Source organism: Zingiber officinale, chromosome 1A (genome assembly GCF_018446385.1).
Source record: "Zingiber officinale cultivar Zhangliang chromosome 1A, Zo_v1.1, whole genome shotgun sequence".
NCBI classification, from domain to species: Eukaryota; Viridiplantae; Streptophyta; class Magnoliopsida; order Zingiberales; family Zingiberaceae; genus Zingiber; species Zingiber officinale.
Window position 1 is genome coordinate 130629089 of NC_055987.1, and position 70148 is coordinate 130699236.

The 70148-nt window shown below is 36.6% G+C and overlaps 7 protein-coding genes and 1 long non-coding RNA gene across 10 annotated transcripts; 6 read left to right on the forward strand and 2 right to left on the reverse strand.

Annotated features, from left to right (window-relative positions):
* Positions 1 to 2053: 2053 nt before the first annotated feature.
* On the forward strand, positions 2054 to 3005 carry LOC122009905. The gene is made up of 2 exons (XR_006119701.1): positions 2054 to 2431; positions 2538 to 3005. It is a non-coding gene; the product is annotated as an uncharacterized LOC122009905 (long non-coding RNA).
* A 5817-nt stretch (positions 3006 to 8822) lies between these two features.
* LOC122033421 (mediator of RNA polymerase II transcription subunit 14-like) lies at positions 8823 to 20530 on the forward strand. Of its 2 annotated transcripts, XM_042592447.1 has the most exons (9): positions 8823 to 9287; positions 10601 to 11677; positions 12622 to 12716; positions 14674 to 14848; positions 15205 to 15882; positions 15973 to 16177; positions 16284 to 17299; positions 17809 to 18860; positions 19283 to 20530. In XM_042592447.1, exons 1-9 carry the CDS (start codon positions 9069 to 9071, stop codon positions 20076 to 20078), a joined length of 5313 nt encoding a protein of 1770 aa, XP_042448381.1. In that variant the 5' UTR covers positions 8823 to 9068; the 3' UTR covers positions 20079 to 20530. The 2 variants fall into 2 exon arrangements, with proteins under 2 accessions (XP_042448381.1, XP_042448372.1); XM_042592438.1 differs by having other exon boundaries at positions 15205 to 16177.
* A 726-nt stretch (positions 20531 to 21256) lies between these two features.
* Positions 21257 to 25291, forward strand: LOC122033435 (beta-1,3-galactosyltransferase 7-like). 2 transcript variants are annotated; one of them, XM_042592463.1, is made up of 11 exons: positions 21260 to 21437; positions 21523 to 21619; positions 21698 to 21756; positions 21859 to 21980; positions 22837 to 22900; positions 23935 to 24007; positions 24090 to 24210; positions 24286 to 24373; positions 24472 to 24597; positions 24674 to 24783; positions 24860 to 25291. In XM_042592463.1, the coding sequence occupies exons 1-11, from the start codon at positions 21331 to 21333 to the stop codon at positions 25006 to 25008; spliced, it is 1116 nt and encodes a 371-aa protein (XP_042448397.1). In that variant the 5' UTR covers positions 21260 to 21330; the 3' UTR covers positions 25009 to 25291. The 2 variants fall into 2 exon arrangements, with proteins under 2 accessions (XP_042448389.1, XP_042448397.1); XM_042592455.1 differs by having other exon boundaries at positions 21257 to 21437; positions 24090 to 24373.
* Positions 25292 to 25659: 368 nt separating this feature from the next.
* On the forward strand, positions 25660 to 30958 carry LOC122033450 (transmembrane emp24 domain-containing protein p24delta3-like). Its single transcript, XM_042592471.1, has 4 exons — positions 25660 to 25981; positions 29982 to 30191; positions 30286 to 30362; positions 30659 to 30958. The coding sequence occupies exons 1-4, from the start codon at positions 25733 to 25735 to the stop codon at positions 30801 to 30803; spliced, it is 681 nt and encodes a 226-aa protein (XP_042448405.1). The 5' UTR covers positions 25660 to 25732; the 3' UTR covers positions 30804 to 30958.
* Positions 30959 to 32008: 1050 nt separating this feature from the next.
* On the forward strand, positions 32009 to 32574 carry LOC122009912. The gene has a single exon (XM_042566228.1). The coding sequence runs from the start codon at positions 32106 to 32108 to the stop codon at positions 32412 to 32414; it is 309 nt and encodes a 102-aa protein (XP_042422162.1). The 5' UTR covers positions 32009 to 32105; the 3' UTR covers positions 32415 to 32574.
* Positions 32575 to 32937: 363 nt separating this feature from the next.
* Positions 32938 to 38124, reverse strand: LOC122002943 (probable protein phosphatase 2C 12). The gene is made up of 11 exons (XM_042558347.1): positions 37924 to 38124; positions 37461 to 37566; positions 36596 to 36667; positions 35678 to 35831; positions 35537 to 35600; positions 34655 to 34780; positions 34540 to 34601; positions 34190 to 34380; positions 33873 to 34076; positions 33488 to 33694; positions 32938 to 33418 (listed from the first exon to the last, which is right to left on the reverse strand). Exons 1-11 carry the CDS (start codon positions 38122 to 38124, stop codon positions 33384 to 33386), a joined length of 1422 nt encoding a protein of 473 aa, XP_042414281.1. The 3' UTR covers positions 32938 to 33383.
* Positions 38125 to 40212: 2088 nt separating this feature from the next.
* On the reverse strand, positions 40213 to 44431 carry LOC122033457 (uncharacterized membrane protein At3g27390-like). The gene is made up of 9 exons (XM_042592483.1): positions 44038 to 44431; positions 43842 to 43950; positions 43433 to 43628; positions 43216 to 43349; positions 42547 to 42835; positions 42333 to 42439; positions 42006 to 42180; positions 40764 to 41212; positions 40213 to 40610 (listed from the first exon to the last, which is right to left on the reverse strand). The coding sequence occupies exons 1-9, from the start codon at positions 44189 to 44191 to the stop codon at positions 40427 to 40429; spliced, it is 1797 nt and encodes a 598-aa protein (XP_042448417.1). The 5' UTR covers positions 44192 to 44431; the 3' UTR covers positions 40213 to 40426.
* A 1966-nt stretch (positions 44432 to 46397) lies between these two features.
* LOC122009923 lies at positions 46398 to 52069 on the forward strand. The gene is made up of 4 exons (XM_042566239.1): positions 46398 to 46862; positions 46948 to 47018; positions 47112 to 47258; positions 51674 to 52069. The coding sequence occupies exons 1-3, from the start codon at positions 46652 to 46654 to the stop codon at positions 47256 to 47258; spliced, it is 429 nt and encodes a 142-aa protein (XP_042422173.1). The 5' UTR covers positions 46398 to 46651; the 3' UTR covers positions 51674 to 52069.
* The last annotated feature ends 18079 nt before the right edge of the window (positions 52070 to 70148 follow it).

Genomic DNA, 70148 nt, shown 5'->3' on the forward strand with positions numbered 1-70148 from the left:
AAGAGAGTTGTATTCTTGATGTTTGACAAGAATAGGTGTTTGGGAGATTGTAGGTGCAACCTTAGGTCAAGGTTGACCTGGTTGACCTGATTCGGGAAAAGTCCAAGCAGGGAGCTTGGCACGCGAAAAGTCCAAGTGTGGAGACTTGGCACGGGAAAAGTCCAAGTATGGAGACTTGGCACTGGAAAAGTCCAAGTATGGAGACTTGGCACGGAGAAGTCCAAGCAGGGAGCTTGGCACGAGGGAAAGTCTTAACTGGGATGTTAGGCAGGTGGAAAGTCCTGGTGAGTGAAACCAGGCAGTGGGAAAGTCCTAACTGGGATGTTAGGCAGTGTGGAAAGTCCTGGTGAGTGAAGCCAGGCAGTGGGAAAGTCCAGATGGATTAAGGGTGATTGGAAAGTCTGGTGTGGTGAAGCCAAGTGGGTAAAAGTCCTAACTGGGATGTTAGGCAGTGTGAAAGTCCTGGTGAGTGAAGCCAGGTGAAAGTCCGGGTGAGTGAAGCCAGGCAAAGGAAAATCCAGATGGATCAGGGATGATCGGACATCTGGTGTTGAGGAAAGTCCAAGTAGGTCAAAGGGATTGACCGGACACTTGGCGGGGAATTCTAGCAGGTTGAGGGAGTGACCAGATGCTAGGAATGATGAACCAACATGTCAAGGTTGACCGGATGATGGTGTAGAAGCCTGAGGTTTAGGGCTGGGGAGTTTGGATCGGTCTGGGGACCGATCCAGTGATACACTGGATAGCCTGATCGGTCACCAGACCAATCAGTAACCATCCAGTAGCCTACTGTAGGTTATCTGATCGGTCTGGAGGCCGATCAGACAACGATCAGGAAGCGCAAAGAAGTTCGGGAGAAGAGAAGCCTGATCGGTCCGTAGACCGATCAGGAGGTTCCCTGATCGGTCCATGGACCGATCAGAGACGGAACAGAAGCGAAGGCAAGGAAATGGATCGGTCTGTGGACCGATCCACATGGAGCCTGATCGGTCCACGGACCGATCCAGGCACTAGCCGTTGCGACACAATGGCTAGATTTCTTCTGTGTTTCTTCGCTTTCTTCGCAGGTTATAAAAGGAGGGCTGCTGCTGCGTACCTCCTTCTTGCTTCTTCTTGTTCCTGTGCTCTGAGGTTCTGAGCTTTGTTGAGCTCGCTTCCGAAGCTTCGCGTGAGCTTCCAGTCGTCGATCAGCTGCTGCAGTTGGGTTGTGAAGTTGCTGCTTCATCGCCTCCGGTCGACAGAGAAGGCAAGCGAGTGTTGCACTCATATTGTTGTTTGTATTTGCTTCTTGCTTTCCTTGTACTCCTTTCTTGTTGTTACAAGTACTGTGGCGAGGTTTCTCCACCCACAAGGAGCATTTATTAGCCGGTTCTCCGGGGACTCATCCACCGACGGATTGATAGGCTTCGTCCACCTTACGGACACGCCGAGGAGTAGGAGTTTATCTCCGAACCTCGTTACATCGTTTTGTTTGAGGTTTGTCTTCTTTCCCTTTCGTTTCTGTGTTTATTTTCCGCTGCGCTAATACGTTTTGTAGAAAGAAACGACGATTTGGGGTCGGCTATTCACACCCCCCTCTCTAGCCTCCGTACGAAGGATCCTAACAAAATGGAGGAGATCAAGCTGAATCAATATGAACTGTTGATCCAAATCAAGAAAGATCTTATTCCTTCATTAAGATGTAAGTATCCTGCCTTGATCCAAATCTGAAATGATATGGACTATTATTGGATCCAACCAAGAAGACAACTTGATCTGAACCACTCATCTCTTCATCAACTAGATCAAATGTCCAGATCTTTATCCATCTCCTTCACAAGCACGAACGACTCAGATCATTATAAATCCTCTATCTCCGTATTACACTTTGTCCGTTACATGCTCGCTCGGATGCTACGATTTACCTCCCTCGTGATGGCCTTAGGTCGGATACGATAGGGGCACTGGAAACGAGTGTTTCACCTTTTTTTATACCACAACGAACGACTCAGATCAAAGGAGGAAAACCCTTCATTTCCCTTTTATTCACGCAGCGACACAATGAAGAATCGGCTCGAGGCTTTTTCTTTGTCACTGTTCGCGTCTTCTCCTCTCGTTTCTTCCCTGACACCCCCATTCTCCTCTCCTTGCGATTCTTCTTCAATCCGACGATGACAACATCTCCGACGGCTTTTGTGAAGGCGACCACCTATCTTAGGGTTCTTTAACGGTGGAAGGGTTCTTCTTCGGTGGTGGAGAACCCTCTCATCTCTCAAGAAGAAGCGGCGGCTTCAAGCTAGGGTTCCGACCGGAGTGGTTAGCTTCGGCAGGGCTCTTCATCAGGAGGAAGACATTCCTATTCCATCCCTTCCTCAAAGGGGATCTCTTGCAAACGTGGCTGTGAATGCAGAGGACTCCACAGAGGAAGTCCTCTGTCCTTTCTTTTTCTCCGGTGAGTCCTTTATGAAATTCCACACTAATTCTACTAGAAGCTTCCTGCGGATGGCGTTACGGAAGCAGGAACTCCAGCAAATTCAGTGTGTATCAAATTTTGACAGAAGTGAAGTTGACCTCATTGCTCTTCTTTTTCTTCGGTGGAAACCTTTCTGAATCCAACACTGTGTTACTGTGGAGGTCTTCTTCTATGGATGGCATTGCAAAAGCAGAAGACTCCTCAATCTCAGTTTGTGTACCAATTTCCAGTTGATCAGAGGTTAGTCATTGAGTTGCTGTTCACTTGGGCCGGTGGTTCTAAATCCGTGTCCTTTGTATGACGGTAGAGGGTAGTTATATTGGTGTTTGATCACGGAAGAGTGATTTGGATAGTTTAGTTTACTTTCTTGTTAAGTGTTTTTGTTTAGTTGTTAGTTTACTTTTGTGTTTGATCTATAGTTATGTTATGATGCATGATAGATTGTTTGTTATTGCACTTTGTTAGTTTCATTTATATATGATTGTTGATCTTGTATCATAGAGTGACAATGTGGTACAAGTTTAGTTTTAATGCATAATTAGATTTTGTTTAACTGTTGTTAAGTTTGTTTAGTCAATTGCTTTTGTTTGATTGTTGCTTATGCATTTTCATCTTAATTGTGTTTGTTTCATGTTATGCTTATTAATGATGAATCTTGTGTCGTAGTGTGACAATACAGTGCAGGGGTAGTCTTCGATAGTTAGCTAGGTTTGATAATCAACTTCATTTATGCATGTTTATGGTGTTATCCGTAGTGTAGAGTGACATTGTGTTATGAGTTCATCATTGCTTGTTAGTTAAGATTTCCTTTATTGCATTAGGTGTTGAAATCTCCAAAAACAAACCCCTGATTCGATTTGGTCTGAAAACAACCGTCCTACTATTAGTTCCGTGAGAGATGATCCAGTCTTCTACTATACTACTTTAATGTAAGTTAAAAGATTCGGTAGATTAGAAATTAATTAATTTGATTTGCGCAAGTGATAGTTGCACACTTATCATGTGTCAACTCTAATTAGAAGGGTAGTTAACCCAACCCTAATAATGGAAGTCCTAGCGGGGCTAGCAGTGAAGACTTAGTTGGAAATTAGATAGTAGAAGTCTTAGCGGGGCTGGACAGTGAAGACCTCATTAGGAACTAGATAATGGAAGCTCTAGCATTTCTAAGAAAAGGAAAAGTACAAGTGGGTCAAAAGTTGACCAGACACTTGGTGATTGAAAGTCTAACAAGGAGTTGACACGAGATGAAAAGTTCAAGTGGGTCAAAAGTTATTCAGACACTTGGAAAAAAAGACTTGGTAGATCAAGATTGACTGTATGCTAGGCAATGGGAAATCACAACAGGTCACGAATGACTGGATGTTATGAAATAGAAGTCTTGGTAGGTTAAGATCAATCAGATATTAAGCAAAATGTGATTTCAACCTTGGAAATGCTTAAATTAGGGTTAGTAATCAATTGCCAAGAGTGGAAATGCTTAAATTAGGGTTAGTAATCAATTGCCAAGAGTGGAATTAATTGACAAACATTAAATCTGAATCTTAGAGTTTTGGTGCTCGAATCGATTGATTTAATTGATTAAATAGTGCTACTCAATCAGGCAGGAGATGCAATTCGAACAGAAGGTGTTGATTCAATTAGGTAATTGCCTAATTGATCGAGAACTGTTTTAATCGATTAGGATGATTGTCTAATCGATTGGGGTTGTTTTCGCGAAGCACATAAAAGTATAGAATCGATAAGGCTAATCGATTCAGCATGACCCAATCGATTAGGGTAATCGATTGAGAGTTTTGTTGTGACAACATAGAATGTGTTGGAAACGATTGGACAATCGATTAATGCCAAACCAATCAATTAGGGTAATCGATTGAAAGCCTTTTTACGACAACACAAAAAGCTTTGGAATCGATTAGGGATAATTGATTGGTAAGATTCACTAATTAGGTGTTTGAAAAAAAAAGTCATTCTATAGGTTTTTGAATGGTTGTCTGATGTGATAATGGATTAGAGGTAAGCCTAATCGATTATGAGACATTGAAGTAACCATAGAAAAGGGGTTTTCACGAGATTTGAATAAAAGTTATTCACACTAGTTCTTGAGGGTGTTGAGGAGAAGTGTTGTTGTATATCTAACCACCAAAGGACAATCCAAAGCGACAGGCAAGCATCCCAAGTAAAAAAGTTATTGTAAAGTGTCGTGCTTTCATTTTTCATTCATTTTCGATGTTGCTTGTGTTTTATTCTTGTGAGAACAACTTGTACAAGACTGTTTTTGTCTCTAAAAAGTTTTTAAGAAAGAGGGATTTTATAGTGAATGAGATCGTGCGAGCTGAATCCTTGGATTAATCACCTCAAGGAGGTGGAGATCAAGTAAAACAAAGGTATTGAGATTGCTTCAAGTTATTTTGTTGCCCATCAAATTTAAAGAAACGATCAAAGCTATTCACCTGCTCTAATTTTCTACATATCCTAACAATGCACACGTAAACTTTTTTTCGATTTGAATTTTTTTTATGTATTTAATACTATAATTCAACACTTAAACTCTAAAAATAAAATTCTAAATGATATATCACAAACTAAATAAAATAAACAAAAAAATCATAAAAAAAATAAAAGGAAAACATACGGTCGCAGAAGAATTCCACAACTATATGCTTCATAGGTTAATTTTTTTTTTTATAGAGGTTTGATATATTAAGGTGACGTTTGATTTAGAGGTTTTGGGAATGAGAGAATGGATTCATTTCCAAACCTTGTATTTGGTTGATGAGAATGAAATTAAGATTTTGGAATGAAACCTAAAAACTTGTATATGGTTGAAACTCACCTCTCCCTTGGATTTTGATGGAATGAGAATGAGAATTAAATTTGGGATGAAAATACCCTTAGTGTGCGTTTAGTTGGGGGTTATCCTTGATAACTTTGATTATTCATCCAAGGTTATCAACGAAAATCCTTTTTGCTTTAGGTAATCAATGATTCCCGAGTAATATTCTATGTCCGACAAGTCAGCAAAAGGAGCATGCAACCTGAAATCGAAAAACCTCGAAAAATTGAGGTTTTTCTTAATTCCAGAGTTAATGAAATTTTTTTACCCAAAATACCTTCGAATAAGAGAAAAATATGATAAAAAAGAAAAATGTAAAGAAAAAAATAAAATAATAAAATAAAAAACTTAAAAAAAATAAAAAACATAAAAAAATTATAAAAAATAGAAAAACTCGTAAAAAATAATTTTAAATGGAACAAAATAAAAAAACATAAAAATAGAAAAAACAAAAAAAAAATTAAAAATGTAAAAAATAATAAAAAATATTTTAAAATTAAAAAATATATAAAAAATAAAAAAATAGAAAAAAACATTAAAAATTTTAAAAACATAAAAACATAAAAAAATTTAAAAACAAAAAAAATAAAATACGTAAAAAAATTAAAAAACTTTAAAATTTTAAAAAAATAAAAAATGGAAAAAACACATAAAAATAAAGAAAAATATGAAAAATATAAAATATAAAAAACGTAAAGTTTAAAAATAATAATAATAATAATATATAGTTGATTTTGTAATTAAGGGCAATATAGTAAAATATTAAATTAGGTTATTAATTAAAACCTTCAAACAAATATATTTTTGTTGCATTACCTAGGTTGAACCAAATAATATTTGATTATGTTTTATTCCTCATAATCTTGGTTATATGATTACTTGGTTATCATATAACCAAGGTTATACATGAAAACTTGAGTCAAGCGCGCCCTTAGTATATTTGTTCAATTTTTCTTTCATTTCACTCTCTCTCCTTATTTTCTCTTATCATACTTTCTCTCACCTCATTTTATCATCACACTTTCTCTCTCCTCATTCTCTCTCATCACACATTCTTTACCATTTTCTCTCTGTATTCTCTCTCATCACACATACTCTCTCATCATATTTTCTCTCCTCTCAATCTCTCTTACCATACTCTCTTTCCACATTTCTCTCATCACACTTTCTCTCTCTTCATTCTCTTCCATCACACTCTCTCTCTTCATTTTTTCTCGTCACATTTTCCCTCTCTTTATTTTTTCCCATTACACTTTTTCTCTCATCACATTTTCTCATCATACTTTCTCTCCTCAATCTCTTATTTTCTCTCATCACACTTTCTCTCTCTTTATTTTTTCCCATCACTCTTTCTCTCTCATCATACTTTTTTACTTCTCAATCTCTCCTATCATGCTATCTCTCCTCATTTTCTCTCATCACACTTTCTCTTTTTTCATTCTTTCTTATCACACTTTCTCTCTCATCATTCTCTATTATCATATGTTTCTCTCACATTCAACTTTCTCTTTCATTTATTTTTTTTCTTATTTTCCTTTAAGGGTAAAAATGAAAATTTAGGTTCATTCATTGAAAATATTGAACTAACCAAACATTATTTTTAAAAATGATACTCAAGTTCCCCATTCCGATTCCACGGAGAGAACCAAACGCCACCTAAGAATTTTACGCCGCACACACCACACCACACCACACCACAATGCCCACACCAGATCAAATCCTCTAGATCCTCCGTCTCAATAATCATGTGTCTTTATATTTCATCGTCGATCAAACGGGCATGACATCCTTGAGATGTGTATGATATCCTTGTGATGTGCATTATATCTTTAAGATTTGATCTGACCCATCTGATTGACGAGGAAATACGAGAACACATAATTATTGAGATAGATGACCTGAACTATCACATACACTTTTTTACAGTTTGAAAAATTCCTCATCTATTAATATGTAATTAATAGCAACCGTAAAAAATAAAAGAAAAAAACAAAATACAAAGCCATCCGCAAAGAAAAATTAGTTTCTTGATTACCATGTTATAATAATTATTTTTTAAATTTCCTACGTGAATCAAAAAAATATTGATACGATAATTTAATAAATACGAGAATTATGGACATTAGGCAAGAATAATCTCATTGGCCACGTTGTTTCTGCAAGAGAAGGTGAATAGCTATGAAGGGAATTAATAAGAGAATTAATGGGGCTTAATATTAATTAGATTATCAAGTAAATAATTTTGATTAGTATTATTCATCATTTTCAACTTAATAAAGACCTCCTTCGATTTTTAGTCCCCTAAGACCTCTAATGAGTGTCACATTATCTCGGGTTAAGGTGCAGCTGAAAAATATTAAGCTGTCATCCAAGTATTCATGCAATTTGTATTTATAGAAATTTTTTTTTCAAATGAGACGCTAGTTAACTATTGATTACTAGATTTCTGGACTATTTGTCATGAGTATTTTTCGATTTACTTTGTCAATAGATAGATGAAAATTTTTCATGGGACTAAATTAATTGTCTCAGATTCAATGTTAACTAGTTCATTAACAAAATTTAATGAGTGCCAAATTGAAATTTTTCTAAATTTAACAGATATAACTGTCAAATTATCTCCATTCCTCCACTCCCCGGCACCGGAGTTCAGCCGCAGTCCTTGATCGTCGTACAGCTCTCAATAATCTTCTCCACCACCTCATCGTCGTCTCTACTCTCCTTCCTCAAAGCCTCGCCTTAAGCCTCAGGCTCATACCCCGACGAAGGTGGCAATGTGTTCGAACAAATATTGAATTATTGACCATGTCAAAGAACAAAAACGATATATAGTAGTGATTGCTAAACATTAATTAAGTTTTAAAAGATGAAATTAAATATATAGTTCCCAACTTTTGGGAATCGAACTGTTAATGTCATATATGTAAATCAAAATTTTATTAAAATTGAATTAACCGAACTAGTTAATTCCGTGTTAATCAAAATTTTATTAAAATGAAATTAATCGAACTAGTTATTTCAGTTAACACTGAATTAATTAAATTTATTTAAAATAATAATAAAAAAAATTTATATAAAATTAATATCAAATTAATCGAATTAATCGAATGCTCACCCTACTAATTTATAATCGTTTTATTTATACATATATTTTTATTTATTATATTATCTCTTTTATCATCATATTTAATACCTTTTATCAATAAAGGAACGATGTAATAATATCATAATAATCATTGAATAAAGCTAGTAATTAAACATTTTAAATTCAATCAACAACATCAACCAGAATATATACAAGATTTTAACTGAAAATTGAGACAGAAAAGCAGATGTGGACAACTGAAACTCGATACTCCAATAAACGACACCCGCGGCGTCCTACTGCTCGTTCGTTGGTGGTTCCCACAGAAGTTCCAATCAAACGCCTGGTAATATTAGGAATCATAGGACCGCCGCAAGGCAGGGAATCCCACGTGGACCAGTCTTTTCGGCCATTTATAAAATTAAAATAACCTCTTTCCTCTCTCTAATTTCTCCTGCGCTGATTCTCTCGCTCGCGCTTGCGATTTGTCCGCTCTGGCCTCTCCCTCTGCCCTCGAACGGCGCGAAGCTAAGATTGGGGCTCGCATAATTCGCCGCAGGGCGCCGAGGTCGGCCCTCTCGGGTTCCGGCGTTCGAATCGACTTACCGGACTCGGGGCGCGCGCGATCGAAACCCTAGCGGCGCCCCCGCCCCCGCCGGTGGCTAGGAGCGAGGCGCCGGTTCACAGCTTGGAGGGTGATGGCGGCTGAGTTGGGGCAGCAGACTGTGGAGTTCTCCACCCTCGTGCGGAGGGCCACGGATGCCTCCTACCTCGCGCTCAAGGAGCTGGTGGACCGGTACCGGCAGGTAGAGGACCAGCGATCCGACTCCGTCAAGAAGATCGACATTCTCAAGTTCATCGTGAAGACGCAGCAGCGTATGCTGCGAATCCACGTGCTCGCCAAGTGGTGCCAGCAGGTGCCATTCCTTCCTCTTTTTTTTTTTCTTTGCTTCCCTTGTTCTGCTTCTTTACCGATTGCAAGAAGCTGGCTTTCCACCTGGGGTTTATGGATGAAATCTTTTAGAGTTTAGAGAAGTTTTATTTCTTAATTACTTGCAAGTCGGTACTGGTTCCCATGTTATGCCTCTAGCTGGAGCAGAAAGATTTGATGTCCGAAGGAGGTTTATCGAATAAGTTTATTCAGACCATGGGAATTTAGTGGTCTAAGAATCCGATATGCTTCAGTAGAAGAACCATAATTCATCTTGTGGAGTGTTTTACCCTTCCAGGCATATTTTTAGTATGAACTTGAATTCTATAAACTTTGTAATATAGTCTGATACTCTACACTCCGACACAATTTTCTGTTCTTTTCTACTCAACGATGCGATAAGAAAAAAAGGGCTTAATCTTGTTTGTGTTAATTGGCACCTGAGAAGAAACAATTGATGTTTTGATATCATTGAAAATACCTACGAGAATCATTGTAGCTGAATTGTCCACTGTCGAGTTGTAAGTGTTCACTATTCCCCTATAATGCACCAGTCTTCTTTATCCTTCTCTTCCTATCTTTTTAAAAAATATTTTTGGTGTCTTGGCTATCTGATCTGCTATGTCAATCAAATCTGCTGATGGACAATGATGGACAATGATGATATAATTGCGCCAAGGCTCCCCTTCTTGTGATGGACAATAGTGTCTTTTTAAAAAATATTTTTGGTGTCTTTTTAAAATATATTTTACCGTTGCGCCAAGGCTCCCCTTCTTGTGATGGACAATGATGCTTTAAAAAAAATTTGATTGCTTTCGTTGATGATATAATTGCAATCACTTTTTTTTTTTTTTTGAAAATTTGTGAGGAACAATATTTATTTTGTTAGTTTGGTGATGAAAGTTTTACGTTGTTCAACACTACATCTTTTGTGGTTGATCTTACAATTATTTGTTTCATCATCAAGTTTGGTCTTACTGAGCTAAGGATTGCTGTGCTCAGTGGTACAGGTTGTCATGTGATTCTTAGAAGGTGCTGATTCCTTTGTTTTTTATTTGAACATCATCGATTGATCTTTCCTCCCAATTTGTTAGCATTCATGGTGTATTAAGTTCATTACTGAACTATGAACTATCAGAAATGCAAATGCTTATCTTTTGTGTTAGCTTGAAGGTAAAATATAATGAACTGGTTTGATGTTTGATAATTTGATTCAGCATTCAACTTTCAGGATCAAGATGCAGTGTTGGCATTTAAACTGCATTCTTGTATAACATAAAAGTATTTTGGTGTGTGCAGGCGCCCTTAATCCAATATTGCCAGCAACTTGCAGGAACTCTTTCCAGCCATGATACTTGTTTCACCCAAACAGCAGATTCTTTGTTTTATATGCATGATGGGCTGCAACATGCTCGTGCTCCTGTATTTGATGTTCCATCTGCTATCGAGGTCCTCCTCACTGGGAGTTATCAAAAGCTACCAAAATGCATAGAAGATTTGAATATTCAGAGTACACTTTCTGAAGATGAGCAAAAGCCTACTTTAAAGAAATTGGATGCAATCCTCCGATCCAAACTTTTGGAGGTTGTTCTTCCAAAAGAAATAACTGAAGTAACTGTTTCTAATGGTACTGCTGTTCTCCATGTGGATGGTGAGTTTAAGGTTTACCTGACCTTGGGTTATCGTGGTCATCTATCATTATGGAGGATACTACACTTAGAGTTGCTTGTTGGAGAGAAAAATGGATTTGTTAAGCTTGAAGAATCACGGAGATATGCTCTTGGAGATGATCTTGAGCGCAGAATGGCTGTTGCTGAAAATCCTTTCTCAACTTTATACACGGTTCTGCATGAACTATGTGTTGCCCTTGTTATGGACACTGTTGTCAGACAAGTTCAGGTACTACGTCAAGGTAGGTGGAAGGATGCTGTACGCTTTGAACTTATTTCAGATGGTAGTACAGGACAAGGAGGGACTAGTGGTACTTCACAACTAATTCAAGATGGTGAACTTGATTCAACTAGCCTAAAAACTCCTGGCATGAAGATTATTTATTGGTTAGAAGCTGATAAAGGTTCTGGTGGTTCTGATTTTGGTTCATCTCCCTTTCTCAAAATTGAACCATGGCAAGATACACAAATTAAGTGTCTACATAGTTCGTTTGTATTGGATCCCTGTAGTGAGAAAGAAGCTACCTTTTCTCTTGATCAAAGTTGCATTGATGTAGAGAAACTTCTTCTGAGAGCTATTGCATGCAATAGGCACACACGCCTACTTGAAATCCAAAGGGAGTTGAATAAAAGTATCAACATTTGTCGAGCTTCGGGTGATGTTGTGCTGAAGCAAGATGGAAATGTGGATTCAGATTTGACAAAGGTATATAGTAGGATATTTGACTTTTCAAGATTTTTTTTCTTTCTCATATTGTGTGTATAAGGAAGGGGAGCCTTGGCGCAATGGTAAAGTTGTTGCTTTGTGACCAAAAGGTCACGGGTTCAAATCCTGGAGACAACCTCTTGCAAAAAGCAGGGTAAAGCTGCGTACAATGGATCCTTCCTCGGGACCCCGCACGGCGGGAGCTTCGTGCACCGGGCTACCCTTTTTTTTTGTTTTATATTGTGTGTATAAGACCTTATTCCTGTCTTCTATAATCTATGTTTGAAACCTACAAGCAACACTTTAATGATAGCATCTTGCACTTTAAACCCACAAATACAATTAAACATGATTTTTTTAACATATGAAAACTCAAGATAGGATTCATCCACAGGGTGCATGGTTGATATAGATTATCGGCTAAATGGCATTTCATGTTGTACATCACTGCATTTTTTGTTATACATCCACATGCTTCTATTCTTTGTTAATGGTTCAACTTTTTTGTGTTTTTTCTTTTTCTACTTGGAATGACATAGAAAGCCGAAGGTCTAAACTTATGTGGCTATGGTAATGTTTTGCTCCCAAAAGTTTAATTTGATAACTTAATTGTTATATCAATGCTTGATTGTACAGATTTTCAACTTATTCATATTTGCACAAGTAGTTTAAGATGAAAAGTGAAACTTTTAACTTACCATCTGACAGACCAATGTGATTATTGTGTCAAAAAATTTCTGGATAGTCTTTTAGTGTATCCTATTTACTAAAGATCCTTAAATGGTTCATTTTACCTTGTTACTATGTTTGGTATCATTTTATTTAACAACAAATGAATTGATGCTGTGAGCATGCCCTCAATTTTTGTCTTTTACTTTTATATGAGGGCTCTATGCTTTCTTTCTCATTAAAATATAATTATGTTTTACCAATATGTTCTGCAGCGGGAAAGCTTTAGTATTGAGGACTCTTGTGGGGATGAAGTACTGAAAGTGCGAGCCTGTGGGATGTCATTTATTACGCTTGGAATAAATATCAGGTTATTTAATTTTTCACTCAAAGATTTCAGGAATCATACTTTAAGTTTGTTTATTTCCTGTTCAGTTCACTTCCAGACTATTATCTTTATTGAGAATCATTTACCAGAACAACCATTTTGGTTGGGTTTCTACATGGGGACAGATAGGTCTAAGGTGGAACATCAAGGGACATGCTCTGGATAATACATCATCATGCATGACAAATGTTTATTATATCAATGTATCAGACATAGCACCCCTGATCCAGTAGTACCTGACAGAGTAAATGTTACAGATCTATTAATCTTGCCGTTCGGAGATTAGTCAGTTTGGCTCTAGACCTCTAGTAATCAATAACTTGTATAGTTTTCAATATTTCATGGATTTAGGAGAATGCATAATTGTGGGCTGATGCCGGTAGAAATTAAGTTCCTTGGTGACCTTACCAGTGTAGGAAGGAGTAGTACCTTCTTGCTGGATCCTGGTTGGAGAGGCAATTTCTCTGGCTGCTATGTAGAATAAGAAATCAAGTCTCTGAGAGTCTGTAAGGCTTACCTAGCTTAACCCATTTTGTGTTTGCCATTTCAACTGAGTTTTGACCCTACTATTCTCTCTCTCTCTCTGTTAGTTTTTTTTTAAAAATTTTAACTTTATTTATTTTTCTTTCCTGGTGTATTTCCCCATCAAGAATGCCTCTTGCCTTGCCTAAGCCAAACTGAGTGCTTAGGTGACGCCTAATGCTGGATACATGACCAAAGATGATTAAGTGCTTAGGTGATGTCTAATGCAGGATATATGCCTGAAGATGAATAGGTGTGTGCTTATGTGGGCTGGTTGTGCCTAGCTTTGGATTTAGACAAGCACCAGATCTTCATACTTGATGCAGCTTGGGGATTTGACACAAATGAGAAGGTGGTTTTAATGGGTTTAAATGCAAATCATATGAGTTTAGGTGCTGTATTTGACTTTGTTGTGGTTTTTATAAGACACAGATTGGGTACTGTATTGAGTGGGGCTGCAGACTCTAGCTTATATTTGAAGTAATTTGGTGAAACCCCAGTTTAAAATAAGTTACGATGATGTAAATTCCATAGATTAGCTGAATTATTTAGAGTTTCATAAGAGTGATAAATGAAGGGGAAATAGAATCCTATTTAGCTTAATTAATGATATGATGTCTTGGACAATTACTATTTGCTAGCAAATTATTGTTGCATATGGCTTAATGGCAGGTGAAGATCCATACAGCCAATCCACATAGTTGGCATACACTGCTTATCATATCTGGAAAATAGAAACAACTAAGGTGCAGCTAGGAACATGGTTTTAAATTTTTTTTTTTTAACTTTTTTTTATCATATTGAATGTGATAAATACAATTACTTGAATCGTAGATCTCTTGGTTCCATGAGGAAATTTATGTGATGTTGGCATTGTGGATGCCTTCCAAAATGATAGCATCAAAGGCTCCATCTGTTTAGCATGTGACCCATGACTAAAAGGATCATTTCCAAAAAATAGTTTGTGATATTAGTTGCTGATATCCATTCATCTATATGGTATAGTGAGGGTGCACATAATTCATTTTCCAAAACTTCATGCAGAGTTCAGAATTCTAAAAAAGTCTCTAGGTGAGACACCAATTTCTATGTCAGTTGATCATGGAATTCTTTTTGTTAATGATAACCAAAATTCTAATTTCAAACAATATCAATCATTTTACAGTAGCAATTTACGCACATGCTTTTTGCCTGAGCTGCTATTGCAATTTGCATCTACAATAATGTACCAACAATTTTCTATTCTATTAATGCATATTTAACTTTGCAATATTGTGTAAACTGTACAACAATATCTCCCATTTAGTTGCTAATCTGTCTTACATTTTGGTTTTCTTCTCAGTTTGACTTATGCTTTCTGAATTATCTTTGAAAGCTTGCTAGCTAATTTTTGTATCAACCTTGTATTGCAACACAGGAGTGGCAGGTTCCTTCTTCATGCTTCCAAGAATGTACTTTCACCATCTACACTTGTTGATTTTGAAGTGGCTTTAAACCAAGGAAGCCTTAGTGCAACGGAGGTATTCACAAGTATAAAAAGAAAAAGTATTCTCAATTTGTTTGCATCAACTGGGAGATTTTTGGGCCTACAGGTACTCTTTCAATTCTTTTATAGAAGTGATTAGAAAGAAAATGCACTCTACAACTTCTGTAGTTCCTCAGATAAAACAGTTAGATTACCGCATGTGTTTAGGCATTATGATGTATTCAAGCCAAATTATGGTTAGGAACATAAAGCTAGGAAATTGTGCAGGCTGTGAAAAAAAGGAGGTGACGAACTGAATTGTAATTCTGTCCTTCACTAGTTACTTAAAAGAAAAACAAAGCCCATTCCAAATACCTTCATTTTCTTGAGTTTATGTTGCAGTAATGTTGTTGGTCTTCTTTACAGATGTTATGGACCTCTACAACTTGTATGTTGTGCTAAATAATGCGGTCTGCCCTGCAGGTTTATGATCAGTCATTGACAACTTTAAAGATCCCCAAATCTATATTGGATGGATCAGATTCTCTTTTAATGGGGTTTCCTCAGTGTGCAAATTCTTATTATTTGTTGATGCAAGTTGAGAAGGATTTTAAACCTATTTTTATCTTACTGGAATCTAGATCTGATTCAGATGGAAACTCCAATTCATCCAATGATTCCAATAAAGTAATACGTAGTAACAGAATTGATATTGCTCAAATGCAAATTGTTGATGACGAACTGAATATCAGCCTTTTTGACTGGGAGAAGCTTCATTCTTTATCGAATATTGTCACCTTTAATCAGGCTGGAGAACATCATTTTAGAGCCGAAGCCACTCTCCAGCTTCCTGGATTTGTGCAATCCAGCTTTTCATCTGTTGTTGACGAAGTGTTTGAGTTTGACAAAGTCCCTTTGCCCTCAACAAATCCGCTGGCCTTGTCTCATAACATGCCTTCTTTATCTAATATAGGAAATGCAAATAGTTATCATGGCATAAGTGCTAAAGTTACACCACCTAATTTGGAAGGAGAGTTACAACAATCTCAAGTTCATAAACTTGCAAAAGTTCCTGGTTCGTTTAATTTGCTTCATGTGGCACACAACATAAAAGGCTTAGTTACGTATGATATTACGAGTTCCTTTTCCTCTTCAAGCACGGTTAGGTTCCCTTCCATTCATAAATTGTCAACCTTCAGGTCTGATCAAGACATACATTCTAAGTCTCCATATTTTTCTGATGCTGGTCAGTACCTATCTGTAGATGAACCACCAAAAGAGTTCAGTATGCTTGAAGGGAACGGGCCAGGTCAACCAATTCCTTCTACTCGCACAACTGGCTTGCCACTCTCTACCCACAGTACGACTCCAAATATTTTAAAAAGCTCATCAACTGGCAACTTGCTTGGTTCTTCAAAAGTTACTAGAGCTAACTCAATGAATTGGACTGATTCTTGTAAGTTTCATGTTTCTGTGACTGATTCTTTTCTTATGTAACAATTGACTTTTATTTAAACTGTATGATTGTATAACCTTTTGCATTCCTAATCCATGTTTTGTAGATCCAACACCAGAATCTGGAGCATATACCTCAGACTACAATGATGCCCACAAACATGAGAAAAAGGGAAGAAAGCGCTCCCGCTCCCTGCTGGATTTTATTAAGTCATGTCCATCTTTTCATGGAACAGAAGCAAGTTGTTTGCAGGATAAAAGGAGGAAACTATCAGAACTATCTGATGCTCGTAAGCCATCCTCTGCTTTAGTTTCTTCACCATTATCTTGCAGAAAGAGTGAACATATATATGGGGATCTTCTTTCTGAAGCAATCAATGGCGTTTCTCCTTCAAATCTGTATGTTTCTGTCCTCCTACATGTTGTCAGGCACTGCTCTCTATGTATTAAGCATGCTCAGCTAACTAGCCAAATGGCTTCACTTGATATTTCTTATGTCGAAGAAGTAGGCTTAAGAATTCCATCATCGACCTTGTGGTTAAAGTTGCCATTTGCCAGGGATGATTCTTGGCAGCACATATGCTTGCGCCTTGGAAAACCTGGAACCATGTGCTGGGATGTGAAAATCAATGATTCTTATTTCAGGGAATTATGGGAACTTCATAAAGGGAATGCTACTACTTCATGGGGTTCTGGTGTACGCATCGCCAATACATCTGAGATTGATTCTCACATTCACTATGACGCAGATGGCGTTGTGTTGAGTTATAAGAGTGTTGAAGATGATAGCATCCAGAGGCTCATGTTAGATTTGCGTCGGCTTTCAAATGCTCGATTATTTGCTCGTGGGATGCGGAAACTCATTGGTTTGGGAACTGATGATAGGTCAGATGACAACACAGTTCCTGATTCAAAGACACACACTAAAGGTACCAGTGAAGCAATAGATAAGTTATCTGAACAGATGAGGAAAACCTTCAAAATCGAAGCAGTTGGTTTGATGAGTCTATGGTTTAGCTACGGTTCAATGCCTGTTATAGTCCACTTTGTTGTCGAGTGGGAAGCTTGTAAGGAAGGTTGTACAATGCATGTTTCCCCTGACCAGCTCTGGCCACATACTAAGGTATGCACGTATTTCTCAAAATTACATCCTTGTAATAACTTATTTTCAAACCAAAATGAGTATACAGAAACTTGCGTGGACAGAGACATTAAGGGTAGAGGAATGCTGCCTCAACCTTTTCTATTAAATTTCAAGGCTCAAACTGCTATTTGCCATGAAAATGCTCTCCTAAAATTTATGCATTTGGATCAAGTTTAGATAGCCTCTTTTGATGAAGATTTATAATGATGCACTTGATGGGTTCTCACTGGAAGTGTATACCTTTTTCATGCATATGATGAATTCTTTTCTTGGAAAATCAGTTTGCTTTGCTGGTACATTGTGAAAAAAAACCTTTAATTTTACTTACATATTTCATATCATTACCTCAGTTCGTTGTTGATGTTAACTGTTGGAGATGAAAATGAGCAGTATTTGAAGTATTTCATTTTGCATCAATAAGATGATTATTCCTTATAGCATGATAAAGTTCAATGAGATGTTTAATGCAATTCACTGCATCGACACAGTTTCTGGAAGATTTCATAAATGGAGGTGAAGTTGCATCATTTTTGGACTGTATTCGTCTTACTGCTGGTCCTTTACTTGCTCTTTGTGGTGCGATACGTCCTGCTCGTATTCCTGTGGTTACAGCTGCCCACTCCCTTGCACAGAAGCAGGGCAATTTTGTCTCACCTCATGGTTCGATAGCAAACTCTTCAATCCAACATTCATCTGGTTCTCCTGCAACCACTACACTAATGGCCCAGCTTAGTAGTCACAGCCTCCAAACTGCTGCAGTTTTATCTGCTGCCGGTAGAGGAGGGCCAGGACTTGTTCCTAGTTCTCTATTGCCTTTTGATGTCTCAGTTGTATTGAGAGGTCCGTATTGGATTCGGATAATATACCGGAAGAAGTTTGCTGTGGATATGCGTTGCTTTGCTGGCGATCAACTTTGGCTGCAACCAGCAACACCTCCTAAAGGAGGACCTGCAGCTGGTGGATCATTGCCATGTCCACAGTTTCGACCATTCATTATGGAACATGTTGCTCAAGGCTTGAATGCTTTAGAGCCCAATTTTTCGGGTGCATCACAAAGTGGTATGCAATTGGGTCCAAGCAATCCGAATGTGAATTCAGTCTCACAGCAGTTGGCACCTAATGCCAACCGTGCAAGTGTTCCAACTGGAGCTGGAATTTCAAGACCAAGTTCTGCTCTTGGAAATCAAGTAGGTGCTAGCATTAGTCGAGTTGGTAGTGCCATGCTAGCCTCTTCAGGCTTGGCTCCTGGTATATCAACGGTACGAATATCTCCAGGTACCGGTTTCCCAGTTCATGTAAAGGGAGAGCTTAACACAGCTTTTATTGGACTCGGAGATGATGGAGGTTATGGTGGTGGTTGGGTCCCTCTTGCGGCTTTGAAGAAGGTGCTGCGTGGCATCCTCAAATATCTTGGTGTCTTGTGGTTGTTTGCACAGTTGCCTGATCTCTTAAAAGAAATTCTAGGTTCAATTTTAAAGGAAAATGAGGGGGCTCTTCTGAATTTAGATCAAGAGCAACCTGCGTTGCGCTTTTTTGTCGGGTAAGAAATCTTGTTCCCTTATACTGCAATGTTTGAGCTGGTTGAATTAATTTGTCTCTACTGTTTCCATGATGCAATAAAATGAGCCTCTCCCCTGGGTTTAGCATTGATATGTTTTTTAGACCACAAGATAGGGAATGTTAGCTTGATGAATTTAATCGAGATCATGCTATTTGAAATAATTTAGTCTAGCTTTCTAGAGTGGAAAGATAGGATAGGGAGGAGAGGTAAAATGCAACAAAAATATATTTTGTCAACTTTTTCTACTTTCTCCCCCTCCTATTTTTTGACCCTAGTAAACTCAGCCTAAAAAGTTAATTTTTCCCTCCTTATCCAGCTTATTTATTTGTATTATTTTATTTTATTTTATTTTTTTTGCAGTTGGCTTGATTGACTAAATGGATTTATTTCTCCTTTTACAGAGGCTACGTCTTTGCTGTCAGTGTGCACAGAGTTCAACTTCTTCTGCAAGTCCTGAGCGTGAAACGATTTCACCAACAGCAGCAGCAGCAAAATCAAAGTAATGCTCAGGAAGAATTGGCTCAAGGAGAGATCAACGAGATATGTGACTACTTTAGCAGGCGGGTTGCATCTGAGCCCTATGATGCTTCTAGAGTCGCTTCATTCATCACACTTCTTACATTGCCTGTTTCGGTTCTTAAAGAATTCCTGAAGCTAATTTCTTGGAAGAAAGGGTTATCACAGGCCCATGGTGGAGACATAGCTACTGCCCAGAGGTCTCGTATCGAGTTATGCTTGGAGAATCATTCTGGCTCTGTTTCAGATGAAAATGTGGAGTCCTCTTCCTGTGCAAAAAGCAACATACATCATGATCGCGCCCATAATCTGGTAGACTTTGCTCTTACCTTTGTACTTGACCTGGCTAATATACCTCACATGAATGCCGCGGGTGGAGCTGCTTGGCTGCCTTACTGTGTGTCAGTCAAACTGCGATACTCATTTGGGGAGAGTGCCCATGTTTCCTTTCGCGGAATGGAAGGAAGCCACGGAGGTAGAGCATGCTGGTTAAGGCTCGAGGATTGGGAAAATTGCCAGAATAGAATGGCCAAAACAGCAGAATATGCAAATGGTAATCCTGCAGGGGACATCAGCCAAGGGAGGTTGAGGCTGGTTGCTGATGCACTACAGAGGACATTGCAGGGTCTATTACAGCAACTCAAAGATGGTGTGATTTCTTCAAGTTCGAATGGAACTTAAGAGCATAAATCTCAAAGCGTACTAGATGTTTCAGGTGTGTGAATTGTGCAAGAGAAGCTAAAACCTAATTGCCATCTCAGTCGCATCTTTAAGGCATGAAGATGATGATAATCTATCCTCTACACCACAAATCAAATGTCGGATAATGGTCTGCAAGTTTCAAGATGAGCTCCTTCCTACTTTGTATGGATATGCTATGAACAATTAGTGGGTGTATACTTCATTGGTAGGTTAGACAGGTAGTTGAGGGTTCCACCGATCATGGCTCCATGATCAATCAAGAATCTAGGTTTGCATAAGCATCATCTCTGAAAAAAAAATATCTGATGGGAGTTCCCTTTTCTCATATAGTCCTCGCCTAATTGTAGGACCTACTGAAGTTTCATAGGAATCTAGCAGCTTGTATCATGTGAAAATCTGAAGGGAAATAATATAAATTGGTGACTCATTAATAGATTCTTATACTAGTTGATGGAGACTAATCACATTGCATTCAAGCAGTGATCGTTGCATGATGCAACATATGCTGTTCATAGGCACAACTTGTTCAATAATTCACACGGAGTATTCTTCTATTCTGATGATACCATAACATGTAATTTGATCAATTTCTCATCAATTCTTTTAGTGTAAGATGCAACGTTGTTGGAGGGTGAGATAGTTACTCTTAGCTGAATTGTTAGTGGCAATTATATATCTTTTATGCCAATGAGTATGGAGTACCCTGCGCGATACTCTTGATTTTACTCAAATTTGAATCTGCCATCATATATAATGTTTATCTGACTAACTCGATTATTAGGTGTTTAAATTAAACTTAAACAAATTCAACATCTTTGGATGTCTGTTTATTTTATCCTTTTTTTAAAATCCTATAAAAAAATAAAAGGTTTTCACAATTTTAAATTAAATGATACTGAAGCAGACGGCTTTTGAAAACGGTTATTGGTAACTAACACTTCGAAAGTCGTGCCGGCCATTCTCTTTCTTCTCCGAGGCCACTCGTCTTCCTCCCAAACATAGTCCCCAGGTAGGCAGGTAGGCACCCAGCTGAAGCGGTATGTTGACCAACGGTATGCCGATGTGAATTCATGCTTCATGCCTCTCCTCCGCAGATTCCCATGGTAAGCGGGTTTACGCGGTAAGTTGACCTCCGGTATTTCCACGTGTTTTCCCCTCCCACACACTCATTTTAACACGATGACCCGAAGAAGACGAAGACGACGACGACGACCAGGAGAAGGTGAAGCCAATGCGGGGGAGGGGCGGCAAAGGCGTAAGCGAGCGGAGAACCCCAGCAAGATGGGCGGCCGTCCTTTGCGCCTGTAGCTTCGTGCTCGGGATGCTCTTCTCCCATAGGTCGAACCCCCTCAATCCCCACTCCAATTTCGCGCCTCCTGCTAACCCTAGCTTACGTAGGCTCGCGTTTTCTTCTTCATGCCAGATTCTTCTTGGCGAGTCAAGGTGGTGACCAGGTCGTCTCCCTCAGGCGGCAGGATCAGGAGCTGCAGATCTTGTCGGAAGATTTCGCAACGAAAAGGGTACGAGCGCATTGTTCAATTCGAGGTCTGACAAGGAAGTGTGCTTCTAATGTAGTTCATTTTATCGTTTGATAGCAGAGGCCGGTGCGGAAGGAGGACGTGATGGGGGAGATGGCTAGGACACAGGAGGCCCTAAAGTTCGCACTCCTACAAAATTTCCATTTTTGTGGATTTTTTTTACTGGAAATATTTAGGATTCAATTTTATGTGTGGGTTCGTGTGTCTGTTTGAAATTTCAGATCTTTGGATCAGACGATCTCAAGTAAACAGAGCAGGAAAGCATTCATTGTGATAGGGATCAACACTGCTTTCAGCAGTCGGAGGAGGAGGGATTCCGTTAGGGAGACCTGGATGCCCCAAGGTAAGGTTTAATGCATTCTCCCTAGTTCGAAGTGTAGCTTAGATTTTGTGCCATGTTGCAGCTAAAGTTCTGTTAATTAATCAATAACTAATTGGCTACTTCTCATTGTTGTGCGCCATTCAGTTTTGAGATTGTGCTTTATACAAAGTCGAATTGTTTAAACCAAGTTATGCTTTAATAACCAGAAAAGCCTTATCTTTTTTTTTATTTCATTTCCCTATTTATTTATTGCAAATCATGTATGCTTGTTCTTCTAACAATCTTGGTACTGAGACTCCTCTACTTGTTCACATTTGATAGTCCTCCCAACTATCACAGTGGAATCCCTAGCACAAATGTGTTCATATAATGCTAATGTTTCTCTTTCTTTTTGATTCAAATGGTTGTTTTACTTTGGCTGATCATTTTGAAGAGGAAGGAAAGGGGAAGATAAAACATTACAAAAATGCAAATGGGACTGGCTCATGATCCATGTGCAGTTTTGTGATACTTTTGACCTCTTATCTCTCTAATCGTTCACTCAAGTAAACCATGCCTAAATCTGTAGAAATAAGCATTGTACCTGACACATTCAATATACAAGATTAATGTTTGTGATTTATATAAACATTATTGGATGATTAATAACCATAGAAATTGAATTTCTTTTGAGGAAATGAAACTTAAATTATTACTGGGGTGTGACCATGTAATAGAGAATAAAATTTCCAGTTTCCGAAAATTTCCTAAATTACTTTGAAAAAGTTAAATTAGAACAATCAGATCGTCAATCCGTTTGTTACTTCTTTATCATCAATCAGATATATATATATATATTAGTTGGCTTTACCTGGTTTGTGCTTTTCTCATATAACAGGTGAAAAACTTAAAAAGCTGGAACATGAGAAAGGAATTGTTGTCCGATTCATGATTGGCCGTAGGTAAACATTAGGACTCTTTGATAAAAAAGGCATCTCTTCTCCTATAGCTACTCATTCGCATAAATTTTTATTCTTCCTGCAGTAATTTTATGTTGCCATCTTAATCTTTTAGCTAGACTTATTTCGGTTCATTATCAAAATGCCATTTTGTTTTTGATTTCTTCATGGTCAAACTTGCCAAGCTCATGCATTTAAAAGATGAAATAATTCAAAAGTTAAGGTGGCAAACAACTCTATTTTAAGCACAACAGTAGTTGTGTGCAAACTTCTTTATTTTCTGTATGGATTTCTAATGTACTGTTAGATGCATATAATTTGCAAGGCTGAAGGCTGTAGCATGATCAATTGTAACAAATGAAATATAATTGAATATTGACTTACATAAGGGGGAATATTTACCCTACTATGTTACTGTTTGAATTTTAGTGGAACTATTATATTGAAATATCCTTGATTTAACTAGGCCGTCATATGTATCATTTTATGTTTGTCCGTGGTCATCAATATGGTTCAAGAAAAAACGACTAAATGCATATCATTGAAAGGCTTTAAATTTCAAAGAACATAACAAAACTAAAATTTCATATTTTGACATGTTTTACTGGCATTGTCTCTCGATTCTGAGAGGAAAAACTATTTCTGGAAGTCTGCAACTCATATTCAACTGTGAGAATTTTGTATTCATGTGACAGTTCTCTAATTCCTGAGCATATACTGATTGAAGTTGTATTTTTGATGTTCCCATAATTTCTGTTTCTGGATTGCCAAATTTATAGTTAACATTTCCCTGGATTGCTGCCATAATTTTGATGTTCCCATAATTTTTGGTTCAGATGCAAAATTGATAATCTTTTTGAAACAATGTATATTTATGTGTGCTCTTCCTCTTGCCTTCATATTTATTTTTTGTTGTGGTAGGACACCCTTTGCCTCAATTAATTTCAGTCTCCATCTTTTCTCGATACATTTGTTCTTACCTTGTTTTTCTTGAATTGCTGGTGTGGCTGAGGCCTGAGTGGTTCTTTTATGCACAGTGTGACCTCTAATAGCATACTTGATAAAGCTATTGATTCTGAGGATGCTCAGCATAACGACTTTCTCCGGCTGGTATACTGCAACTCTTCTAAGATGTTGTTAGTTCTAAAAAATTGTCCAATCTCTTCCTCGAATTACAATGTTTGTCTTGCAGGAGCATATCGAAGGTTATCATGCACTCTCTGCAAAAACAAAAACATTCTTTTCCACGGCTCTAGGCATATGGGATGCGAACTTTTATGTCAAGGTGGATGATGATATTCATGTGAATCTAGGTGTGTACAAGAACTTGTTTGATGTTATGCACTTTGTTTTTACCCGTGGATACAAATGTGGACAACCGAATGCAGGTATGCTAGCCATGACTCTTTCTCGACACAGATCAAAGCCTCGTGCCTATATCGGGTGCATGAAATCTGGCCCAGTGCTTTCGGATAAGTAATGTCTCATGATCTTTCTAAGGGGCATAGTCTTTTCAATGGTCCAAATATTTCACTTTGAGTTCATGTTTCTGAACCATTTCATCTGTGCTTCAGAAACATCAAGTACCATGAACCTGAGTACTGGAAGTTCGGAGATGAAGGGAACAAGTATTTCCGTCACGCTACTGGACAGATTTATGCTATTTCTAAAGACCTTGCCTCGTACATATCAATAAACCAGTAAGAGGCTCTCTCATGTAACTGTTATTTGGTTCAAACTCTGGATGATGCTGATTAGTTACAATATCAAACGCAGACACATTCTACATGAATATGCAAACGAAGATGTGACACTGGGTGCATGGTTTATCGGGCTTGATGTAGAACACATCGACGACAGAAACATGTGCTGCGGGACTCCTCCAGGTTTGTTCTCTGGCAGTTGCAAGCTTTTGAGTTATCCACCCAAAACTACTGCCCCTTGACTCTCAAGCTTCCCTAGACTGCGAATGGAAGGCTCAAGCAGGAAATGTCTGTGTTGCGTCCTTCGACTGGAGCTGCAGCGGGATCTGCAAGTCGGTGGAGAAGATCAAGGATGTGCATCAGAAGTGTGGTGAAGGCAATACAGGTCTATGGAGTTCTTTATTCTGACATGCAAATGTGGCTACCCAATTATTACTAAACATGATTGAAGTAGTGAGAAGAAACAAGCAGAAACAGAGACCAAACTCCAAAAGGGAGAAGCAAAGAAGCGTATCTATGCTTTGTGGAACATTACAAAATTTTCTTTACTCCGAAGTCTAATCAATACGAAGACCTGTAAATTTTGTAAATTTCGTCCAATCATTTCTTTTTCTCTTCAGTTGTTTCTGTGTTATGATATAGCATAGTATATGGGCTCATGAGAAATCTTAAGAGGTTAATTTGTTTGTGATGTTCCCGATTGCATTATTGAGTTATATTTGAAATTTAACTTGATTATATTTTTTTTAGCTGTATCGATCATTTAAATTGTTGATTAACTTAAGTAAGTTTGACCTAATTGGAGAATTTTCATTTCACCACTCCACTATTTATCCTTTTTTTTAAATGCCCTCACGTTAATGTCTATTACATGAGGGTGATTCAATTTGGTAGTGTTCCTGGTTAATAACACTATTATTTGCCTTAAAGGGCACATTTTTTCAACAATGGTAGTGGGCATTCTAATAATTTCAAAACTTTTAGGTGCATTGTGGAAAGAAAATATACAAATTACCAAGAGGAATTTTCCCTCATTAGGTTTGTACTTGTTAATCCTCATTTATTTATTCACCGTATCATAGCAACGAAATCCAACAAGTCCAACGGCATTAGAAGGAAGGGGGCGCGAGAGATGAGGCAGCGATATGACTTGGTGTTCCCGAAGCTCGCCATGGCGGCGCCGCCGCCGCTCCTCCTCTGCTCGCTGCTGCTGCTGCTGCTGCTTGCTTCACCGGGCGCGGTCGGTGTGTGGCTGAACCTGCCTTCGTCGGGTACCAAGTGCCTGTCGGAGGAGATTCAGCCGAACGTGGTGGTGCTGGCCGACTACGCCGTTGTCCGCGAGGGTGATCACGCTGATAACCTCACCACTCTCGCCGTCAAAGTGAGCTCCAAACCCCCTTTCTTCCAAAACCTTAGATCTATCTATTCCTTTTCTTCGCGATCTGCGTGATATATGTATGATTTGGTCTTGATTTGGGGTAAAGATTCTATATTTATTAGAAAGTCACTATATTACCGCTATTATAGTTGTATGAAGATCTCCTGTAGTTTTTTCTTTCTTCCAACACAAAAAGGGGGGGAAAACACAGAATTGTATATGGTACGACTTATATCATTATGTTTCTAACCCAAGTTTGCAGATTTTGATAGTTAGAATTTGAGTTGTCTAATTTTTTATCAATTGAAGTATAGAAATGAGCTTGAGTAAGGCATCCAGCAGTTTTTATGGTGGAACCAAGATTTATATCGTTGAATGATTGAGACTAACTTGTTATTTATATATTCGACTTATTCTAATAGCACTAAACAGAAGTTGTTGCTTGAACAACTTTAGATATCTTGGAAGCGTTACAAAAAGATTTGGAACTGCTGATATCTTAGAGTGTGAGTTTTGAAGTTGTTGCTTAAACAACTTTAGGTATCTTGGTAGTGTTACAAAAAGATTTGGAACTGATATCTTAGAGTTCGAGTTTTCTAATGTTGGACCAATCAAATCATAAAGGTGATAATAAGTCTTGACACTCATCTTTCTGTATATAGATGAGCTTGTGTTGGATTCAAATTTATTTTATTTCAGAAATGCTGGCACTTGTACATGTTTACTGAAATATGTAAATGACAAGGTATTTCATGAAATTAAATAATTATCTAGCATGCATGCCAAATAAGTAAAGGATAGCTTTATACTTTTATGTTGTTCTTACTCTTTTTGATGCCAGAAGTGTACACATTTGATTTGCTTGGAGATATTAAGTTTGTGGAGATGTATGAATAGGATGTATCTAAGGGTTACATTGAGATGCAGGAAACTGAGTGGAAAGGTTCCTAACGATTATGGATTAAGGTGGTACAAATTTGTGTCATTATTTTCCTGCAGGCATCGAGAGAAAGACCAGATGTAGGCAGTGCCCGCCCAATGCAGTAAATGACTATTTTACTTGACATAATCACCTGTGATGCTGATTACTGTGGAGATACTAGTATTATTACTCAATATTAATCCATAATCAGATTTTTGGGAATGAGAAATAGCAAAGAGCCATAGACTGAAGTATATATTTCTTTTTTCATCCAACAGGATTAATTCAAGAATGTATTTGGGTGGAAAGCATTACAAGAAAACAATTCGGGTGCATTTGGTTCAAGTCATAATGTATGATCTTGGTTATGTGATTATCAGGTAATCACATAAGGTTATGTAGAATAAAATATAACCTTTGGTTCAATCTTAGGCAATGCAACAAAAACTTGTTTGATTGGAGGTTTTAGTGTATAACCTAGTTTAACATTTATTGTATTATCCTTGGTTCAACCCAATCGGCAATCGATTAGGAACACTATTCATTGTCACATAATGTATTTTAATATCTAATTCATTGTCACATAATGCAATCGATTACAACAAGTTCAATCCAAAATGACAATCATCCAACAAGCATAATTGTAAATTTAAAAAGGATTTACACACTAGATTTCCAAGATACAATAATACATAAAAAGGATCTACACACTAGATTTCATGGAAATCGATAATGATCTTCAAGCCAAGGTACTTACGTCTAGTCTCACGAGCATTCTTCAATTCCAGAGCCTTTGCTGCCTTTCTTTTCAGATACTTCTTAGCTCGAATGACCTTCTCTGACATGGGCGGGTGAATGACTGAAGGAGGAACTGCCTGAAGCTCCATTCCCAGAAAATTCATCTTCTCAGTGAGGGCACTGTGAATTGAGGTCTTCAAACTATCAACCTTGAGCTCCAATGTCTACACTGAGAACTTCAAGATCCTATCTTTAAGCAATTTTGAGCCAGAAGTGACCACCAATATCTCATGTAGGTATCACACTGCATAAACCCTAGTTGGTTTGTCAAGAACACAAGAAATTCCATTCTCTTCATTATCTACAAGGCCGGAAATCCTGGGGGTTTCTTTTTGGATTTCGACACGGATATCTTAAATCTCCCTGTCCAGGGTGTTGAAATATATGTTGACTATTGTATCACTAAGACCACTTTCCTGTGGAAAACTGCAGCCTAATTCGACTCCTCCAGCTCTATGGCAATGGCCTCACAGTCAAAGAGGCGTTTGATGAGAGAAATTAGGGCAGGGTCCTCGTTCTTCTCCTCCAAAATAGCAACCAGGTGACGGAGGTGGAGGGGACCGAAGGGCTGGCTACAGAGAACAACGCAAAACCATCATGTGGGATTTTGGACCCTGGCATTAAGGTGATGGCAGTGTGACGCCCAATGGATTCCCTTCCGCTGTAGGCAAAGGTGGTGAAACGCTTCTTATAGACAACTTCGAGGGCCATCCTCACGGCCTTGATGACAACCTTGAACTTGAGATTGGGGAGCGTGAGGGACTCACCCTTCTTTCGCGAGGGGACAAGGATGGTGCAGTTAGCGGAGGGATCGAGGATACCTTGGCAGAGCTCTTCGGCAAGGGCATCGACCGATAAGTGCAAGGCAAAGGGGGAGGAGGGAGGGAGGGAAGGGTTGGAGCGAGAAAAGAGGCAACGGGCAGTGACGGCGAGAACGGAGTGGGTGGCGAAGATGGAAGGGAGAAGGTGGTGGAATTTCCCTGTGTGTTGTTGGCGGTAAATGAGGGATTCGAGGTTGGATGGGGAGATGGGACGAGGGATTTAGATTGGGAGTGGGGAAGGAGAGGAGGAAAGGAATCGAAAGGAGAAAGGCAAATATTGGAGGATAATTTTGAAAAAAAAAAATTGTTAACCCCGGAATATTGCAAAATCTCACACTTCTGAGGTAATCAAATTCCGGATTTATGCCCCCACTTGCTAACGTCGCGGGCATACTCCATTACCTAGGAATCAGTCATTACCTGAACCAAACAGGGTTGAATAACATAACCTTACATAGATAACCAACCATAACCATGAACCAAACATACCCTTATTGTTTGTGAGTTTCTGGTTGGATATTTTATTGGGAATTGTTTTCCCTAAGGAGCAACAATCTGGAACATGACCTGTGAATCATGGATTTGCACGTTTGATATTAATTGCACTTCTATGCACTAGGCTATAGAACATTTGCTTGATTAATTATTACATCATAAGTTTTGAAACTTATTCAATAGTGGTAGATTAGCAGTTATACAGTGAGAACAATTTATTTAGCAACAAATAATACAAAACAATTATAAAATTTGGGAGGAAAAGGCAAATGGAAGTTACTGCAAGAAGATTAATTTAGTTTCATGAATGAAGCATGAGGACTAAGCATTCTATAGTTAGACTAGTTGAATTGATTAAAATTGAAATTGTTAAATGCAATAAACAAGCGATGTTGCACAAAGTTCAATTGAGCGACAAGATACATGCAGTTGGCCCTAATTTGTTGGAAGTCAGATGGCTTAATAATAATCATGATTACGAATGAGATAATTGTTTTTATAGGTTTAGTACTGTCAGTGCATTATAATGGATGTTGTGACACTGAAGACACAGCTCTCAACATGAAGATAAAGCTCTCAATGAATATAAAGGCACAGTTATAGAGGCATGTGCTTAGGAGGTTGACTGTGCATTATATTGTGTTGACTGTGATTTATTAGTTGTATTGGGTAAGGCGGAGCTAGAAAAATGTTAGTTGTTAGTTAGGAGGCTGGTTTATCTTCAATTTGCTACTATGCCACCTCGAAGTGCACCAAAAAGCATGCACATCTCATTATTTTGACTAGTGAACTGATTCTATTACCATTCCATCTTCATCTTCTTTGGAAGTTTTCCTGATCACTTCCTATTTGTAAACATTCACTAGCCCTCAATTTATCAACGATTAGTTGACAGGGGGGATTGCATGGATTGTTATGCCATTTAATCATCTTTATACAGTTTTGTGATCAAGTTGCTTTTATGCAGGTTACATCACCTTATGGATACACACTTCATGAGAAAGGTCAAGTTACTACAGGTCAGTTTGCGTTCACCACAACTGAGGCAGGCAACTATTTGGCATGTTTCTGGATAGATAGCAGCGACAAAGGCATAGGGGCAAGTGTTAACCTAGACTGGAAGATTGGAATAGCAGCCAAGGATTGGAATTCTGTTGCTAAGAAGGAAAATATTGAGGTGAGCACTTGAAACTACATAATCAGGTGATTAACCAGAGAACTTTAGATAAGTTTGTCTGCAATTGACACATGATTTGCTTCCTCAATTTCAGGGTGTTGAACTAGAGCTGACAAAACTAGAAGCAGCTGTGCATGCAATCCATGACAACTTGTTATATCTTAGGTTCAGGTACTCCTAAAAGCCGTTCTTTTCAGCTAATCATATGCACAAAATGTGGACTGATGGAAGTTACATGTTACTAATTGGTATTTAGCAAAATGTGTTCTTATATATATAAGTGAAACTAAACAAATGAGTGTAACTAAAGAAAAGATAAGTTGATCATTCATTCTGTTTCTTTTCTCCTATGAAAATGAGTGAAACTCAACAAGAGAGGTCCATCGTTTTCTTGGATCTCCATCTGATTTGGGCCAAGAATATTTCAATCAGTTGTAATGCCTTTTCTTTTTTGGTATTTTTGGCAGGGAAGCAGAGATGAGGACGGTGAGCGAGAAAACAAATTCAAGGGTTGCATGGTTGAGTATTTTGTCACTTGGGGTTTGCATCTCAGTCTCCATCTTACAACTATGGCACTTGAAGGGCTTCTTTCAAAAGAAGAAGCTTATATAAAACAATGTTTTGCATGGTCTTTGTTCTTTAATTTTTATTTTAGAAGTATTAGATAAGAAACTTTTATTTTCTAAACGCTTATGCTTGTATACTATGAAGTTGGATTTTATGGATTGGCAAAATTTTGAGCAATCTTGCGTTATTTATTCCGTTGAGATTATGGTTTAAAATTTCTATTATTTTATCTATTGAGATTATCTCCTCAAAAGATTTTTTCAATAATCCTCACTAGCCTTCCATAAGTAGCAGGGAATTGATGTATTCTTTTTCGAGCTTGGGTTCCATTGAAAGCTTCAAAAAAAAAAAAAAAAAAAAAAATGATTAATCAAGTTGGATAATGTTGAACCTGGGTGATCGGTCTGGTCCATGAAAATTTTTCATCGATTATCAGGATAAATCGGGAAATGTTTGTAGCTGGCAGTCCACGAGTCTAGCATCCTTTAGTTGCGTATCCCATTTGGAAGAAAATTTTTTATAAATTTGTCATAGCTGGGGTTCGAATTGTGGGTACTTAGATGATAATCTGAATGTTCTATCATTACACCATAATCTCGGGGGCCATTGAAGGCTTCCAAGGACCGCACAAGACTAGATCGAATGCCATCTCTATTTTCGCCATTTCATTTCTATTCATTTTTTTCCCTCTAGAAAAGAAAGCTTGTAGATTTAAATCACGGCTTTAATTAGTTGATTCGATTCTTTTCAGGTGATTTTTCTCTCTAGCTAACTTGTTCTAATAGCTTTCTGAATTTGATTCTGATTCTTGAATTCCAAGTTGCGTAGCAATTCAATCCCTTTAATCACGGCTTTAATTAGTTTGATTCGATTCTTTGATTCCACGAGAAAATGATGAGATAATAATAATAATAATAATAATAATAATAATAATAATAAAGTTTCTTTGAACCAATATTTTTTGAACGGAACGAACAACTGTGGATGAGGGGCCTCATGAGGTTCGCATATGAGCCAGATGGGGAAAACGAATTTTGCTAAATATTTAATGTGAAATAAATGGACCTAAAATTTAAAACAGAACCTTCTTGACATTTAATAGCCTCTTAAAATCCTTTTTAAGATATTTTTATTTTACTATCATAATGTTAATAGTCTTATACAATTCTATCAAATCTTTTAATTATTAATATTGAGATGACATGATAAAATTTTAAAGCTTTCTAGGACATCTTGGGGTGGACCTTTTGAACGTTATCCCATATGTGGTGGATACATGTACATCGCCATGCTCTTTATAACCATAGCACCAGGACAGAACAATTATAAGAATCGCCATACGACGCCATGGCAATCAAAGGCAGCAGTGGCGGCGCCGCCGGGAGGAGCATCATGCGGAGCACGTCGTCGAAGGTGACGGAGGAGGAGTTCAAGGAGTGGCTCAGGAGCTTCAACACCGACCGCGACGGCAGGATCAGCCGGGCTGAGCTCCGCCAGGCTATGCGCAGCATCGACCTCCGGTTCAGCGGATGGCGGAGCCGCTGCGGCATCCGCTATGCAGACGCCGATGGTGACGGCTTCATTGAAGATGACGAGATCGACAGCCTCATCCACTTTGCACAACACCATTTAGGCCTTAAAATTACCACCTACTGATTATTAATTCAATTAAAGCATTTTTTTTTTTTAAAAAATGATAATTGATCGAGTTTACATATATATTTATGTATGTGTGTGTTAATTTAGTTAATCATGTGATTAAGTTGTTGATTTTGTTGTATTTGGTATAATAATAAACTTATGTGTTTGTGAACTATATCTGTGCATATCAACTATATTCTAGTTTCATTTTTTAAATTATTAAGTTTGATAATATTTGTTGTAATATTTTTCTTATGGAAATTTGGAAAAAGAAATAAAAAAATTACCAATCAAACACAAAGATATTGATCAAATTAGTTAGCATTATTCCCTTTTTCATTGCCAACAGATTTCACTATCACAACAATAGTAAAAGAATAATCTATCTTTTCCTATATTTCTTTTATAAAATAACAAATAAATTATTTCTAGCACATAAACAAGTACCGTAATAAATTTCAAATAGACTAATTCGTTTTTTGTTGGATTCAGTTTTGAGCCAAATAACAAAAGTGATGATATTTCTAACTTTCTTACGGTCAATTGCATCAACAATAAAATATTACAAACTAAACATCTCCATTTAATGTCAATGTACCAATCCATGAGCAAAAAATAATGACTACAGCTGAATGAAACCTTCTTCTTCTTCAAAAAAAGTGCTAAAACAGAAACAAATTGCTAATGATACTATTCAAAGAGCATATCATATAATACCCAATGGAGATTAGTCCTGTAATATATTAATCAGTGATGCTGAAATGTTGGCGTTTAAATCTTTGTTAATTTGCTGGAAGAGAGGAGAGGCCCAACCAAATGCAGCTTTCTAGTTAAAGGATGCCACTGGAAAATTCCAGTGCTCGTCTCTTGCGAGAGCATAGCTTGATCATGGTCAGCTAATGGAGGAATATATCCTTGCAGTGGCTTCTTGGGCGCGAATTCTTCATCCGTGCCATATTTCAATACTGCTGATACTTTGCAGGCCTATTCACTTCCGGAGCTTTTTCTGAATGAAGAACCTGATATGTAAAGGAATCAGAATGACAGTGTCTACTCTTTGGAAACTTGAGAGCAACTTGATTCATTACCTCTTGAAGGTCTTCTTCCTTCCATAGCTTCCTTCTTCTGTTGACAACTCGGGCAAATAAATGGACCATCCCAGGGTTTGCGGGACTGATGTGAGTTTCCGTTGACAGAATAGCCCTTGTATGGTTTCATCTTGATCTGGCATATCGCACATACAAAAAGCTTGAACAAGTTGTGAATTGGATATGCAACACTCAACCTGCATTTCCCTGAAAATTATTGAGCATGTGTCACAAGAAACACCAAAATCTCGAGGGAACTTTTAGCATACTAATTTACTCTTGTTAATGGTTCCAAAAAGCCATCCCAATTCTCTTATATGATTTGATATGCTGTCATAGTAAAAGAAGAATTCTTCGCAAGTAAAAATTAACTAAGATTTTTGACCTTTGGAATAGCAATGCAGATTCTCCTTCGAATATTTCCTCCACACATCTGGCTCCACAAAGTTTCTATCAAAATTTGATGATAACTCAGGAGACATCCTCCAGAACAAGTGTTTGAATACACACATTCCCTGTTTCTTGGCCGGGGCGTAGTAGGAGTTATTTTCTCTACTGGTAATATATCTATCACAATGCAAGTAGTATCATCTTTAAGCCCCAGCACTCGCACAGCTTCCTGTGAGAGGATATCTGATATCGATGAAATGAAACAAGGATGTGCTTATGCCTCAATTTCAAAATACGCAAGTCACTAAATACTTTTACAATTTGATGGGCTGCAATGAACAAGGATGTGCTTATGCCTCAATTTCAAAATACGCAAGTCACTAAATACTTTTACAATTTGATGGGCTGCAATGCTTGCCGGCAGGCCAAACATCCCAGACGCCATCACTTGTGATGATAAGTCGACCTCCAGCAGTTGAGAGCTGCAGCAATCATGAAACCACCTGTTCACACAAAGGCAAGTGACACTTGGTCATTGCAAGGATAACGGATCTTGTTAAAGTCGTGCCATTTACTTTTCCAACATCCCAGCATGAAAAGAACACAAAGATATAACTCCAAATTAGTTGATCCTTAAATTCAGACTTTTGTTCTATCATTACGAGATCAAGAGCAACAACACCCATTTCCCAATAGGTTCAATCTCCGTTATTTGTCTAATTAGCTTCAAATGAACATAAGCAAGCATAAATTATTCACTTTAAATCATTAGAATACCTTCACTTGCTTAACATAAGGTACAGGAACAATAAATTCACCCACATCCATATCACCAATAGATCTCGATAAACATAAACCACCTGACCAACACCTGAGAGGACTAATATGGAAAAGAAGGTGATACTTGTGAATATATTATCATAACTAAGATAAACAGAATTTCATAATTTCAAGGAAAATACAATTAGACATGAGATCTTTAATTGGAGAATTCAAGTAACTATTAGGATTGAAACTCAATAAGAAAAAGTTACATAATTCGTCAATCCTGCACATGCTGACGCCATCAATTCCCCATACTGGAAAAAAAAAAAAAAAGAACAGTCGGGGTGCACGAAGCTCCCGCCATGCGGGGTCCCGGGGAAGGATCCATTGTACGCAGTCTTACCCTGCTTTTTGCAAGAGGTTGCTTCCAAGATTCGAACCCGTGACCTTTTGATCACAAAGCAACAACTTTACCGTTGCGCCAAGGCTCCCCTTTTGAATCATAGAAATATTGGTTTTGGTTGTATCTAACCAGAAAAATTTAAACCCTATCGAACCCAATTGAAGCCCTTCAAACTTAAATTACTCCCAATACAGATCTAATTCAATTTACTCAAATGAACATACAACTGACGTTCGTTAAAGCCTTTGATATGATAATAACTAAATAATATAAAGTATAACTATAGACTAAGTATCTAACTACGTATCTATTACAGCAAGTAACTAGCACAAGAAATTCATTCTTGTAGTAACAGAGACTTAACTGTAAGAAATTAGCAATTATAATATCTAAACCTTTTTTTCCTCGAATTAATTATGCATAACCTTTGCCAACTTTGAAAATGAAGATAAAAGCAAAAATATGGCCAAAATGGTTTGAAATAAACAAACCTCTGTACCTCCAACTATACTTAATCTCCCAACCTCACCTCCACTAGCTACTATGCGATCAACCCTACAGAAGAATCAACTATCAGGCATCCAACATAATATCAAACTATAGCAACAAGATAATCAAGAGAAGAAACATACTCCTCTGCATTGACTTCCAGACGATGATCTGCTGATAAATAGTAAACAGAACCTTCGGCAGATTCAAGAATGCATCTTGAATCACCAACTGATGCTACAGTTGCTACCCATCCATCTATTATAACAAATGTGACAGTGGTTCCTGAAGAATGCACTGTAAAGAAAACAAATAATAATACTGAAATTGATATTGATAAAGAATAGAAATCAGAAAGATTTAAAGAAGATGGGAAAACAAGCAGGTTCACAGTAATTTAAGATTGAAGTTCAATCTAATAATTTAGTGCTATTGAATGATCTATTCAAGCTATAGATATAAGTAGAAAAGTTTTGCTACAATGATGAACAAATTTTATGTTTCAGAAATGCAACACAGAAATGGACCACACATGCATGGCAATTCTTAACATGATTTGAGTTTAGCATTTTTTTCATAAGCAATTTAATGTATGCAACTGATTTGATTACAAATCTAATTTTGACTGCTCCAAGCTTGAAAACCGTTCAAATATTAATGCAATGAGAAGCACAAAATTCATAAAGTGATCCATTGTCAGCCTGTTGTCTTCTTCTAACAATAAAATGGTCCAACCGCTTATGTAGTAGACTAGAAAGTTCAAATTCTTGCAATTACTATGCTGTGCGAAGTAGCTAACTGAAGATGGATCAAGCATGATGAACAGGAAGCAGACCTGTGAGTGATTATACAAGAATTATGTTGCAACTGAACCCATTACAAATGCAGTGTTGGCTCAGAAGCATCATCAAGAGCCAAAAAAGAATTGATCTCAGGATGAGAGGAAAAGCTTTCACAGGTTCCATGTTAAGTGAAAATTCAATATTCATGCAGAAAAAGAATGTAAGAACAATCATATTCCTTACAAACCAAAAAGTTGACAAACAACAGTGCACTCATACCTGAAATTTGAAAATCTTTATCTGTTTTCACAAATCCTGCAACCAGAGCTCTTGGTAATGTGGCTAACCACTCTTGCCCAAGGTTCTAAAATTCGCTAGGCGCTAGACCATCGCCTAGCACCTAGACTGCCTAAGCGAGGACTAGGCGCCACTAGGCGGATTCCACGATAACATAAATTACATAATAAATCATATTCTATAACTCCGAAATAATAACATTAAATTTAAAATGAGTTCAAAATTACATAACTAATAAAATAGCACAAATTTATTCTTCTTCTCCATAATTTTCAACAACTTATTCTTCATCGGACACAAACTCAATATCATCATTGTGATCCTCCTCTTCTTCGGATGCAAAATTATCCTCGTGAAGTTCTCTCACTCTAGAACTTCTTCAGGGTTGTCTGATGAATTGACGTTTCCAAAGAATGAGGCTTTGGCCAACCTTCAATTCAATCTCCTCCAAGTCGCTCTTGAGGAAAGATCAAACAACAAATTTTCTTCAAATCTGCCTTTTAACTTTCAGATTTCTCAAAAATGTAGGCTTCTTCATTCGCTGTACGATAAAGAAAAAGTTTGGTGCTAGCCGCTACGGCAAGCCAACAAATTAATTTTCTTGTTGGGCTAAAGTTTAGGACTTATAAAACTTAAGCCCAACACACAAAAAGTTATAGCTCAATTTTTTTAATTGAGCTTTAATTTAAAAGCCTAAACAAAAAAAAAGCATGAAAATCCTGAATTATTTCCACGGCGTCTAGACAATTCGACCAATCAGTCGGCACCTAGGGCTACTAGCATGTTTTCGATGTGGCTGGATGGTGCCTAGCACCTAGGCAACCGCCTAGACCGATTTTTAGAACACTGCAATCTTGCCTATTAAGATATGAAGGAACAACACCCAAAATGTTATCCAAGAGTTTTTCCCTTGCATAAACAGCAGCTCCATAACTATTGTGGCCGTCAAATAGCTAAAGAAGAAAAAACAAAAGAGAGTAAACTCACTGTGACTACAGAAAATTGAAATTAAGAAAATGCATTTGGTACAAGAGAGCATTGAATCGTTCTAGCAAATGGTACAAGATCAACAAAAAATGGGCCCAAATGCCTAAAATTTTAAACTAACACAAAATTGGGGGTAAAGAGAAAGAATGTCTTCTAATCAAACACTAACAAATTTTCATTTTCAATTTCGAAGAAAAGACAAAAGAATATATATATTTTTTCAAGTCACAACAATTTCAAAGAACCAAAAAGCTCACACCATCCTCCAATGGAATGCTTCAGCACCCGAAACATAAGCAAGTGAACTGAAAACGATCTCATACCGCGAAGACGGAGTACGTAGCGTCGCAATCCCCCGGGTCACGCCGGAGTGCCGTCTCAATGGGAGTTAAGTCCTCCCCTCTCTTACTCTGGCTGGCCTGACCGTACAGCACGTCCGGTGTCTCCATCTTCTCGCTTGAAGTCTCCCGTCTCAACAGCACTGCCAGCGGCACCATCGCCGCCCGTTCGCCCTTCGCTTTCATAACGACTCGCGACCCTCCTGCTCAAGATCGCAACTTCAAACCAATCTCCATCGCAAACCGCATTACCTTAAGCTGCTTGAATCAGGGAAAATCCGGATTAGGTTGAGAGGGGAAGAGGAAAGAAGCAAATCCAGAAGGATTGCTTGAGGAGAATCGAGGAATCGAAAGGCAGTAAATCGCAGTGGAAGCCGCCACTCCAGTGGTACGAATCGATCGATCGATCACTCTTAATTACTCTGCCGGGAAATGTTTACGCAGATACCCGGTTGGTGATTCGGTAGGTCACGTAGGTGTACAGGATGCCGTGTGGGTTCTTCTACGTGCCGTTGAGATTTAATCCACGTCCGCGTCGTGCAAACGGCCATAGCGAGTATTTGTGAAAACACCCTTGTGAACGAAAATTCATATTTCTGAAACGCCACTTATAGTTTCAGATTTGATAACTAAGTACCAATGGAATTTGGCATAAGAAACCCTGCAAAGTTGTAAATTGCCGTGGCGTTATAATATAATTAATTAAATAAATTAAGACAGAAAAATGGCCATCTAGATGGGTGATGAGGAGTCCAGATCCTCTGCGCCCGCCTCCCGTGCGCCCTCTGCGCCCGTCGCTACGCGACAAAAAATCCACGCACTAAGCACGTGCGTTTCTCCGCTCCAATAATAAAACCCAACTCCAACGCACACATATCGCTTCCTGCTGATCGGTCTGTTGACCGATCAGCAAGAATGCTGATCGGTCAGCAAGACCGATCAGCAAGCATTCCAGCAGGAATGTTTAACTTTTTTTAATTTTTTTTTAAAAAAAATAAAATAATAAATAAAAACGTTTCTAATACATATAATAATTATACAAGTCCAATATACTTCGATCCATATTAATCCTAATAAAAAATAGTAAATACTAATGTTATATTTTTGTAATATTAGGAATGTTAGTAGACATTAACGATCCAGCAGGAATGTTACAAAAATATAACATTAGTATTTATTATTTTTTATTAGGATTAATATGGATCGAAGTATATTGGACTTGTATAATTATTATATGTATTAGAAACGTTTTTATTTATTATTTTAATTTTTTTAAAAAGAAAAGAAAAAAATTAAAAAAGTTAATAAAGCAAACCTGCTGGAATGCTGATCGGTCAGCAAGACCGATCAGCATTCCTGTTGATCGGTCTGCTGACTGAACAGCATTCTTGCTGATCAGCAGGAAGCGATATGTGTGCGTTGGAGTTGGGTTTTATTACTAGAGCGGATAAACGTACGTGCTTAGCGCGTGGGTTTTTTGTCGCGTAGCGACGGGCGCAGAGGGCGCACGGGAGGTGGGCGCAGAGGATCTGGACTCGGTGATGAGTTGGATTCACGGGATAATAATTAAGGATAAGTTTTATTTTTAATTACTAAAGTAACGATAGTTTGACTCCGAAATTCGGGCCGCAAAATTATTAAATGCAGCTGTCAACATGAAATATATACAGTGGCGGATCCAGAAATTCAAGCATGGAGGGGCGATTTATACGTAGAACAAGGGACAGTATCCTTTATCTCCATCGTTGAAACCCCATAATACTAGAGGTTCCACCGTCGGTAATGAGGGGCGACCGCCGATGTCGCCCCCCCGCTGGATCCGCCCCTGAATATATATATATATATATATATAGAAATTTAATAGACTTTATATTTATCCTTGAGTAGCCTTAAGTACCTAGTATATTATTATTATTATTTCAATTCCTTTAGTCTACCTCCTAAACTCAAATTTTAAATTCTATTTTTTTTTAAAATAATCTTGTGGATGCATCAACATAACTCAAAATTTTAAATTCTATTTTTTTTAAAAAAATATATTTTTGTGGATGAACCATCATATTAAATCCGTGTGTATATATATACCCATAAGGCTCCTCAAGGATAAATATAAAGCCTATTAAATTCGTATATATATATATATATATATATATATATGGGTCCTCAAGGATAAATATAAAGCCTATTAAATTCGTATATATATATATATATATATATATATATATATATATATATATATATATATATATATATCTTTAATATACACGTGTCACGCATTCAAAGGCCAACAGCATGATGGAAAAATTTTACACCAACACAAACAGGAGTTGATCCAACTCTTTGTTCTTTGTTCTGCATCTCAAGGCTTCAAGTTTACTTGAATGCTCAGAACTACCTTCACTAAACAAACACTCAAAACACTATGCACATCACACTACAAAATAATCACAAAAAGATCTATGAAAAAGGATCAGAAAGAAATAAATCACTATACTTCACTTTCGACAATCTCAATTGAAGAAATTGATCTACTTGAATGCCCTTTGTAAGACCTTCCTCTCTCGATAGTTCCTTCTTGTTCGAGAGAGTAAGCTAAAATGACCTTTATGACTTGTCTGAATCTTCTTCTGTAGGTTGGGAACTTGGAGCCACTCCTTGTCATGCCAACCAACCTGAAAATGAATTCAGATTGTCCAACTTAAAGTTGCATCTAGAGCTTCTAACTTTGATCGGATATCAAATTTTGGGAAGGAGAAAAACAAGGCAATATGCAGCAAGAAACTCATTTAGATTCCACAGGTTCATAAAGGAAAATTGTTTGTTACCTTCTACTAATGGCTTGAATCTGAGCTGTCCTAATTGTATCTTGGCCGACCATGGCACCATCACCTGTTGCTTGCACTGGCGATGTGCTACTTCCTGCAAACAAAACCAACTTCTCCAAGAACTTGACCTCATCGTCTTTCAGATTCAGGACCCTGATTTGCTCCATCAGTACCATAACGGGATGGAAGAACCAATCCAACAACCGATCTTGGGGTCGGTTGAAGTGGGTAACTTCAATACCACCACTCAGCAATATTCCACCAGAACCGCCTTTGATGGAGAAGAGGAGATTATGCAAAAATGCATATGAAGGAAGGCCAATGCCAACCATTTCTTGGCTGCGTCCCTTGGTTTGTAACCATTCGCGGAGATGGAAGGTTGTGATGATGTTTGCATCCACAAGTTCCTTGCCCCTGGTTTCACAAGATTTCATGATCTCTCCCCACACCTGTAGCATTGACATTTCGTTATTGATTGTCAAAGGGATCATGCAATCCAAATATATGTCCATAAATCTATTCGACAAAGGAATAACATAGATTATGGAAGGAAACCAGTATGACAAAACAAGGCACAAGCCATTTTATGGAATCAGCATATGCACAGTCTGCTTAAACTAACTTCTATTTATCTGACACTAAAATATAGTATCAGGAACAACTTGAATTTCAAAGTCTTGGAATTTTCATAATCGAAGATCTGTACGTGGTGTTCCAGTTCAGAAATTAGTACAAACACAGCTTGCTTAGTATAACTATTGCTTATCAGACACTAAAAAAATACAGTATCAGGAACAAGGAAATTTTGAAGTGATGGAGTTTTCGAAATTTAGGCTCTCAACTATCTTTTAAATAAATGGGTTGAACTTTGAAGTATAGCAATCATATTCCAAATACCCAAATGGCTATGAAATTGAAAGAAATAAGGATATTTTCTTGCTTTATAGATGATGGTCGCTGTGAGAAAGTCTTTTAGCTGTTTTTTAGTAATTCTGATATTCCAGAGTGTTAGTTCCAGTTTAAGTTCATCGGCCATAAGATATCACCATGAGACAAATAAATCACATGGTATTTTAAATCTGATAAGGTCTTGTGAAAAGGATAAATCTACATCAGATTCTGAAATAATTGTAGCAAGCTTGCCATGATGGAAGAAATGATATCCATAATCCAATTGGTACAATTATCAGAGGTTAGTGTTGGTCATGGACATTATATCGAATAAAAGAATGGAGATGTTACCTGCACCATTTTGACCTCTTGTATTGTCTCTCTGATAGATCTTGAAGGAGCCAAGCTAGGTACCAACATTGAAGGAGCTGATGAAGAAGCATGACTAGCTTTAACTGCTCTAAAAGAATTCGATCCAATAGAAAATTCTTCTGATTGAGATGGCTTTCTCTTTCTGTACCGAGGTCTGGCCAAGTAATAAGAAAATTAATTCTTAGGAATGGAAAACAAAAACTATTTTTGCTGGTCTAGTAAGTAATACAGCAAGTACATGTGAAATTCACACAACTAGTAGTAAATAAGAGAAGAAAAACAAAACAAGTAATTAATTGACATTACTTTGGAAGAATGGTCCCTTCTCTTAGATAGAGCCAATCATTAGTGTATTCATCAAACTCAGCAACCATGGCAACCACGAAAGCAACTCCTCGTTTGAAAGATCTTTCCTATAAAAAGAAGTTAAGTTTTGATTGTTGTTTATTATTGAACATAAACAAATGCAACAAGGCAAATTAGTAAGCATAACCAAAAGACAGTAAGGACAGCAAAGAACCTGATACACAATGACAGATCCATATAACCCAATGAAGATACTTGAGACGACAGCCAACAGGAAACTCCCAAGAACAACTAAAGGCCAAAGTAGAATAGCAAGACCAGCAATAGGCACACAAGCTGTCTCACTAAACGGCCCTTCTCGACTTATAAGATCTTGTAGTAGCCTCTGCCAGCCTTTGAATAGCATATAAGGGCTTTTTACCAATGCTATGACAGTGTAAAGTGGAATAGTGACAACTACGCCCATAGAAGCAACCGCCACACAAGCAGGTATCTCTATCAACCTACACAAAAATTTAAAAGACAACATTTCTTAGTCTAGACGAACAAGAATAAGCTCCCGCATGGAATTCATGTAGCTGTCTGATAATTAGTAAAATTACTTAAACTACTACTACTAGTGGGCATGAAAAATCAAGTGAAATGCACATAAATTACAGATAAAGGAATGAAGCTCAATATAACTTAAGGCAAAAATATAGAATGTAAAACAATTCTTATGTGCATTATGCAAAAGAAAGTGGAGTAAAATGAAATAAATCTAAATCTTTCATAAAGAAGTTTCAGATTGTAGGACCTAATATCTCATCTATTCCTGATAAACAAATTGCTGCTATCCAAAATTTAAATCAAAGGAGCAAGTCAAAGGAATTAACTTATATACCTAATCGAATATGACTGGCCATCATGGGATTTTTCTCTCAATTCTTTTAAGTAAAGAGGATATGAGTGGTAGCATATATCTGCGAAATCTCTCACGACAGTGCAGCTCCCTTTAATAGTACTCCATGTACCATCCTGTTTAATGACAAAGAGAAGAGGATGAATTAACAAATAACTAAGAAAATAATACACAAATATCCATATAAACGGTTTTTTACCACAACAAAGCGAAAAATTATCTTTGTTTCATTGTCCTCTCGGAAGGCCTCAAAAGTTGACAGCCATGGTGTGAAGAAGCCATAACCAATTCCTACAAGTACACTCCCTGATATCGCAATGGCCAGCCATAACCCAAGGAATACGGGTAGAACAAACAAGAATGCAAGCCTAAGTGCTGTATTTATGCAAGTAGATCTGCACAATAGAGCCAGAGTAATTTATAAAATTTTGACGAACAAGTTCATAATCACAAATACTTGTTGAAACCGTCATGATACATAAAATGTAGAAGTTAATTCTACATAGGTTTTAGGTTGTTAACTTACTATCAATTAATGACTAGAAAAGGTCGGTAAAATCCAAAGTCGTTGATGACCTAATTATTAACCAAAGAAGGCCATGGCTTACTTTACAATAGAGTAGATGGTCCAGGCAACATGAGCCGGAAACAGCCCCAGTATCACCCCGACGTTCCCAAGAATTAACAACGCCGCCGCCACAGGGCCGACCACCAAAGCTACAGTCAACAATTCGCCGTCATAAAGGAAGAAACTTCAGCAATATTAGATCGGCGAGAAGACAGGAAAGGGATTAAAGGCGGGACCTTTGAGGGCGCCGAGGAAAAGGGCGGAGCAGAAGGCGATGATCACGTAGGCGACGCGGGCGGACTGCCTCACGGCGCCGATCGGCTCCGCGTAGTTGGTCCGCACCCAGAGCGCCAACGAATCCAGCGGCGACGGGGGCGCCGGCGACTCCATCGAGAGAGCATAGAAGAGCCGAGGCCGCCAAAAGTAAGAACCCTGTATCTTTGGAGAAGAAGATAAACAAGGAAGAAGAAAACCGACGGTTTGAGGCTTTGGTGGAGTTATTAATGGCTGCAGAACCAATCACAGTTTTGAAATTTCTTGGTCTTTGCCGGCCGATAAAGTAGAAAAGAACTCAAAATGGAAAAGATCGAGAAGGCGTGGCCGATGGGATCTCGTTCGATTTCATTTCTCAAGGTCAAAGTGGCTGCGGTTTATATCGGAGAAGGTGCCAGCCGGTGAAGTAACAGAAGAAGAACCAGGTGCCAATAGTTTATTTTTATTTAATTTCGGGGGAAAATAAAAAAAAGAGACGCTTATTTATAAAATCATTTAAGTCCTTCCTGTTTTGATTATTTTAAAAGCAGGAATATACACTTTTTTTTGTCACGCAACCGAAAATGAAACAATTTTAAATCACACGAATATCCAATCCAATTTCATTAATGATCTCGTGAATCTTGATGATAAAAAAACAACATCAAATCGTCATCAGTGATGTTAACCAAGCCAATGAAATTTAATTACGTCATCCAATTTGTGGAAAACCCCAATCAAATTCGTTCATTTCCAAAATGACCACATCCAGTGCTTCATCAAGCGTCAAATCCACTTTGTAGAAACCCCCAATTAAATTAGTTCAGTTGCAAAACAAAGACCTCCTTTAGAGACACCATTTATAAGATTTATATGGCATTATGACAAGGACATGTTTTCTTGACAAAGACATCCAATTTGAAGCTTGAACGACTCAAAATGAGAAATTGAAGCTTCAAAGTCTCAAAAATTGCGATGTCAATTAATGTCGTGTACATTATTTTCTTTAGTTTTCTTATATTAAGGTCGTGTCTACTTTTTCTTATTTGGATACTTATTTATCATATTTGAGCAAAGTTGATGAGATAGAGATTATAAAGATGAATAAGGTCCTAGCTTGGGTCAAGATTATGAGTGAGGGATGGCAAGGCCAAAGGTAATTTCTAAGGTCAAAGCCCATCAATACATGATGTTGCAATGACAAGAACGAAGTCAATACAAACAATATGCAATAGATATGGAGGTCAATGCCGTAATCAGCACGATAACCATACTATTAATTAATAAATTCAGTCCAATTATATAAATAAATTAATGCCGATTTTTATTGGAGTATATTAAATTGTCTTGTTTAATAAAATGTTACCTAAGGCTTTTGAATTCATCGGCCATAGGCTCTTAATTTTTGAGTAAAGTATGAGAAAATTTTTTAATCATAATCATAATTTTGTATGCTCTTCTCAATCATAAAAAATTTTGTTTCCATTCCCTGTATGTAAAGTATTACTTATATCAACTCTCTCATTCAAATATTGTTACCTAAATTGTCCCTCAGCTTTTTAGATATAAAAAGTCTAAAAACGAATATGCAGGGAGTTAAATTCAGCACTTTACACTAGAATCTAGTACTTTATACTAGAATCAAGTATATTTTCTATCAAAATTAATCCTCATATTTTTTCGATACAAATAGTCTAAAAATGAATATAATTCTTATCAAATTCAACACATTAAATTAGAATTGAGTATATTTTCTATTAAATTGAACACTATTTTTTTCTTGTTTAAATTTCTCGTAAATTCAGCACCATTTACCATTTTAAAAAAATTTAGTATATTTTTCATCAAATTGAGTATTATTTAAAGAAAATCTAGTATATTTTCCATCCAATTGAGATGAAAAAAGAATCGTACTCAATTTATACTAGATTCTAATTTAATGTACTGAATTTAAAAGGAAATATACTAATTTTTAGACTTTTTATATCGAAAAGTATCTTGAGCAATTAGGTAAATATATTTGATTAGGAAGTGGAAACAAAAATTTTTATGGATGAGGACTGCATACAAAGATGAATTTATGATTAGATACTGCATAAAAATTTACCCATAATTTTTTTCAGAGAGCCTAATTAATTTATTTTAACAATTATGTTTTGTCACGGAGAAGACATGCACTGACTCAACTAGTGCACCAGGACTATTAGAATAAAATGAAATTAATTTAATAATAAGCAATCTAGAAAAGTAACAAAAAATATTATCTTGCATTTAAAAAAAATAAAATGACGCTATAATTTGCAATATTGGAATAAATTTACTTAGCAAATTTCAAATTAAAGAATCTCTGGGCTTTGATTTGGGTTTCCCTGCTCTGATTCACCGGCTTCCTTCTCCACTCCATTTCTTCCTCGAAGAAAGGCACGGTCCGGTCACTTTCCGGCCATCTTCGCTTCTGTCTGCGTCATCAACATCCTCGTCCTTTTCGTCTGAAGGTACCGGCTGCAAATCTCCGTCGTCAACTTCGCGAAAACCGAACGCCAGGCCCCCCCTAATCGACTGCGCACAGGAACCTTCCCGAGGCCCTGCAATATTGTTATGAGGGCGGCGGGCGAGGAAAATACGAAGACGAGGGTCAGCGCGGTAGAGTGGGCTAGAGGCGGCGGCGGCAATTGCTGCTGTTCATTCAAGCGGATCGCCTTCATGATTTGCTGCGTTAATCTGGTCGACGCGCTTCTCGTGGTTCGATCGTTGTACACTTCTTTCTTCTTCCCCCCTTCGTCTGGGATCAGTCGCAATTCCCTTGCCGGTACAAAGATCATCCTTTTCTTGTGTGGGTTACATATGTTGACTTGTTTTTGACATTTTTGAGAAAGTTTTATTTTAATATACAGATCAGATAATGAGGACGGAAGAATCGATCCGGATTCGAGGAGAAATGGAACCTTTGGCTCTAGTTAGCGCGGTAAGATCGCAGGTTTGATTTCTAGGCTTTAACTCACTGTTTGGGCTTGGGGATGTAATTGGTGGAGTTTTCCTTTCCATTCGACTCGAGTAGGTGAGGAAGCTGAAAAAGAAGTTGTCCGGAGATCAGAAAAGGGGACTTGTTCAATTGCCACAACCGGTGATGTATAAGTTGGCCTATGAGATTCTGGAGAGGTTGCAAGGTCTTCACAATACTAACGTGACAGAACAACAGGGTTAGGTCGGCCATCCTTTTCAGTTTTCATGTTTAGTTGAGCTTGTTGATCAGTTATTTTTTTCATGAATTTATTGACCAAATTGGTCAAGACGTTCATGCATGGACAACTTAATCCTTTGGACTTTGGGGAGCTCAAGATAAGAAAATGCTATGCTTAAGAAATTGATTGTTTTGGTATTTCATTGTATCCTAAAATTCTTATGGAATTTCGGTTTCAAACTTCCAGTCCAGACTTTAGTTTGTTCCAACCTCATATGTCTGGATCCAATATCTCACTAGCTCTGATTCTAGCTCCTTTGAGCAACAACAAAATTTTGTTCTCCTCCCAACTGCTTTATTCATGTATGATGTCGGACTTATAGTTTCACTTTGGTTGGTAAAGATGAATCAAGGAAATTGTCTATTTCGGAGGCATAACTTCCTTATGATGCTTAGACTCTGTTTCTTGATTATGTTTCAGGAAGCTGCTTTTGTTTTCCTGTTTCATATCTTTAATACTTCTGAAATTATACTTTTATTTTGGGTAATCAAAAGTTCTTGCAGGCAACTATTAACCTACCTTTCTGGACAATTATTTTGGCCATGTGCAATATGTTATCCATTGTGCATCAATCATGATAAGGAACTTGGGTTGGTTTAGCTGTCTAGCTTCTTGGCATATTTAACATTGTTACTTGGTCATTAGAGTAACTCCGCCCATGATGACCGGTCATGACCGGTCCCAAGCCCGGATAAAGGAGGAGGGTTGCGTTAGGTTGCCAGACAGCGTCAAATTATGACAAATATTCAATGAATGATTCCATTAAACTATTGTGCTAATGCTAGGTTGTTCCCCGGAAGGAACGCGTTGCAGGGTCTGACTGTAACGTCTCGGCAAGGACCGCTACATCTCCAGAACTCGGGTGTAGTGATAAATATGCAAGAGTTCGCGTTACAGGGTCCGACTGTAACGTCTCAGCAAGGACCGCTACATCTCCATGAGAACTTGGGTGTAGTGTTAAATAGGCAAAAGTTCTCACACCATAGGTTAGATAAGAACAACCATGATAAGAAAACTAATAATCTAAGATTTGGAACATGGAATATAGGAACTCTCACTGGTAAATCAATGGAGGTAGTAGATATGATGATTAGGAGAAAAATTAATATTTTGTGTGTACAAGAGACAAAATGGATAGGTGAGAAGGCACAGATGATAGAGAACTCGGGTTTTAAGTTATGGTACACTGGAAAGAGTAAAGCAAGAAATGGAGTGGGTATCATTGTAGATAATTTGTTAAAGGATGAAGTTGTAGGAGTAGTTAGAAAAGGGGATAGAATTATAGCCCTTAAGATAATAGTGGCGAAAGAAACTATGAACATAATTAGCGTATATGCACCACAAGTAGGATTAGATGAAACTATCAAATCAAGGTTTTGGGAGGACTTAGATGAAATATTACAAAATATTCCACCAAGTGAAATGATTTTAATAGGAGGTGATCTAAATGGGCATGTCGGAGTGAAAAATGAGGAATATGAGAGAGTACATGGGAGTTATGGGTTTGGAACGAGGAATGAGGAAGGGAAAACTATATTAGATTTTGCGATAGCATATGACCTTATATTAGCTAATACGTTTTTTAAGAAAAGAGAAGAACACTTAGTCACATTCAAAAGTAGGAATAATAAATCGTAAATTGATTTTCTTATGGTTAGGAAGAAGGATAGAAAGATTTGTAAATATTGCAAAATCATCCCTGGAGAAAATTTAACTACCCAACATAAGGTAGTAGTGTTGGATATACGCCTCAAACATAGTATCAATAGAAAGAAAATATATACAATTCCTAGAATTAAGTGGTGGAAGTTAAAGGATGGGAAACAAAATATATTTAAGGAGAAGGTAGAAGTACAAGCATTAGGTGAGATATACGATGACTCTAATACAACATGGGATAAGATGGTATCAAAGTTGAAAATAGTAGCTAAGAGTGTACTCGGTGAGTCAAAGGTACATGCATCATTAAGTAAAGAATCTTGGTGGTGGAATGAGAAAGTACAAGAGAAAGTGAAGGAAAAACGAATAGCTTATAAGGAATTATATATTTGTAAGAACGAGGAAAACTTAAAAAAATATACAATAGCCAAGAAAGAAGCTAAGAAAGTAGTGAGTGAAGCAAAAAATGAAACTTTTGAACGGTTATATAAAAAATTGGATACAAAAGAAGGGGAAAGAGATATTTATACAATAGCTAAAGTGAGAGAAAGGAAAACAAGAGATCTTAGCCAAATAAAATGTATTAAAGATGAATGTAATAGAGTATTAGTAAATGATGGAGAAATAAAAGAGCGGTGGAAGAGGTATTTTCATCAACTTTTTAATAAAGGTTTAGGTGACTAACTAACTTAGGTAATTTAATTAGGTCAAATGAGCATAGAAATTTTAATTTTTATCGTAGAATTCAAACTTCAGAAGTAAAACAAACTTTAAATGAGATGCACAATGGAAAAGCCGTTGGACCAGATGATATTCCGATAGAGGTATGGAAGTGCTTAGGGAAACAAGGTATTGAATGGCTTACAAAATTATTTAATATGATATTGAAAACGAAAAGAATGCCTGATCAATGGAGGATAAGTACTCTAGTTCCCTTATATAAGAACAAGGGAGACATAAAAAATTGTGCAAACTATAGGGGTATTAAACTAATGAGTCATACTATGAAACTTTGGGAAAAAGTAATATAAAAGAGATTAAGGAAGGAGACCACAGTGACAGAAAATCAATTTGGGTTCATGCCTGGAAGGTCGACAATAGAAGCTATACATCTCCTTAGACAATTAATTGAAAAATATCAGGAGCAAAAACAAGATCTACACATGGTATTCATTGATTTAGAAAAAGCTTATGATAGAGTCCCAAGAGAAATTATATGGAGAATTTTAGAAAAGTGAGGTGTTAGCGTAACATATATTGAACTAATTAAGGATATGTATGAGGATGTAACGACCAGAGTAAGGACTTCAGGCGGAGTAACTGAAACATTTCCAATAAAGATAGGGTTACATCAAGGATCAGCCCTAAGTCCCTATCTTTTTACACTAATTATGGATGAACTCACTGCGCACATTCAAGACACAGTACCATGGTGCATGCTGTTTGCAGATGATATTATTTTGATAGATGAGACACGTGAAGGAGTAAATGCTAAGCTAGAATCTTGGAGGGAAATACTAGAAGGGAAAGGTTTTAAGTTTAGTAGATTAAAGACAGAATATATGGAATTTAAATTTAGTAATATTAGAAGTAATGAAACAATTGTTAAGATAGGAGAGGACGAGTTGCCCGGAACCGAGAGATTTAAATATTTAGGATCATTTTTACAAAATGATGGAGGGATTGAGAGAGACGTCTTACATAGAATACAAGCAGGATGGGTGAAATGGAGGGGAGCGTCGGGTGTTTTATGTGACCGTAAAGTACCTCTTAAACTTAAAGGTAAGTTCTATAAAACCGCTGTTAGACCTGCTATGTTATATGGAGCTGAATGTTGGGCTATGACTCGAGCACATGAGCATAAGATGAGAGTTGCAGAGATGAGGATGTTAAGGTGGATGTGTGGACATACGAAGATGGACAAAATAAGGAATGAGAGCATTAGAGAGAAAGTCGGAGTTGCATCTATTGAGGACAAACTCCGAGAGGCACGTTTAAGATGGTACGGACATGTACTTAGACGACCAATAAATGCCCCAGTTAGGCGATGTGAAACTATGATAAACATGCATATCAAACGAGGAAGAGGAAGACCAAAAAAGACTTGGTTAGCAACAATAAAACAAGATAAAATTTATTTAAATATAGATGATGATATGATAGGAGATAGAGCTCAATGGCGTAAAAGGATTCATACAGCCGACCCTATCTAGTGGGAAAAGGCTTGGTTGTTGTTGTTGTTGTTGTTGTTGTTGTACTTGGTCATTAGAATAATGAGATGATTTCTTTTAACAAAATTTGTCACACTTTTTTTTGCAGTTTTCGAATGCTCTCTAGTAATTCTGCAATTTAGAAAATGGTATTTAATTGAATAATAATAAATGTGCAACAGGAAGAAGTATGCCAATATGAATATAAGTTTCCTTCTAATTCAGGAAAGAGAGTGCAATATAGAATATGCTTTCAAGGCAAGATTAAGTAAATAACATTATGGTTTCATTTCTTTAAGGGTCTTTTGGTTCTTTAATATTGTAATCACACACAAACTTAGGTGACAAAAGAACTGATGGTTGGGTGGATGCTGATTGCGTCATGGTTTCGCATAGCACATTGAAATTTACATGTTAAAAAGGACACTATTAATTGAAAAAAAAAACTTTAGCTTGGAGAGCGTGACAGTTTTAGTTCAAACATGCTGATTATTTTGATTTTTGAGCAGCTGCAGTTAATTTATGGCTATCCAAAAGCTTGAAGTAGTTAGAAAGGCAACAAGTTCGAAATCTTCAAATTCAAGCATCCCGTATCAGCTGATTATTTTGTTTATTTATATCTTGATGATTGTTCTTGAATTTGCCGGTGTGGTTCATAGAAATGTTGAAACAAGCACTGGTGACTAATTGGCATGTTCTAATGGAAGGAATTGGACTTTGGATCCCAGCCAATGTTATGAACACTGAGCATGATGATAAACCCGAGAATGAAACTGATATTGGTAAATTTATTCGGTTAAAATCTTTAACAATTGATTTCTCCACACAGCTTACTTGCTACAGCTGTTGGCCATCTTACCTTTGCTGTGCTGTAGTTGATTGTGAAGATTTTTTGAGTTGATAATCCTTTTATGTTCTTTCCCAGTTATGTTGAATAGATCTAGTATTCCGTTTTGGCAATCAAGGGAAACTAATTCAAGAAATCTTCAATACATTTTTATGCAGAAGAGATAATTCCTGGTCGGTCAATGGCTCCTGAATGTCATGCCGAGCTTCATACTGAGGGGACGGATCTTCTAGACCCAAAATTCTTGATCCATCCCTAAACCACATATCCCATATAAAATTATCCCTCATGTGCCAAGCGCGTGCACGTGCCGACGCACAAAGAAGCCCCAAAAGCCCTAGCCTCTCGAACTCTCCTCTCTTCAGCGTCGCCTCCCTTCGGCTACCTCCATCGTCCTGCTGCCTCCCTCCGACGTTGTCGCCCTCCAACGCCGTCTCCCTCCCGCCGCCTCCCTCCAACATTGCTGACATCCAGCGCTGCCCTGCACAAAAGCCCTAGCCTCTCGACATCCAGCGCTGCCTCCGCACAGAAGCCCTAGCCTCTCGACATCCAGCGGCGCCTCCCTTGTCGCCTGCAACCTCCCTACAGCGTCGTCTCCCTCCCGCGACCTCCCTCCACCATCGCCGACCTCCAGCGTCGCCTCCCTCCTGTTGCCTCCATCGTCGCCTATGGCCTCCCTCTAGCGCCGTCTCCCTCACGCGACCTCCCTCCAGCGACCTCCCTCTACCTCCCTTCTGTGACCTCCAGCAGCCTCTAGCGACCTCAAATTCAATTCCAGCGACCTCCATCCTTGGCACTGTGTGGAAGAAAGTAAGAACCTTTTCGATTGTTGCTGAAAAACTTCTCATTTTTTTTTTTTTTGCAACTGATCCATCTCATAAAGGTAATAGTTTGAACTATAGTTTATTTGGTTCAAGGTATTATAGTTCATGGTACATGTCCCTTTGATTTGTTATTTTTTATAAGTTGAACATGAAGAAATTTAGTTCATAGGATGTTTTTGCAACGGTTGGTACATACCCTTTCACATTTAGCTCGTAAAAATTCTCATGCACTATAAATTCAATCTTGATACAGATACTCAAGAAAAAAGGAATTGCTCAGCAGTTCTTCATAAGAGTTCAAAAATAAGAAGTTCTTGAGGATTTTTTATAGGAATGGTTAATTATCTTGCATTAGGATTTTTCATCAGTAAAGAGAGTTCTATCAAATGGTTTGGGTGATTATGAGTTATTGAGTTTAACACTTGAACTTGAAGGCCATTGTTAGCTTTTTTTCATCGAAAATTACATACCTTAATCTAATTTATGTCTTTTTCGCATATTGGTATTGTTCAGGTACAAGAAAAAAAAATCATGGCATCTGGCTCTTCATCAGCATTATCTTTCACTCGATGACGTATGAACGATGAGCAATGTGAAGCACCCAAAATATTATGTAATTGTGGGTTACGAGCTATTCTCTAAACATCATGGACAGAATCTAATCCAGGAAGACGATTTTTTTCATGTCCAAAATATAGAGTAAGTTTTTGTTATATCAACACGGTATTATGAGTTTTTTAATTATTGTGTTTTGATTAAGTTGATTTGAAATTCAGCAAAGAGGATGTGGCTTCTTATGGTATGACCCAGAACCGTCAGAGAGAAGTAAGACAATTATTAATGAGTTGAAGAAGAATAATAACAAATTAAAGTTGGAGATTAGTGAATTGAAGAAATGTATTAGTTACGAGGGTAGAGTTGAATACAAGGATGTTCTGGATGATGGGAACAACAACCATGTAATAATAAAGTTGAGTGATGAAATATGTTCATTGAATAGGAAATTTAGAGTTGCTATCGTTGTAGTTGTATATACTTGGATTGTGATGATGAGTATGTGGTTGATGTAACTTTTTTTTTGATGTAATACTTGGATTGTGATGGATTACGATGATGATATTGTGTTGGTGCGGTTAGCACTAACGGTCTAACTCAGGTTTTGATGAATGACAAATCAGGTTAAATTAGGTTTGTCGTGATCTAACACTCTGACCGACTGTGCAGGCGAAGTCCAGACAGGTCGACAGGCTGACTGGATGTCTGACACGAAGTCCAAGCGGGTCGACGGGCTGACCGGACGCTTGGCGAGAAGTCCAGCTAGGTCGACGGGTTGACCGGATAGCTAGCGAGAAGTCCAAGCGGGTCGACGGGCTGACCGGACGCTTGGCGAGAAGTCCAGCTAGGTCGACGGGTTGACCGGATAGCTGGCGAGAAGTCCAAGCGGGTTGACGGGCTGACCGGATGCTTGGCGAGAAGTCCAGCTAGGTCGACGGGCTGACCGGATAGCTGGCGAGAAGTCCAAACTGGTCGAAGGACTGACCGGAAGTCTGGCAGGTGAGTAAAGGTAAGTCACTGGAAGGGAGTGACTGTGAGGACGCGTTCCCGGGAAGGGAACATTAGGCTTCGATCCGGCTTAGATCCATTTCGGATATCTAAGTCGAGATCGTGACTAGATTCTGGTCTCGGAAAGACGGAATTTAAGTTATACTCTTTTTGCTAAACTATAAACTGAACTAACACTCTGTTTTGCAGGTTATAATTTATATATTTGCCTCGGACTAACCTTGTTTTGCAGGAAAGGTGCTCCCTGGAAAAAGGTGGTCCGGGCGCCCGGGAGGCAAAGTTTATCCAAACGCGTTGTCACCACGTGGAGCTCACTGGTTGGACCTGCCACGTCCCACCAGGGTGCCCGGAAGGGATCCAGGGCGCCCCGAGCTTCATATAAAAGAAGGGGCAGGGGTGGAGCTTCAACAACAACTCTGAATTGACGATATGCTCTTCTGTGCTCTGATGACACCACAAAGCTTCGACAACGCACTCTTTTCTTTTTGATTTCTTCCTCTGTCGGTACTGCTTTTCATTAGCAACTGTACTTTCAATTGTAAAACAATTATTCGAATTGTTAGTGAATTGCCCAACGAAAGCACCCTCGTGTGCGGGCCTTGGAGTAGGAGTCGCCAAAGGCTCCGAACCAAATAAAAGTGGTTATTGTGTTAGCATTGTTTTAATTTCGTCTTTTCCGCTGCGCTTACTCTTGTCGAAATTTTTATAATCGTTCATAATCGCTATTCACCCCCCCTCTAGCTAAACTTCACGATCCAACAAGTGGTATCAGAGCAGGTACCGCTTTGATTTGGTGCAACCACCAATCAGACAAGGGGTGATTTGCTTTTTATTTTTTTTCGGATTTTCAGTTTTTCGTAAAGATCCAAACTGGTATTATTACCTTTTTGGAAGTTTCGTTCCGTCGTAATTTAATATAAATTGGTGCAACACCAATTTAGTTACTTTTATTTAATTCTTCCCGCACTACTAATCCAAGACCAAGTCTTGGAACCTTTCTATATTTTTTGTGTGCAGATTAAAAATGTCGCAAATCGAGGGCTTTAGCACAGTGCGACCTCCCCTCTTCAACGGGGATGATTTCCCATACTGGAAGAAGCGAATGGAGGTGTATCTCAAGACAGACTTCGACCAGTGGGTGAGCGTCACAAGACCCTACAAAATACCAGTAGACATTTCCGGGAATCTACTGGATCGAGAAGATTGGACAACAGACCTAAAAAAGAAGGCATCAACAGAGAACAAGGCAATCAACACCCTACAGTGCGGATTGACTAGAGAAGAACTAAACCGGGTAGGACCACATAAGAACGCCAAAGAGCTGTGGGACAAACTGATCGAGCTGCACGAAGGAACGAGCGACGCTAAGGTAACAAAACGAGACTTACTCTTATATAGAATTTTTAACATAAAAATGCAGAAAGGAGAAACATCCAACCAACTCCACGCAAGAATCAAAGACATTCTCAACGGACTCCACGCAATAGGGCACCAAATGGAGAACCGGGACTTAATAAGGTATGCCCTAAACGTTTTTCCATGCAACAGCTTGCGGGCATCTATCGTAGATGCCTACAAGATCTCAAAAAATTTATCTAAATTAAAATTAGATGAGCTTTTCTGTGAATTAGAACTGCATGAGCAAACTAACGCCGGGGTCGAGAAAGGTGTAGCCTTATTTGCAGGTTCCTCAAAAGAAAAGAAGAACAAGTTTGAACCGGAAGAAGACTCTGACAAAAACTTTGAAGATGAAGAACACTTGGTGAACCTGGTAAGGAAGATGTTCACCAGGCGGAAAAGAAGCTTCAACAAGAAGGACCTTCAAAAGATCAATTCTCCAACCGAATCGAGGAGCGTGACGTGCTTCGGATGCAACAAGAAGGGCCACTACAAGAACGAGTGTCCGAGATTAAAGATCGACAAACCGAAGCCGACCAAAAAGAAGGCCCTCAAAGCGACGTGGGACGACTCCTCCTCGGAAGAGTCGGAAGCAGAAGATCAAAAGCACCATAGCCACCTCGCATTGATGGCCCGCGAAGCAGAGTCAGAAGATAAATCGGAAGACGGGTCCGAACCCGAATCGAGCCACGAGTCCGTACTCGTTTCCGAAGGTTCCGAAGAGGTATTCCTAAACTTAAACCGGAATTTTTTTAAAATTATTTCGTGCTTAAATAATAAATTAATTAAGTTAGAAAATGAAAACAAATTGCTCCTCGAGGAAAATCAAATTCTCAAGGAACAAGTTGTAAATAATGAACCAACTCAAGATCTAACACTTGAGGAGGAGAATTCATCATTAAAATTAGAAATTAATAATTTAAAAAATATGTTAAAAAAATTTACTACTAGATCAAAAAATTTAGACTTAATTCTAAATAATCAAAAAGCATGTTATAACAAAACCAGACTCGGATATAAGTCGAACTCAAATAAAACGTTTAAATTATTAATAACCCAATACACATCAACGAACAAAGCCTGGGTTCCGAAAGCATGTTTGACCACGCAAATAGGAGCTAACCAATATTATATCCCTAAAGATAAAATATATTATATAAAGTCAAATAAAAAACCAAAATACAAACCTGAACAAAAAAATTTAAAATCTAAACATATTAAAACTCAACAAAATATAAACTATCACCAAGTAAAATATAATTATAAAAGAAATAGACATAAACCAAAAACTAAAAATTAAATTAATGGTCATTAATTTAGGGGGAGGCTCCAGAATAGCTGGCACCTCCAAAACTAACCTACCCGGCAGAGTAACCCTAACCAACCTACCCGACATGGTAATTAGGATTAGTTAAAAAGGGTTCAAAGTTAACTTGAAAAATGGTACTAGTGAAATTTTGGATGATAGTACATTAGAGAAGCTTAGTCTATGCATGTCTAGGAAGATATGACTTCGACCTGGTGCATTTGGCTAAGTGGAACTAGCCGAAGCTACCCTTTACGGATCCTAACCAGTTAGACCAAGGTTTTGTATTAAGTTCAGTGGATAGGACTATTTGGAAAACCTCGAAGGTATGGTTACTCTAATGATGTCCAGGTGATTCACCATAACCAGAAGTTTATCCAAAGAATATCTATTTGTTGAACCCAAAGCTAAACCTGAATCTAACACAAAGTTAAACCAAACCCTATAATCGAATCAAATTCATCTCACAAAAATATAGGATTTCCCTGATTGAAAATTTAGATCGGGTGAGATGACGAAGGATCAAAATTAAAATTTTAAATTCAAATTTAAGATTAAAATTAAAATTAAAATTAAATCTCGAAATTTAAAAACTTTGTTTTTAACTTAAAAATTATTCTAAAAATTATTTTAACTTAAAAATTATTTTAAAAATTATTTTAACTTAAAAATTATTTTAAAAATTAGTTTAAAGTAAAAATTATTTTAACTTAAAAATTATTTTAAAACTTTTAAAAATCATTTTAAAAAAAAGTTATTATAAAAATTATTTTAAAAATCATTTAAAAAATTATTTTAAAAAATTTAAAAAATCATTTTAAAAACTATTTTAAAAATTATTTTAAAAACTTTTATAAATCATTTAAAAAAATATTTTAAAAACTTTTAAAAATAATTTTAAAAATAATTTTAAAAATTATTTTAAAAACTATTTTAACAATTATTTTAAAAACTTTTAAAAATCATTTTAAAAATTTCTTAAAAAATATTTTAAAAAACTTTTAAAAATCATTTTAAAAATTATTTTTTTAAAAAAAAACTTTTAATTTTTTTTTTTAAAACTATTTTAAAAATTATTTTAAAAACTTTTAAAAAATCATTTAAAAAATTCTTTAAAAATTATTTTAAAAACTTTTGAAAATCATTTTTAAAATTCTTTAAAAATTATTTTTAAAAACTTTTAAAAATCATTTTAAAAATTATTTTAAACTTTTAAAAATCATTTTAATTTTTTTAAAATCTTTTTAAAACTCATTTTAAAAATTATTTAAAAACTTTTAAAAAATATTTTAAAAATTTTAAAAACTTTTAAAAATCATTTTAAAAACTATTTTAAAAAATAATTTTAAAAACTTATAAAAATAATTTTAAAAACTATTTTAAAAATCCTTGTAAAAATCTTTTTAAAAATCCTTTTAAAAACTCTTTTAAAAATTATTTTAAAAATCCTTTTAAATACTATTTTAAAAATTATTTTAAAAATCCTCTTAATAATTATTTTAAAAATACTTTTAAAAACTATTTTAAAAATTCTTTTAAGAATTATTTTAAAAATCCTTTTAAAAATTATTTTAAAAATTCTTTTAAAGCAATTTTAAAAATTCTTTAAAAATCTATTTTAAAAATTCGTTAAAAACTATTTTGAAAAATTCTTTAAAAACTATTTTAAAAATTATTTTAAAAATTATTTTAAAAAATTATTTTAAAAATTATTTAAAAACTTTTTTAATAAATTCTTTAAAAAACTATTTTAAAAAATTCTTTAAAAATTATTTCAAAAATTCTTTAAAAATTAGTTTAAAAATTCTTTAAAAATTATTTTAAAGAATTCTTTAAAATTTAGTTGAAAAATTCTTTAAAAAACTTTTTTAAAAATTCTTTAAAAATTAGTTTAGAAATTCTTTTAAAAACTATTTTAAAAAGTCTTTTAAAAATTATTTTAAAAACACTTTTAAAAACTATTTTAAAAATTCTTTTAAAAAAACTATTTTAAAAATCCTTTTATAAACTATTTTAAAAATTCTTTTAAAAAAACTATTTGAAAATTTCTTTAAAAAACTAATTTAAAAATAAAAAATAAAAAATAAAAAATCTTTAAAAACTATTTTAAAAATCCTTAAAAAAAACTTTTAAAAACTCATTTTAAAATTTATTTTAAAATTATTTTTTTAAAAAAAAACCTCAAAAAAAAATATATACATTTTGAGAATCCTTTAAATTTTTTATTTTTACTTTAAAAAATTCATTAAAAAAAAAATTAAAAGACATTAAAAGTCATTCTAAAACTAAGACACTTAAGTTAATTAAAACTTTAAAACTTAAATTATAACTTAAAATTAAAACTTAAATTAACTTAAAATAAAATTTAAAACTTAAATTTAAAATGAAACTTAAAATTGAAATTTTAACAAGTAAATAATTAAAATAAAAACATTAATTGTAGTCAATTGTACTTTAAATTAGATATGATCTTTTATATATATATATATATATATATATATATATATATATAAACTAATTAAATCTTAATTTAACTCATTCAATCTTAATGTTGACGTTAGTCAAAATAAACCTAACTTAAGTAATCTTAACTAAATGTAACTTGGGTTATTTAATCATAACTTAAAGACTAAGTACATGAAAAACAAAAGATAAATTATAACTATTATCCATTGATATTAAGACAATTAATACGAAATTTAATCAGATAAGTCAAGTAAAATAAAAGTTAATCAATAAACTATTGATAATGATTAACTATTACTAAGTTTACAATAAATTACTTATTACTTGTTATTTAGAATAATTGATTATTCATTAATTTCAATAATTTTATTCTTATCAAAAAAACTATACCAAGTATATAAAAATACTTATATAAATAATATACTCGATAAACATAAGTGTTACTAATACTTAGGTACAAAAATGTATTGAGACGGTAAAATTTAATATAGCTGAACCTTTGTATTAACTTAAAGGGGGATATTAAATTAAGGGGAGTAACAAATTCAGGGGGAGGTTCAATTTTTTTTTTTTATCAAATTTCTATTTAAATCTCTTTAGAAAATCTTACCTCAAATTTTTTTTTTTAAAATTATACATTAAAAATCTCACTTTAAATACTTTTCTGTGAATAATTTTTTTAAAAAAAATTATTTTAAAATTATATCAGGTTTAGGGGGAGGATTAATTATTTTCATATTTATTTTTCCTTTACTAAAAATATTTTGAAATTTGTTTTTGAAAAATGTTTAAAAATGAATCTGATCCTTGGAAATCTAATTTGATAAATCTATTTTTAAAAATTAACTTTTATGAAACTAAATTCTTCAATTAGATTTTATAAATCAAGATTTTGAAAATTGAATCTTTTGTAAACTTAGTTTTAATCAGTTTTGAAAAGTAAATACTCAGCTTTGAAATTTTTTTCATGTTTGAAAAGTATTTCAAAATTAAAACCTATGTTTGAAATCTTTTTTGATAAATCTAGTTTTGAAAACTTAGCCTTGAAATTTTGATTTTGAAAACTTATGTTCAAAGATATGTTTCAAAGTTGAAACTTACTTGATCTTAAAATTTGAAACTTATACACTTATACCTGAAAATTAGCTTTTCAAAATTCTGATTGAAAAAATTCTTTCTAAGTTTGCAAATTCATTTTGAAAATTAATTTTACAAAAATTATCTTTAAAAATTACTCAAAATATACTAACTCATCACTAAGTTATCTTGCTACAATTAGCTACTTTTTCAAAACTTAGCTATTTTATAAAAGCTAAAGCTAATGCATTAAACAAATCTTCAAAAGTTTAAACTCCCCCAAGTTTACTTGACATCATTCCTTACATTTTAACTTTGTATGCATTCTGTATTTTTGAGTGTTTGACTTATGTCCTTGTTTGATGAATGCCAAAGGGGGAGGGATAGGTGGTTAAGTTAGAGAAACAAAATGTCAAAGTTAAAAACTAACTTAAACCTTAAAAATCATGCTGATTTTTACTCGCATATCTTTCACTAATTTAACCATGTTATCATTCCATCAAAAAGGGGGAGATTGTTGGTGCGGTTAGCACTAACGGTCTAACTCAGGTTTTGATAAATGACAAATCAGGTTAAGTTAGGTTTGTCGTGATCTAACACTCTGACCGAGTGTGCAGGCGAAGTCTAGACAGGTAGACGGGCTGACCGGATGTTTGGCACGAAGTCCAAGCGGGTCGACGGGCTGACCGGACGCTTGGCGAGAAGTCCAGCTAGGTCGACGGGTTGACCGGATAGCTAGCGAGAAGTCTAAGCGGGTCGACGGGCTGATCGGACGCTTGGCGAGAAGTCCAGCTAGGTGTACGGGTTGACCGGATAGTTGGCGAGAAGTCCAGACGGGTCGAAGGGCTGACCGAACGTCTAGCAGGTGAGTAAAGGTAAGTCACTAGAAAGGAGTGATTGTGAGGACGCATTCCTGGGAAAGGAACATTAGGCGTCGATCGGGCTTAGATCCATTTTGGATATCTAAGTCGACATCGTGACTAGATTCCGGTCTCGGAAAGACGGAATCTAAGTTATACTCTTTTTGCTAAACTATAAACTGAACTAACACTCTGTTTTGCAGGTTATAATTTATATATTTGCCTCGGACTAACCTTGTTTTGCAGGAAAGGTGCTCCCTGGAAAAAGGTGGTCTGGGCGCCCGGGAGGCAAAGTTTATCCAAATGCGTCGTCGCCACGTGGAGCTCACTGGTTGGACCTGCTGCGTCCCACCAGGGCGTCCGGAAGGGATCCAGGGTGCCCCGAGCTTCATATAAAAGAAGGGGCAGGGGTGGAGCTTCAACAACAACTCTGAATTGACGATCTGCTCTTCTGTGCTTCGACGACGCCACAAAGCTCCGACAACACGCTCTTTTCTTTTTGATTTCTTCCTCTATCGGTACTACTTTACTTTTCATTAGCAAATGTACTTTCAATTGTAAAACAATTATTCGAATTGCTAGTGAATTGCCCAACGAAAGCACCCTCGTGTGCGGGCCTTGGAGTAGGAGTCGCCAAAGGCTCCGAACCAAGTAAAAGTGGTTATTGTGTTAGCATTGTTTTAATTTCGTCTTTTCCACTGCGCTTACTCTTGTCGAAATTTTTATAATCGTTCATAATCGCTATTCACCCCCCCCCCCCTCTAGCGAAACTTCACGATCCAACATATTGTTCTTTTGGATCGCAAGTAGTTTTTGTAATCCTCAGGAATAAATCCTAAATTTTCTCCCCCACCTACTTGTCTCACCATAAGATCATGAGATGCTTTTGGGGGATTCCCACATCACTTACAATCTCAATCTGTTTCGCTGCAGAAAAAGATATATTTCTATGACTTCTATAGAGGTGAGTTTTGTTTGGACTTGAGAGATAATGATTATGGTCTTTAACAAATTGTACTACAGTAAACTTGCTTTTTTTCCTATTACTAATCTTCATTTTAGCCCCACAACCAAACCTAGTTTCATCACGACTTGCTTTGACATAAAGATCTCGTTTGTCTTTTCCTCTTTTGGCTTGGGCACAATAATAAAAAACTCTATCAAGTAATTTACCCGATTTATCATTGTGGATTTTACCTCTTCTTACGTCAAATCTAACTTTTTTAGCATATGGCAAATAAAATTGATATGCATCTTCTTTTGTATCAAATTCCAACCCTATTTGTTTCAACAACAAAAAATAATAATTTTAAGTCTCCATGATAATAATAATAATAATAATGACGACAACTCGTAGATTCACCCTCCATGATAATTTTAAGTCTAAAAAAAATAGCGACAAAAGAAGCATCTAAAAATAATAATTTTATTTAAAATTTCTGTATGTCCAACTTTTCTATAAACAACAACAAAAGAAACATCTAAAAATAATAATTTTATATCAAATTTCAAGTAACAATACTCAAATTGTATATACAAAATCAAATATAAACAATTTAGGTAAAATAGAATTATTGTTGTGCTACTAAATAATGTTCCAAGCAAACAAAATTCAGGTTTGCAACTAACTGATATGAGAAGTTTTCAACCACCATTACCTAATCCAGGGAGGGAGACGGCTAGAGGTGAGGGAAGTCGCTGGAGGCCACGGGAGGGAGGCGAATGGAGGTCGCTGGAGGTTGCTGGAGGCAACGGGAGGGAGGTCGCTGGAGGCAGCGGGAGGGAGGTCGCTGGAGGTTGCGGAGGTCACTGGAGGATGGGGGAAGGAGGTCGCGGGAGGGGGCCGCTGGAGGTCGTCGCGGACGCTGGAGGTCGCCGCGGATGCTAGAGGTCGTGGAGGTCGTTGGAGGTAGCAGGAGGGAGGTCGTCGCGGGCGCCGGAGGCCGCGGGAGGGAGGTCGCTGCAGCTGTTGGAGGTCGGCAATGTTGGAGGGAGGCAGCGGGAGGGAGACGACGTTGGAGGGTGACAACGTCGGAGGGAGGCAGCGGGACGGTGGAGGTAGCCGGAGGGAGGTGACGCTGGAGGGAGGAGAGTTCTAGAGGCTAGGGCTTTTGGGGCTTCTTTGTGCATTGGCGCATGCACGTGCTTTGCACGTGAGGGAGAGTTTTATATAAGATATGTGGTCCAGGGATGGACCAGGAATTTTGGGTCCAGAAGATCCGCCCCCGGTTCTTCCTGGTGCAGATCTTGCTTTCTCCTGCTTTTGTTCCTAGTTCCTGGACCCCTCGACCGGTGATCGATTTCCCTAACCTTTTGGGGAGATTTCTCCATATTTTTTGGACGGGGGATGGATCATATGAAATTACGATCGGATCATGACGGTGATCTAATCATAATTATTTGTGATTCCTCTCTAGGTTTACCATCACAATCCGACCATAATTCCATATGGTCCATCCCCTGGTCTAAAAAATGTGGACCAGGAGATCTGGTCACTCCAGCTTGTTCCTTTCCGTGTCCTTGCGTATGTGATCATCATGTTTGCTTTGTTGTGGTCGATTGTTCTAATTAAAAAAAATGTGGAACCGCCACATCAGTGGCCTCCTAGAGTCGGTCTTACAGATATAGAAGGAGGTAAATACAGGTACACAGCTGAAAGTGTATGGCCGAGACACTGACCCCAGGTAATATTTTGTTCTAATTAAGATTTGATTTTGTGTGGCATGCATGATGGAAGGGGCGGCGTGATGAAGGGCAATGAGATTTGGAGATTAAGGGTTTCGATGTGATATTTTAACTCTCACTGGTAAAATTGTCAAAATCATATTTCCCAATTTTTAGCGGAGTTTTGAGGCGAATTAACACAACAGTTATAATTTCATTACCAACGGTTATAAATCATTGTCCTATTATCACAACTCGGAATGACAACAGTTTATGCACTGTTGTTCCAAGCGTTGTGATTTAACTAAAATAAAATTCTCATTGACAACAGTTCATCGTTGCCCCAACTGTTGTTAAAATAATTTTTTTTAAAAAAAAAACAACGGTTTTGTACGCTCAGTGACAACGAATAGTGTAAAATTGTTGTCTTTTGTGTTAAACAACATCATAAAGACAACGATTATGTGTCTTTTACTAAAAACAAACAGTTTCTCCAAAAATTATTATCTTTGTGGTGTTATCTTTTAGCATTTTTATTGTAGTGATATGAATATAACACAGAGTATAGATAACCAAAACTAAGACTATATAAGAAATAAGTAGATCACTTCTAAGATCAAGCACACAAGTATCAAGTATGGATAAATACAAATAGATTAAGGGTAAAGCAATCTAATCAACCAATTAAAAATCATATACTAAGTTCAATAAACTAAAGAGGCCAAGGAAAAAAACCCGCCTCAATATAGCTCGTGTCGGAAATAACTCCCACGTCATGCTACTCGCCACAAATCAAGGTCCTGCATCACATGTGTAATTTATCTAATTACATATGTTGCAAGTAGATAAATCACATTTCGAGATATATAGGCAACTCCAAATTATTATTTAACTTTGGTTAAGTCTCCTTTATTAATCGAATTGGATATATTGCCAACCCTAGTTTAATCCATCCAAGTGATTAAATTATATAAGATTCAAGATTACCCTTAATTGTCTCACAACTACATTGGATTTAATAACCTTAATCATTCGACAACTCAATTAGACTAGTGATCCCTAACCATTCACAATCCCAATTAAACTCATTAACACCTATCCATTCCATAATCCCATTAGGTTAGGCTAAACATGAATCAATTCCAAGTTAGAGTGTATACTAAAAGCCTAGCTTTTGTAAACATTTATTTTTGAAATAAAAGAATCACATTGGTCAAATGTCTATATTTATTTGTTAAGTGTAGTTGTTCAATTAATTTATACTATAGATAACTTGGTGTGTGGTGTCACATACAGAAGATCGTGTTATCAGTTCTTTATAAATTATAAACAGTTGCTCACGACTAAGATGGAAAGGAACAAACCGTTGGAATAGTCTTAGTGTAATTAGGTATTAGTTTATCTTGACTAATAAATTACACTAATACACTCTAAGTGTATTGAGTATGACCATTTAAAGTAAGTTCTTTTTATACTGACTTAATAAAAGAACTAGATCTTAATTATTATGGAAGGGTGTGCTCTTAATCCTAATATAATAACAAGCACATATATTTAGCATTTATTTCTTTGACTTATCAAAGGGTGAGATTTAGTTCGATAAATCAATAGGCCTGATAAGTTGGGAAATGATATTACTTATAGTGTGTGTTGTTGATTATAGAAGGAAACTGTGTCCTAGTAATCTAGGTTGAGAATGTTCCCAAGAGGAGCTCATAAGGATTGCCATGTTAAACCCTGTAGGTGGACTTAGTCTGACATGACAATGAGGTTGAGTGGTACTACTCTTGGACTAAGACATTAATTAAAATGAGTTATCAGTAACTCAATTAATTAGTGGAAATTCTATATCTTAAACACAAGGAGACTAACACACTCATGATAAGAAGGAACCCATAATATAATTTGGGATTGGTGCAGTAGTGCAATAATAACTTTCTAGTGGAATGAGTTATTATTGATGAACTTGAGTTGTGTGTTCGGGGCGAACACGGGATACTCAAGTTCGTCGGAAGGCCAAAACCAATTTCTCCTCTAGGTCACTGTCATAGCCTCATTAATGCCTTATATCCACCCATAAAAAAGTCCATCTTGGTGTCCAAGAGGGGGGCAACTCAAGGCTTGGTGACCAAGCCAAGGGCCAACCACTATTCTTCCTAAGGGGGCCGACCACAATTAGTTTTGAGGGGTCGGCCACCATATTTCAAATTAGAAGGGGTGTTTTGAATTTTTAAAATCTTCTCTTTGTAGATATCTACGAGTTTTAAAAGAGAGATTTTAAAATATAAAACTTTCCTTATTTGAATTGGGCCACATGGTTTAAAAGAAAGTTTAAAAGTTTTAAAACTTTTCTTTTTTAACCATCCTCATGGTTTTAGAAAAAAGGAAGGGAGTTTTAAATTTGAAACTTTCTATTTTTGTAACCATGTTAAAAAAGAAAATTTTAGAAGAGAAGTTTTAAATTTCAAAACTTGCCTTTAATTTTAAAACTTTCCTTTTTTAACACCCACATTAGGAAATTAAAAGAGAGCTTGTAAAATTTTATAAGAGATTTCCTTCTTTGCTTATAAAATTTTTACAAAACTATTTTTCCTTCTTTTAAGGGCTGACCACCCTTGCTTGGTGCCCAAGCAAGGGGTCGGCCAAATCATTCAATCAATGATTAAATCAATCAAGAGAAAAAAAAAAGAAGGAAAAATAAAAGGAGAAAAGGGAAAACAAGAGGAAGATTTTAATTTTTTGTAAAAATCTTTCCTTATTTGCCTTGGGCAAGTAATATAAAAGAAGGGGAGGGGAGGCCTCATGAGATAACAATTCTTATTCTCTTGTTGAAGCTCCCTCTTGTGGTCGACCTTTTCCTCTTCTCTTTTCCCTTGCTCTCTTTTGCTCCGTGGTGGTGGTGGTGGTGGTGGCCGAATACTAGAAGGAGGAAGAGCTTTTGGGTGGTGTTCATCTTGGAGGATCGTCGCCCACACGACGTCCAAGAGGAGGCGAGGAATACGACAGAAGATCTCGAGGTTATTAGCATACAAAGAAGAGGTATAACTAGTAATTATTTTCCGCATCATGCTAGTTCTTCTTTGTATGAATTCCAAACACAAGAGGCATATGATTCTAGAGTTTCGGATTTGTTTAGAAGTTGTGTTTCTTTTGTTTTGTTTTTCGGATTTGTGATTCGATTATTCTTTTCGGTTAAACCTAATGTTATTTTAGGAAATTAAATATTGAATTTCTATTAAAGGCTTTGTCGAGGCAGTGGTGGATGATCCCATACCCAAGAAGGCCTAGTGTCTCGCCATGTTTGACCTGGGAGTCGATTTTAGAAATAAATATTTAATCAACTTTATAACATAGGTGGATTTGGATCAATAGTGTTAAGTTCCGCTTGCGATCCTAATCTAAACCATTAAGAACAGATAAGTTAAATTTGGAATCAATAATGTTAAGTTCTGTTTGCGATTCCTAATTTAATTTCTAAAGAACACAATAAGTTGTTTAGGAAAAGTTCGACACTTGTACAAAATTTTTGTACAGTGGAACCGGTACGATCTTCCTAGGACCAACCAACACAACTCACCAAAACTTACCCAAATCTGGACACTCCACTGTTGACTCATAGCCAGAGATGCTTGCTACCAAGAAATGTGGCTGGAGCAAGGTGGAATTATAGATCTCCAAGACAAATACTCTAAAACATAATCAACACATCCACACCTGAGCATTAGAGCTAATTACTATTCAATAGCCTTTTAACCTAGAGATCTGACTCTCAATTGATCCCTAACTTTTGTCCGGAACAGTATTGCTTGGCTAATACAAGGATTCTGGCCAGGAGCTTCATGTTGGACCAGGGGAATGTTGGAGCAGTGGGGCCGGCAAGAGGGGGTGAATTGCCTACAAGAAAAAATAACTCCTTCTCATTCATTTAATTTGATTAGTAGCACAATAAAAATAACAATAATAAAAGAAATAACAACTTAAAGAGAGTAGGTAAAAGGCTAGAGTTTTACTTTATTATAACCTAGGTGGTTGTTAATTCAAGACGTTTAAAAAGCACTAGTAAATCTCTTTCGTTGAAGGCAGAGAAGCCTTTTACACATGCTAATAGCTCAGAAATGATTAGGAAAGTTAATATAAAAGTTGTTGAATATTTTCTAAATCTAGGGGTCTTTTTATAGCCACTGAAAAATTCTATCTGAGACTGGAAGGCGCCTCCAATATAGTCCAAGGCACCTTCAATCAGATAAGTTTTATCCGTACGAAGATAAAATTTTATCTTTGCTAATGATTACTATTTGCTCAGTCTAAGATGCCTCCAATGGGTTGAAGGCGCCTTCCACCAAAAAGGCGCGAGGGCGCCTCCAACTCTGTTGGAGGCGCCTACCACAGAAAGGCACGGGGGCACCTCCAACATCATTGGAGGCACCTCTAGCAACTCCGTAATTCCCCATTTGCTCTTCCGCTACTCCAATCACCTGGGTGATTTCGTCCATCCGGAATTGGGCTCACCCAGACCCATCTTCCGACCTTCTCCTCGAGCAGGTTTCCTCCCCGACTTCTCGTCTCTCAAACAATGTGCACATCCTTCTCGCCTACCGGTGTATTCTTCTGCGACATCTCATCCCATAGATGCACTGAGCTCGCCGACTCCTTTTTCCATGTCATCCTTCTCGCTAGCTACATCTTCCGCTTGACTTCTTGTGCTCCTAAGCTCTTGCACACTTAGATACAAGGATCAAATACACAGGACCTAACTTAACTTGGTTGACCACATCAAAATAACCACGGGTACTAATAATCCCCCCCTTTTTGATGTGCATCAACTCTAATTAAAATTAGGGTTAAACAAAAAGTAATAACATAATGAATGAATTAAGCAATATTGAAATTAGAATAAAATAATGTAATGAATTAAACAAGTAAATAAAATTGTAAAATTCGTACACAGACAAAAGTCTTACTACTCCCCCTTAACTTGTACCTATGTCTCCTCTTTGATCACATAAAAAAATAGAAAAAAATAAAATAATAATTAGAAAATTTTGAAATATTTTTCTAAGGGTACTTAACAAGTATTATCAGTTGATCTTTTTTAGAAATAATTGTCAAATATTTTCTATTAATCTTCTGTTTTGAAAGTATTAATTTAGAAATTAGTTTATAGGTTCGAAAAATCCTAAAACTTTTTGCCGAAGTTAAAAATTGCTAAATTTTTAAAATTATAATTTATTTTTTCAGAAATTAATTCCTAATAATTCAAATAAAATTTGAAAAATATAAAAAAACTTATTATGATAGAAAACATCACGTTTTATCACTGAAAAATAAATTTTTTAAAAAATAAGTCTACAAAGTATGTTTAATAAAAAAACATTCTCAAAAAAAGATTTATAGAAAAACAATTTAATGGAAAATTTTTTTTGTTTGTAAATTAAATCATCAGATAGCATAAAAAATTTTCCAACTCAAAATATGAACAGTAGACATTTAAATAATTGGTTTAACCAAGGTGGAAGATAAAATACATGAAAATCTAACGCATGGATAAAATTAATTTCAATTATACTAGGCATAATTTAGGAATTCAATATAAGTTATTTCCTACTGGATTAATCAGGAATTTTAGTAGAACATAATTTTTTAGAAGTTTTCTAATTTATCCTTTGTGGTTTATTATGTACCAATTGACTCTACCATAATTTTTAAATATTGATTTTTGTAAATTATTTGAACATGCATAGTTATTTTTAAATTTTTCTATTTGTGTTTTCATTTTTTCATTTTCTAATTTTAAGTTATCAAACATATCTAATGGGCATGAATTTTCTAAGTTCAATTTTAACCTAGCATTATCTTTTTCTAGTTATACTATGTTCTTTGAAAGCATTTTAATAAATTGGAAAGATTGTTTAGGAGAAAGTGTACGTACCTCACTTACCTCGTGTTCTGATGCTCCCCTTTCATTACAGTTTTCTTTTG

Bases quoted from the DNA above. Each gene is read 5' to 3' on its own strand.
- LOC122009923 (XM_042566239.1), top strand. From the start codon at position 46,652: ATGAGGGCGGCGGGCGAGGAAAATACGAAGACGAGGGTCAGCGCGGTA. The intron at 46,863-46,947 runs GTACAAAGATCA...TTTAATATACAG, and splicing joins CAGTCGCAATTCCCTTGCCG to ATCAGATAATGAGGACGGAA. The intron at 47,019-47,111 runs GTAAGATCGCAG...CGACTCGAGTAG, and splicing joins CTTTGGCTCTAGTTAGCGCG to GTGAGGAAGCTGAAAAAGAA.
- LOC122033450 (XM_042592471.1), top strand. From the start codon at position 25,733: ATGAGGCAGCGATATGACTTGGTGTTCCCGAAGCTCGCCATGGCGGCG. The intron at 25,982-29,981 runs GTGAGCTCCAAA...GCTTTTATGCAG, and splicing joins TCACCACTCTCGCCGTCAAA to GTTACATCACCTTATGGATA. The intron at 30,363-30,658 runs GTACTCCTAAAA...TATTTTTGGCAG, and splicing joins TTGTTATATCTTAGGTTCAG to GGAAGCAGAGATGAGGACGG.
- LOC122033457 (XM_042592483.1), bottom strand. From the start codon at position 44,191: ATGGAGTCGCCGGCGCCCCCGTCGCCGCTGGATTCGTTGGCGCTCTGG. The intron at 43,350-43,432 runs GTAAAAAACCGT...GTCATTAAACAG, and splicing joins TAATTTTTCGCTTTGTTGTG to GATGGTACATGGAGTACTAT. The intron at 42,440-42,546 runs GTTCTTTGCTGT...TTCTTTTTATAG, and splicing joins GATCTGTCATTGTGTATCAG to GAAAGATCTTTCAAACGAGG.
- LOC122002943 (XM_042558347.1), bottom strand. From the start codon at position 38,124: ATGAAAGCGAAGGGCGAACGGGCGGCGATGGTGCCGCTGGCAGTGCTG. The intron at 35,601-35,677 runs GTATGTTTCTTC...ATTCTTCTGTAG, and splicing joins CTGGAAGTCAATGCAGAGGA to GGTTGATCGCATAGTAGCTA. The intron at 33,419-33,487 runs GTAATGAATCAA...TTTACATATCAG, and splicing joins AGGAAGAAGACCTTCAAGAG to GTTCTTCATTCAGAAAAAGC.
- LOC122009912 (XM_042566228.1), top strand. From the start codon at position 32,106: ATGGCAATCAAAGGCAGCAGTGGCGGCGCCGCCGGGAGGAGCATCATG.
- LOC122033421 (XM_042592438.1), top strand. From the start codon at position 9,069: ATGGCGGCTGAGTTGGGGCAGCAGACTGTGGAGTTCTCCACCCTCGTG. The intron at 11,678-12,621 runs GTATATAGTAGG...TATGTTCTGCAG, and splicing joins TGGATTCAGATTTGACAAAG to CGGGAAAGCTTTAGTATTGA. The intron at 12,717-14,673 runs GTTATTTAATTT...ATTGCAACACAG, and splicing joins ACGCTTGGAATAAATATCAG to GAGTGGCAGGTTCCTTCTTC.
- LOC122033435 (XM_042592455.1), top strand. From the start codon at position 21,331: ATGCGGGGGAGGGGCGGCAAAGGCGTAAGCGAGCGGAGAACCCCAGCA. The intron at 21,438-21,522 runs GTCGAACCCCCT...TCTTCATGCCAG, and splicing joins GGGATGCTCTTCTCCCATAG to ATTCTTCTTGGCGAGTCAAG. The intron at 24,784-24,859 runs GTTTGTTCTCTG...AAGCTTCCCTAG, and splicing joins GTGCTGCGGGACTCCTCCAG to ACTGCGAATGGAAGGCTCAA.